The following is a 70047-nucleotide window of genomic DNA, read 5'->3' as shown; positions in this document are numbered from 1 at the left end:
AAGTGGAAGACAAAAGAAGGAGAAAAGCAAAGAAACAGGGACAGAAAATTATAATCAACGGTTTCTTGGCCATCTGAACTGTTTATTTATACTTTGAAGAGATAGTTTGGTTCATATTAATTTAGTTTAGCTTGAAAAGCTTTTCAGGTATTTTGTATTAAGGCACTTTAACATATCTTGTTTGTTCATTTATGTTTATGATGCAGTTTCTATCAGTTGAAAACATCCTGCATAATATTTATTTGCCATTGAATGTATAAGTGCAATAAGATGTTATAATGTGTGTAGATTTTATATATTTGTTTAATTTAATTACGGCTCTGTTACATGACTTTCATTAAATGAAGTATACCACCACACTGCTTTCAGTTGTAAATGTAATTGTAAAAGCATTTAATGTAGAAGTGTGGAGAGATTGTGAGGAGAGGCAGCTGCAGCAGGATCGAGTGTACCGTGATGAGCCGTAAGTCACAGAGAAACTTTAGGAATACACATGATCATGTATCTAAATTTAGTTTCATTTTTCACTTTTCATGTTCATGGGTTCAGTGAACTGTGCGTGTGTCTGAATGTGAGCTGCACCTCAGATGTGTTAACTAATGTCCACCTCCACTCAGCTAACGCCCGCAGACCAAACCGTAAAGGGCTGAGGAACGACAGGGACAAACCTCTGCCTCCGCTGTTGGCCAGAGTGGGCGGGAACATTGAGGTGAGTTTTCTGCTGAGCCCACCACCATCTGGTCTACATTAGACCAGAAGATGTGAGAAAAGTAATTTAATTTTCTTTTTAAAACATGAAGGGAAACAATGAATATCGAATAGACAATTGCTTGCTATCAGATTTTGTAGTCACATTGGCTTCTGTTTATGCAACATTTTACTTACATTCGTCTTGACCTCTTAAATTATCTATCAGGTTTTGGGCTTTAATGCACGGCAGAGGAAGGCTTTCCTGAATGCAGTGATGCGTTATGGGATGCCTCCTCAGGATGCTTTCACCAACCAGTGGCTGGTCAGAGACCTCCGAGGGAAGTCTGAGAAAGAATTCAAGTGAGTCTCCATGTGACATTTTTGTCTCATCGCATTATTTTTAACCTGTGCAAACCATCCAAGTACAGCACAAAGTGCAAACAGCACACCTGAGCTGGTTGCACTAGAAGCCCCTGAGCTGTTACATGCATTGTCTTATTTCTGTGGTAATAAGCTTGAAAAATAGCTTTGCTTTAAAAATAATTCATTTCTATTTCTGTTTTCTTGTTTATTGTCTTTTTTGCTGATTTTCTTCTTTTTTATTTGCAGTGAAATCCATTCACCCTTTCTTTAACATACTTTCAGGGCTTATGTGTCTCTGTTCATGCGTCACCTTTGTGAGCCGGGGGCTGATGGAGCTGAGACCTTCGCAGATGGCGTCCCACGTGAGGGTCTGTCGAGGCAACATGTGCTCACTCGCATTGGTGTGATGTCCCTTATTAGGAAAAAGGTATTTTTTCTACATATCAAAGAAACAGAACAAAGTTAGTATTCAAATCAAATATTTAATCACTAATCAAATGATGAATGCATTGATTGATTATTGATTGACAGGTGCAGGAGTTTGAGCATGTGAACGGTCAGTGGTCCATGCCCTGGATGGCAGAGCTGGAGGAGAACAAAAGGGCAGCGGCTTTGGCCGCAGGTGAAGATCTCAAGACTCCCTCTACTGGGACTCCTGCAGACACACAACCCAACACCCCTGTCCCAGGTACACACACGCAATCAGGCCATGGTCACTTTTGGGGACATTACATAGACTTACATTCCTCACATTTTCTGGAGACTTACCCTAATCACAACCACTGCCTGTCTAACCCTAACCTTAATCTAACCTTACCCATTGACCCAAAAATCCGACTTTTCCCAATTGGGGGCTCGATTTTTGTCCCCAATTGGACAAGCTGTCCCCAATTAACTAATCCTAAATATGAAATTTGTCCCCAAATGTAGCTTATGACATACCACAAACACATACTTACTTCTAAATCATTAAAACAAGATATCAAATTTGGTATGATTTCTTAACCATGATGAATCACAACTGCAGAACTGAGTGAATACATAAATAAATACACAAATTTAGCCCAAAGCAACAATATTAAACACAAGCTGCTCTTTTCCCTCTGTCATGTACTTTCATCTCAGCTTGATGATGTGTTCGACGCTGCAATGATTCAACGAGAACCATCACAGACACAAATACTGTGTTGTAACACAGGGAATGCTTGTCAAATGACATGTATTTTAAATTTCCCCACAGCTCAAAAGTCAGCCACATGCTTAACTTCAGTTTCTAACTTTAAGCCCAGATCTGAATTGTAACCCTGAAATAACTCTGGATAAGCCTTTTTCGATTGTGTTGTACTGAAAGATATTTATTACCATTTTTAACATTACATTACATTAACATTTATTCAGGTCTAAATACACATTCACCCAGACTAGCAGCATATTCTCTAATGCCCTCTTGTGGATATAAGCAGAAAATCACAAGACAGCTATTAATGGCCACTAGACGCTCATTTTTTAACTCAACCATTAAGCTTTTAAAACTTAATGAGATTTTTTGGTTAGTGACAGCCAGAACAGAGACGGGATATAAATGCAGTATTTCATATCTGTCTTTACTGTTTTTGCAGAAGATTTGTCTAAATTAGATGACAAGGAAGACACGAAGAAGGAGGGAGACGAGGGCAAAGGAGCCAAGAAGGCAGATGATCCAGAGGTAAAGTCTGCATCTATATCAACTATTTTTGTTTAATAAATTATAAGTTAATAAGTTTTAATATTATCTTTGTGTCTCTAATTTGAAACTGACATTTTTTACCCCAGATTATTGAAATCCCGGATGAGTCCGAGAAATCCCCTGCACTTGAAAAGAAAGAAGCAGACTCTGCTGCGGGGAAGGAGGAGATAGAGAAGGAGACTGGAAGTGCAGGTGAAGGCAAGGAGAAGGTGGCAGAAGACATGAGCAAGGACAAAGAAGACAAGGACAAGTCTTCAGAGATGGAAAAGGACGCTTCTGCTGAGGTCAAGGGTGAAGGTTCAGACGGCAAGGGGGACTCAGAAGACAAGTCTAAAGGTGAGGCGGGCGTTTAAACTGTTTTCCATTATGTCTCGTTTACTTGTTTCCTTTTTTCTGTCATTCTAACTTTGATACTCTTGTTGCAGCTGAGGAGGTCAAAGATGAGAAGATGGATACCAGTTCACCAGTGGACAAAGGTGCCTACACAAAGTCCATGTCAACATACACACACACACACACACACACACACACACACACACACACACACACACACACACACACACACACACACACACACACACACACACACACACACAGAAAGTAAATTTCATTTTCCACCTACACTTACCACACAGATGAAGACATTTTCAATACATTTATAAGGTAAAGCTTAATGTAAATGTACTGCAAGTATTATAACTGACTGCCACACGTCTACATAATGAGAAGAGTTCTCGAGTTTTAAACTATGTTGTTGACGTGCTTTTGTCTTTCTGTTGTGTTGTCACAGATCAAAAAGAGGAAAAGGACGGTGTGAAAACGGACGAATCTGGCAAACTGCAGAATGGAGAGAACACCAAAGAAGGAGGAACAGCTGCACCAGTGGTTAACGTCAGTGAAGAGAAGAAGAAAGCCACCAAACAGAGGTTCATGTTCAACATCGCAGATGGAGGATTCACAGGTGGACACAAACACACACGTACACATACACAAACATACACACACACACACATATATATATATTTTTCTCTCTTCTCTTTTTTTCTCTTTCATTTCTGTCTTTTGACCTTTCTGCCCTCCTTTCCAGAGCTTCACTCTCTGTGGCAGAATGAAGAGAGGGCAGCCACCGTCACCAAGAAGACCTTTGAGATCTGGCACCGACGCCATGACTACTGGCTGCTGGCTGGCATCATACAGTATCCTTTCAAATGGGAACTTTCTTAAACACCCAGGTCTTATTAAATTGTGGAAGATTGCTGCACATCACTGCATCCTTAATACTTAGTAGCATCCTCAGCCTCTTGTTTGTCATTGTATGTTTTTGTAAAGAGAAGAAGTGGACCGAGAAGTTAGTAACAGGCTTTATTGATCCATTGAATGGATGACAGACCAAGTGTCCAACTCAAGGTTGTACAGTGAGAGACCTTCTAAAGAGGACTTGAAGTTCAACTTCAACTGTTTATGGATATTTATAGTGTGTTGGACTGAGCCTATTCATTGTATCGATTAATATACTGATTATTTTCTTGATTATTCAATATATTATTTTATCCATAAAATATTAGAAAATATCTGGTATAGTTTCCCACAGCCTCTTTAAATGTCTCCTTATGAAATGGTTATTCAATTATCAAACTAGTTGCTGATTAATTTTATGTTGATGTAAAGCTGAACTCGTCCAAGTCCCTGATGCATCAGCTCAGCAACTTAAACCTGAAGAACAATATTCAGCACTCATTGTCTTCATTACAGTCTTGAAGTAAAACAAAGTGTTTTTTATATTGTACCTATATAGCCCTACGTCTCCACACAGTCCTGGTAAAATGTTGTTACACTTGACCTCGGCGTCTCTCAGACACGGCTACGCTCGGTGGCAGGATGTGCAGAACGATGTGAGGTTTGCCATCCTCAATGAGCCCTTCAAAGGGGAGATGAGCAGAGGAAACTTCCTGGAGATCAAGAACAAGTTCCTGGCTCGCAGGTTCAAGGTAATCGAAAGCTTGCTGTTGTCACGTTTTGCGTCATGTTGTTGCACACGTGTTTCTGTTTGTGTATGTCTCTCTCATGTCTCAATGGGCGTTTGTGGTCTTTCTTTGTTTCCTGTGTAGTTACTGGAGCAGGCGTTGGTAATCGAGGAGCAGTTGCGCAGGGCAGCCTACCTGAACATGACAGAGGACCCGGCACACCCCTCCATGGCCCTCAACACTCGCTTTAGTGAGGTGGAGTGTCTCGCAGAGTCCCACCAGCACCTCAGCAAGGAGTCCATGTCTGGAAACAAGCCTGCCAATGCAGTGCTGCATAAAGGTAAAACATATGAACAATCAAAAGTATACATTGAGGTGTAGAAAGGGTTTAACCTGAAAGATTGTGGATTTTAAAAGAGAGACTTTTTGTACTCATGGGAGTATTCTTGACAAGTGTTAACAGGCAACTACAAAGTCATTTTGATAGTGTGCTGAATAACAGTAGCTGATAATATAGCTCAAATATGACACCCCTTTACTTCTAAAAAGAATGTAATGGAGCTTCCTTGTAACTCACCAACAAACTCCTAAATGTATATATTAGTTTAGCTACAGATTTTCCATGAAGAAAGCTTTTCATTGTTCTGAACAATCGGCACATTAGCTGTCACTAATGAGCATATACAAAAGGGAAACATTGTAGGTGTTTTGCTGCTACTGCAAAAGTCCTGAGTGCTGTGGTATTTCAATGAGATGACTCGAAATCTTTCATCCTGGGTTGAGATCTATGCAGGAATGTCTGAGTAGTTAAATATTTTACTATGACATCAATGTATTTAATCATTCAGTATAATAATTCATTTTAGCTTGAATTATGACAAGTGAAAAACATCAGTTTCCTGTAGGGCACTTCTGAATAAGAAGAGCTTTATGTTTGTGTGTGACAGAGGATACTATCAGGTATATGGAAAACAGAACTATTGTGTAAACAAGTATTAAAATTTCTTAGCTCTAATTATAGCTGCTAACAATAATCAGTACCACGTCTGATGTAACACTAGTTAAAAATAGAGTATCCTCCATGTTTAAACAAGTATAGCTTTCATTACCTCTACAGGAAGTGAGCTCTTTGACCAAATAGTAGTTTGGTGGTGAGACATTTCAGATGACGTTGGTTGTTGCTGATCGGTGACAGAGTGCTTCTTCTTTGCTGTTATCAAAACAGTCTCGAGGGAGGAAACTGGTTGCTAAAAACAACCAGCACTACCCTTTGTTCCAGTCCTTTTGTAATAGAAGAAAGTTCTGTCCACTTCTTGATGGGAACCAGGATTTAGAAAGATGATTCCTTCAACATCATGTGAACAAGGAACCTGGTTTCCATAATTGGGGTAGAGAAGTCTGATTTCCGCAGTTAGGCTTCTCTTTGAGTGTACGGATCTTTTGGCCATGTATGCAGCACATACAAGCTGGTTTCTCATCCTTTTTACAACTATGCCTGTACATGACATAAACTTCAGACTGAGAAAGTAACAGTGGAGCAGCTGGATAAAAGGAGAGATGATTACACAGTGATGCATCCTTGTATTTAAAATAATTCCACCCAAAGTCTGGATAGAAGTGAGACTAACACAAACCTCTAGAAATCTCAAATGAGTCTGTTTCCACAACTGAACATTTGACTCTTTGTGAAATTCAATATCAATGCCAAAAAGCATGTAGTCAATATCCAAACTGCAAAATATGTCTATTTTGAATCCTCAAATTTCGGCAAACACTAAAACAAACTTTCATTTAGATTATCACAGCTGGTTTCTGTTGTATTTCCAGTTCTCAAACAACTCGAGGAACTTCTGAGCGACATGAAGGCTGATGTCACACGTCTCCCGGCAACTATCGCTAGGATACCCCCTGTCGCTGTGCGACTGCAAATGTCCGAGAGGAATATCCTCAGCCGATTGGCCAGCCGGGGGCCCGAGGTCACCGCCCAGAACCAGTCACAGACCTCACAGCAGATGCAGGTGCAGCGCTGACCAATCACCTCACACATTTCACACTCACTGACTTGAGGCTGACCGCCCTCATCTCACCGCCGCGTAGCAAACGTCCTCCCCATCAACCACCATGTACAGCACAGTCAGGTTAGTCCTCCTCGCTCTACACCCACAACCCATCTCCGGACTCAGAAGAGCATCAGCTGTGCTGCTGGACCTTCACTGAACAGACTGGAACTGTAGATGTAGGATGGGAGTGAACGGAAGAATAACTTCTTCTCTTTGTGGCAGACTAGAAACAGGTCTTTCTCCTCCAATGGGAATCTGGTTTAACTCCTCTAACCTGAGCACTGTCGTCGTGACCGAACTGCAGGCAGCTCCCCCCCCCCCACCGACCTGTCCTGTTCTGTCTCTGCAGCAGGGTCAAACGTGTTTATGTAACTATATGTATCATGAAGCTGACGAGGCTAGATGGAAGAATAAGCAGCATGTTTGGAGTATATCGGTGCTTTGTAGTAATTTTTGGATTATTAAAGAATTCAAGGGATTTTACTGTGCTCATTTTCACATTTAGGAAATGTGAAATTTTCAACTTTTACTTTAAAAGTCTAATGTCCTCACCTGTGTGTGTGTATGTAGAGTGTGTATGTGTGTCTATTTCCAGTGTGTGTATGTATAAAACTGGGCATATTGATGTGCATCTCTACTGCTGAATGCCCCCGACACTGAGAGACTGTTGCTGTTACTTTTCTATCAGTCAGTCAGATCTGTTACCTCTTCACGCATCCTTCCATCTCAAACACCCACCTGTCTCATTAGGAGACCAAACCCAGGATTATCTCTCTGTGCACCCCAACCAGCACCTTGACATTCCTAACTGCACCACAGATTAGCTTTCTGGAAACTCTCCCGTGTTCGCCTGAAATTTGGACATGCAGTAGCTCCACAGCTTTTCGGTACTTGGGATGGTTTTAAAAATAATGGCAATCTTAATTTAATTTCTTACTGTCTGATGTTATGTTGTTTTCCATATTGAATATAATTATTATGGTTACCACCTCGTTGTTTTTATCATTGCTGTTGGTTTTTTTGGACTAAAATAAAAGGTCGACAGTTTCTTGTCAATTTTTTCTCAGTAACTATCGGATGTATTGCCATGATATTTTTTATAGATGTTCATGGTCCCCTGGAGAGGGATCCTAACAACTTTTGCTGATCCAGTTCCTTCATCATGTTAAAAGATTGAGTTACTTACAAACTTAAGTTCATGACCAAATACCTGCGAAAATAATTCAAATCAGCTGTAGTTCATGTTAACTGCTGATTTAGCATGCTAACAGGCTAAACAAAGATGGTGAGCATGGTAAATATTATATTTGCTAGACATCAGCATGTTAGCATTGCCATTTTGAGGCTGTGTGGCCCTGCAGTTTAGGGGTTAAAGGACAGGTTCACAATTTTTGAAGTCTGTTTTAAAACTACAGTCAGGAACCCATAAAAACACTAAAAGAGGTTTTCCTCACTTTAATAATTCCTCAGTTTTTTCCAAGAAAAAGTATTAAAATTTTTCTGAAGTTTATATGAGGCTTCGGCAGCTTGCGTTAGTCATACCGAGTAGATATCTGTCACATAGCATAAAATTCCACCTTTATGTTTTGTCTGACAGTATTTCCCTGTTGAGCTGCAATATAGTAACAAAAAAAGAGGCTTCATGTTAGCTTCAGATAAACTTTGAAATACATTTTTACACAGAAGGAAGCTTGTGAATTTTGTCTCCCATCACTTACATTGTAAGTGCATTATGAAGGGATCTTCTAATAGCTTGAATAGGAGGAATAATTATGTCAAGAAAAAACCTGTTTCAATGAACTTGTCATTTAAGATGCTCTCTATGAAGGTACTTAAATGCCACAAAATACTTAATAAACAAAACACTATCATTATGTTAATATATTGACATTATTACATAGCTCAAAGAAAAGTAAGACAGGCTACTGCAAGCACACTGTTTAGATCATGTTTAGATTTTGCACCATTGACTCCTTCGTTGGTATTTTGATGATGGTAGTGGAGAATGCGTTGTTCCAAAACCTCAATTGGGATGAGATCAAGGCCATAGCGTATGAGTCACAGCATTTTCATACTTGTCAAATCATTCAATAACCCCTTGTGACCTCAATGTAAGCATCTGATTTCATTATATTTTCAGGATTTTGAAGAAATAAGTTTGCCGCTTAAAGCCGACTGATGCCCTGATAGCTGTTAAGAAAACATTACAGCAACTGTTCAAACACACACACACACATAAAAACCCTGACATACCATAGTTTGCATGCAAGCCTCGAAAGAAGAGGTGAAATTTGCATGGAAGCAAATTTTGCTTTGCTGGATAGCTGGAAAAGCTGAAAGGGGGAGCATTTAGTACGCTGAGGAGATCGTGAGAGGAAGAGTAGAGGAAGAAGGGGACAGGAACAGGCACATTTTCTCCCTTAGATAGTTGGGTCATTAAGAAAATTAGAGAAAATTACAGGGTGGGTGGATCAGCTGGGCTGGTAATGAAGCCTGATATGTTATCATGAGAGTTAGGGCCTAAACATGAGGCTGAGTGTGAGTGAGTGAGTGACAGACAGAAAGTGGGAACAAGCGGCGCTACCCTGGACTCAGAAATGCATCAGCTGCTGTCGATGTAATCTGACTGTTTCTGTGAGTTTTTTTGCGGTTTGGACACAAAGAGGAGGCTCGATTGATTCATTCATTTCCAGAGTCCAGACTACCAGAGACCCTGAGTGCAGAGAAGAAGAGCCCCAGTAATGTCTCGTCGGTGAGTGTCTAGTAGTTGTTTCATGTATTTGATAGGCTAAAAAAAACAAACAAAAAAAACACTTCATGTTTCATGTATTTATTTACTTTTTTTTTTTTTTTTTAATCTTAATCTTGTCTCCAGTCTTGTAAATGTTTGTCAGTGTTTGTATGTGCTCTGGTTTGATGTTTGCTCTTTTGCCAATTTACTGTGTTTTCTGTTCTTTTACCTTTTTACCAATAACTGCATTTTCTCCTCCCATTGTTCTCTTCTACCTCTTCTGAACTTCAGGCTTTTATGTTTGTTCTCAAAAACTTGTCAACAGGCTTAAATGAAATTTGATGGAAACGTAGGCCATTATCAAAGGAATAAGTAATGCTGATCCAGGTGTGGATCCAGAAATGTTTTAAAGGATTTCTTTACACCTCTGAACATTTTCACTGCTTTCTCATTTAATACTGCACTCAAGTGAAGACATTTTGGCTCATGTATCAGATAACTATCATTCAGTTTGAGCACTTTGATGAAGCTCTGGACTAAATTAAAAATAATGGTAAAAAAATAAATAAAGACGACATAAAAAACAGTTCAACAAGCCTAGGATTGGGTGATATGGATAATATCCCCTATCAAGGTATGCTGATTGTATATTGCAGTATATATACTACATTTTCTGGGGGAAAAATCATTGTTTTTTGTCTAATCCAGTGCATTAAATACCCAAAAAAATCCCAAATGTTCATCACATGGATTCAAAATATTACTATAATGCAATAATGCCTTAAAACAGCCCTTTGCATTGATTTTCAACATCGCCCACAATGGCTTTATACATGCAGATGTATTAAAGGGATCATTACCAGTGTCATTAAAAGCGGCATTGAAAGAATATCTCATGGTACATAAATCTAAATTGTCTCACAGTACACATCAAAGACAAATAACTGTTCTCAAAGCAACATTCAAGGAAAGCTGCCCAAATGCCAAATAAATGTTAAATATTACCAACAGTTCAAAACCATAAAGTTACAGAGATAAGCAGTATATCTCCTCCTTCGAGAAACTGCAAGGAGTGAATGTTTTAACACTTTTATTACAGTATTTTATGACACTATTGATTTATAGGTTTGGACAGAGGAGGGCATGACAGTAAATGAATCATACCAGAAACCAATTTGATGCATTGCAACAGTCTGATGTGTTGCAACACTCAAAAGGCTGATATCAAATCTTTGGGAACAGCTCTGCAGTCACAAGTCTGCAGCCGCGTTTCTGCAGGAGTCCCGCAGCCCGAGAAGTGATGCTAAACTCGGTCGTGTCAGAAAAAAAAAGAGAAGAAGTTAAACCAACCTTACAACCAATCTGTGAAGAGAGGAGTGCAAACTGAAATAGATGGCGTTAACCACGACTCTGAGACAAACGACACCTGCAGCACTGCCAGGGTGTCTGTGTGCAGCAGAGGTGGAGTGGGGTGGAGTGGGGTGGAGTGGGGGGTGCAGTGTAGTATGTGTTGTATGATTTTCCACAGATGCAGTGCCACTCTTATGCAAACTCGTCTTAATTTCACCAAAAGCAAACACAACACTATTTACACTTCACAGCTGTTATGAGAATTGAAATGTTTATGACTTCAAACATATCCCATCTTCTCCCTCTTGGAGGTAAACAAGATTTGCAAGTTATATGCAGGTTTACTTTTTTTTAATAGTCCACAAAAAAAAGTTTGTTCATGTGATCCAGGTGCATGTTTTGGTAGTATAATTATACCTTCCCTGTGTGCTGCAATCGTGAGTGGATTTGTGTTGCAGTATGGGGAAGTAAGTTGTGCGTCTGTACATGCCTCTTGTGACATCAGAGGGCAAAATGATCTGTTTCATCTGCTCTGCTTGTGAGTTGTGTGGAGTTATTATTACCAATGTAGTTTGATAAAGAAACAAGTTCACAGTTGGTTTAACAGCTGAAAGCAACACACACAGAAGCACTCACTCACACACATAAATTCATATAAATAGAGGGGGGAAGGTTGCACTGCAAATAAGGAAGTGTTCAGTGACTCTGACCTTTGTGTGTTTCATGTACACTCACACACACACGCACACACACACACTCACACACACACTGACACACACCTGGAAGTGAAGAACAAACAGTGGCAGCAGACAGGTGGGCAGACGGAGGGGAAAAGCTTTGCAAGTGTAGCTGACAGAGAGGGACAAAGAGTGGGCTTGTTTTTACGAAGACACGAAAAACTCAAACTCCGCATATTTTTGGATGACTTTTGTTTTTCGATCCTATAACCACGATGGAATAACCGGACAGGCAGCTCCTCTCACCCATGATTCAGCCCTGAGTCAAGCAGCTTGAACCATCTCTGCACTTTACTTTTTCGTGGCAACCTGCTTGAAGACGCGATGGAGCACCAGAGAGCACTGAGTTGAATCGTCTTTTAACGTGCTCTATTATGATTATAATGAGTTTTTACCGTGGCTATCATTAAGAAGAAGAAGAAGAAAAAAGAGAAAAAAACATCTGTCTGTTAGAGGAATTCCTGCCAGTCAGCTATTTTTGTTCCTGTCTTGCTTTCACTATTTTGTGAAAGGAGTCGCAAAAAGGAAGGAAGGGGAGAGCGAGAGAGAGGACGACAAAAGAGAGGAGGGCAGAGACATATACAGAGCGACCGCCTTTTAAGAGTTTCAGTTGTTTTCAGAGGCAGCTGTGAAGAGTAAGTGTTTACCTACTTTCCTTATTGGGATGGAGAGGGGCTGGAGAGGGAGAGGATTGGATGGAGGAAAGTGTAGAAGGAGAGGAGGAGGAGAGTGCGGGTAGTTTGACGGGTTTGTTTTGTGAAAGCGATGTGATAGAGACGAGAGGTTTGGATGTTAGATGGTAGGATGTTAGTGTCAGAAGTAAAGTAGCCTACGTGCATTGAAATAGCAAAAAAACAAACAAACAAGAGACCGAAAGTGACTTCACTTCTGTTAAAAACGCAAATGTGTGCTGCTGTGAAGTGAGGAAGTAGACTAGGAACAAACTGTTTCTTTTTCGAGATGAAGCAATAAAGGAGAAAAATGTGTGCTTAAATACTGTTGAGTGTGCACATGTGCAGGTTCAAAGTGACAATCTTCACTCTTCTCTTGTCTTTCGTCCCAGAGGAGGTGAAGAGACAACATGGTTCGGTGAGTCAAGTCCCCGCTGCTGGACACTATAATGCTCCTTTAGTCAAAGTCTGGTTGTGATCTGTGTTTTTTGTGCAAGGCATGATGACAACTTCTCTGTTTCCATTCCTCCTTCTCTTTCTTTTCCCCCCCAGCTGTCGACTCGTCCTGTTCTGATCCTCTGTCATGTGATTTGTAAACGCTGCTACACACTGTGTGTTTACGTAAAGAAATAATATTGTGTCATAAATGTTTATTTCAGTAGGTGGTTGAGTAAAAGAACACACACCCTTTTATCTACCATCGACGTTCAGGTTATTTAAAGGTTCATTACAAAGTTCACTTCGAGCTGATGCCTCTTTTTCCCTTCTAACTTTAGTTTGTCAAATCTTTTTCACAGCTCATTTGTTAGTCATATGAAAAGCTCTTCTCACATGAACCCAAACTTTGAAAAAAAAAGAAAAAAAAAGTGTGACCACAAGTCCAAATTTAAACATATTCTCAAAATAAGCGCAAAAAAAGAGTTCCCCACATTTTAAAGTTGTATGCGTAACATTTCTGAAGCAACTGCACATTCATCAACATGTTACTGTAGTGCAACCGTGAAGCAACCTCTGTGATGCCATGATGTGGAAAATGTCTTTATGGACTGAATTTTAAACAGCTAAATTGGAGAGCAGGGTTGAGGAAAGCTATTTTAATGAGAAATAGCTGATAGATAATCATTAATATTTTTGGCATTTTCAGCCCCATATCCATAATCAATAGGCTGATGGCAACCCAGACTTAAAAAACGGTTTCTTCTTTTTCAAGCTTTTTCAAGGCTGTGAGCCGAGCTTGACCACGACACATTTTTTTCTGTCCTCAATGAGCTGCAGGAAACTGTCAAATATATATTTAGTCTGTAAAAATGCACTTTTGTTACACGGATTACTTCCAAATCCACAATGATTTTGAGATACTCTTCAAACCCATGCTTCAATCCTGTATTTGGGTGTAGTGAACAGTATTTCTTGTATCGTTACTATTTCTGTGCTGATAAGCAGGCCCCACTGAGGCGGGCAAAACAGGTGCTAAGCTGTTGTGATATAGTTTGCAGTAAATTATGTTTCCATATATCTGCACTCAGAGCTTTTTTCCACAGAATCAGCTGAATATAGTCTTTATTGGGGAATGCAAATTACATCCCTCCTATTATTCTTTAATCTGTCAATTATTTTCTTGATCAGTAAATGTATCTTTTTTTTGTCTTACAATGTTAAAAATAAGGATGCATGCTGATTACAAGTTAGCATACAGCCGAACGATGTCTTTAAATTGGTTATAAAGGCTTTCAATAAAACAGAAGGAATGGAAAAATTAGTGGAAATCATGTAGCAAGAAAATATTTAGTATCTTTATCAAAGCTTTCATTGATTCATTTTCTGTTAATCAACTAAAATATGAATTGCTGTGGTGAGACCTGTCTCACCCGCAGTGAACCAAGCTGCAGATTTGTTATGCTGTGTGGAAAAAACTATTTGTGTTTTGGATATTTTTGCTTATAAAAGTCATATGCGTTAATATGTATCTCATATTCGTGTTGTCTGTTATAAGCTGAGGAGTACTGGATGAATTTCTACACATGCAGACGGGTTTTTACAGTGTCTATATGTGTGTTAATGCAGGTGGTTCCACAGAGACATCACGGGCCTTCAGGCCGAGGAGATGCTGAAGACTCGTGGTATTCATGGCAGCTTTTTAGCTCGACCAAGCAAGAAGAACGTAGGAGATTTCTCTCTCTCTGTCAGGTAATAATCTCTCTGCAACAACCCTGAATCTCTCGCTCTCGTTTCTTTTCCATCTCTAAAGCTGAGGGAAAATCGTACTTTCCTTTCTTGCCACAGAGCTGCTTCTGTGTTCTTTGCTGTTTTAAAAGTTTGTTTGAAGTCCATTCACATGGCTCTGTCACTTAATGAACTTTTAAGTAGAAAATAGATGACAAATAATAGTCATAATAGAGGATCTGAACAGCTCCACAAGCCCTGATATAAACATTAGACTATTGCAATGTTTTCTTTATCTTTTACAGCTTTTTTTTTTAAAATACTTCCTAAATTCATCCACCTGGTCTAAAGTTGACTGTAACACAAAACTGGTTTACAGTTTTGGTACACAGAGATGTGAATATTCTCTTCCTGCATACACAGAAATCAAATTTTCCACTGCAGCATGTGAAGATGATGAAATCACACATTGTATATATAAGTGTATTAGTATTTATAAGCGTGTTAGTACTTTATGCATTATATAAAATTTACATTCATCTTGATGCTTTTTAAAATTATTGCAGGATAATTGAGTTGATTTTGTTGTTAGACACAAAAATATGAAGGATTGCATTAAATTCACCTGCTTTTAAACACAAATAGATCTTTTTTATTACTTGTAATGCTCATAATAAAGTGACAGTAGAGTCAAAATCAAACTGTTCACTAAAATTAACACCAGTGACAGAATTGAAATACAGATAAAAAACCATGACTGAAAGGATATCTGGTACAATTAGATAAAAGTTAACATCCTGAAACCCTTTCTCATTAGATTAAACTGATAACACGTATTTCAGTTACGTGTATGTATACATGAGGTTTATTTGAGGTAAAGCTTGCGCACAATGCCTGGATGGATGTTATATCTAGATCAAGTTATACTGATCACAGTACAGCTGTTATCTGTTTGTCAGATGCAAAAGCCGCGTATACTGATACGATTATGTCAAAATTATTGAGACGTATTGCTGTCTGACCCGCATAATAAAAAATAGATAGCAGCGTTTCATACTGACCATTTTGAATAAAAGACAGTTTTTATGTGTTAATTTGAGTATCGAGTTACATCCCAAAGACATCACACATGAGGTGGACTGCAGCATTGAAACTGGATGAATGTGAAACAGGAACATGAAGTGTGACTGAAAGGCCCCAAAACCAACAAAGAAACAAGAACAATGAATATTTTAGGCCTACAGATGTTTTACTTAATAGGGGAGTTGTTGTTATTAGTTGAATTTTGACATTTTTCTCCAATGCGCCATAGATGCCTGGCCATAAGAAAAAATGAGAAAGTCGAGAAAAGCTCTTATATTAGTCTGATAAATAACTCTAGAGTAGTCTTTGAACTGAGTATAGATATTAAAAGTTCATGCATGTGTCATAAAACCAATAATATTTACTTTTTATTGTCTGTGAAATCTGTGGAAATTGAATAAAGCTCTGCGAGGATCTGATTAAATCTGATCTTTAATTTTATTTTCAACATTTTGACTCTTGAGGCAAATAAAAGTTGGAGAAACATTATTGTACCGTTGAAACTTTCACACCCCAAAACTGGTTCTCTGTCCCTGTCATCAGTTTCTGTGACCTGACTGACGTTTCTTCTCAGGGTGGGCGAGATGGTGACCCACATCCGCATCCAAAACACGGGAGACTACTATGACCTGTATGGCGGGGAGAAGTTTGCCACCCTGTCAGAGCTGGTGGACTACTACACGGCGGAGAACGGCATTCTACAGGACAAGGACGGCACCATCATTGAGCTAAAATACCCCCTCAACTGCTCTGACCCTACCACAGAGAGGTCTGTACTCTGTCTCTCCTCACCCGCATATTCACTGTTTAACCCCCACTAGGTTAATGTGGCGCACACTCACCGGATTCTATAAGCAGCCTCCACCTACAGACTCGGGTTAAGTAAAATAGTATTTGGTTACGTGGTTAAATCAACTAGAAATTATGATGAGCAGCATTTCCTCAAACAGTTGTTTGTTTGTCAGATATAATAAGCGTCATTTCAAGGTTTAAAATTAAGATGTTTGAATCTTTTCCTCTGGGGGGAAAGTCTTTTCATTTGAATCCACTTTGAAATTATTTTGTTGTAAAAACATCTTTGTCATAATGTGAGTCATTAAAATGAAACACCCACAATCCAGACATCAAGAGCCTGCAGCTGTCGAGGCCTTATCCCTACATCTGCCATGAGACATGAGGGCAGCGTCGCCATGATCAGTGGTGGAAAGTGAAGTACTTTATTGAAATACAGTCTTACTTTACTGAAATGTTAGTGAGAGACACTTACCTACATTCAAGAGAAAAAATTATTTTTTACAAATCAAATTTTTAGGCGACTTCTCCAAAACACAAAGTCCGTAATGTCACACTGAATCTTACTGCAAAGAATAACAGCAACAGATAATAAATATAACCAGAAAGTAGTGTACAATTAGCAGGAAAATACATGTAAAATATGATATACATACAACAAAACGGCACAAAAAGAACATTTTTATGTGTCTCTCTATATATAAATGAGATATAAATAAAAATGAGATCAAGCATCAGAGGAATTCCCTTGATGATTATTATTATTTGTTGCGATTGGAGATCTGAAAGAAGACATTTTCGTCCACTACTTCTTGTAACCATTCAGTAAAATCCCACTTTGCCTGACTGTACAGTGGTGAAAAACAATCCTTGAAGCATCAAATTAAACCTGCCAGTGAGGGTTCAAATTCTTGTTCGGATGCATGCAGTGAAAGGAGTGATGCCTGCTTATAAACACAGCTGGGGGAGATACTGGGACTGGTTTATGCAACCACGATATTATGCTTTTGATTACTTTTCCCCTTTAAAACACCTGCTTAATTTGTATGCGTCATTCATTAATTGTTTTTTTTTAATAACAATGCATTTTCTTGCATTTCGTGTCTAGTGACACTAACTGAGTGATGAAGTTACACCATTGGTCGACCAAGTGTTACCTCCTCAGTGGACGTTTACAGCAGTTCCACTCACACATTGACCATACATGGTTCAGTCATATACAAGGCTGAGACCTAGTCTTGTTTGTATTTGGTCTGCTAGAGTTGCTTGTTGCTTAGCAGATTTAACATTCAACAAGAGATAAAGAACAATTAAAAAAATCAACTTCCCTTTCTCTGGAACAAATTTGTCAAATAATCTGAAAGCATTACAATACTTTTCACTCAACATATTCATGATGCAACTTGAATTCAGGTTATTTTAAATGGGTTAGGGTTAGGGTTAGGTTTTCTCTGCAATGAGTCAAAGATTTCAAGATTTTTTTTTTTAATTTTGCCAACAATAATGCAATGAATGCAGGACTTTTACTTGCAGTGGAGGATTTTCCCATTGTTGTATTGATACTCAACATTTTTAACATTTGTTTTTACTGATTAGCTGTCACTTGCAAGCATCTGTGTTTTCTAATTATAGTTCATAGATAGTCTGATGGAAATTTTGTAAAGTCTCTATCTGCATGCGGAGCCCTCCACATCAAAGACTCATCAGATAAAATCCTAATCTCATAGCTGTTTGTGAAATGTATGTTCAAGAGCTACGATCAGGGTTTTTATTCTAGTCTGCCCACATTGTACATTTCAATTCCATGACATTGCTGTTGGAGGTGGTGTCAGGTAGAGGTGGGTAAGTTATTGATGGAGTTTTTCTCCCAGCTGGTAGAGCTGGGTTGGAAACATTGTGTGACCGTAGGCTGTTTACAAGTAGGTTAATGTCCAACTAGTACTGAACACCTTGTACAGCTCCACTCATTTTATGAGTCAAGGAGGACACTACTTTCTATCGCATGTGTGTGCAAGTATGTCAGTGTGTATGTGTGTGTGTGTGTGTGTGTGTGTGTGACTGGAAGCTCTAACCTCTGCCCCCCTCCTTCTCTCTTTCTGTCAGTTGTCTAACTTCCCTTTTGTTGCTGCGGTTGGAAACTTTAAGTTTTGACACTTTTGAAAGCAATGGCCAGACCCTACTTGTCTTCCTCTATTGCACACTCCCATCATGTTCTTGCTCACTCATTGTCTTCCTCATCTCACTCAATCTCTCTCTCATCTAAGAAAAGCATGATTACATATACCTCAGCAGGTCACCATGTGGTGCAAGTTTTCCTTTAGTGTGTTCTTATTTATCAAACAAATGATCTCTTCTCAGAATCAGAATAAATATAATCTGAGGCCAGTGGCAGTATTGCACAAGATAAATCAGATTAACCATGCACACCTCAGACTCTGGTATGCAATCGTTGTTTTAAACTTGTCCACTGACTATACAGCACTATATAGCTTATGCAAAATTTGCACGGACAGTATCATTCACTGCAGTTGCATCTTGCAACCTGCTGTAACTTAAAACCCTCAGGTGGAGTCTCATTTCAGTTATATAAAAGCACACACTGTGATCAGACAAGTAAGTAAATATAAGAGGCGATTTTTTAAAAGCATGTGCAAAAGACTTAAAAAGAGCAGAGTGAGGGTACAGGAGGAGAGGGGGGTTATCTGTGGATGGTATATATTGGGGGGTTGCAGGCTATAAATACTTTGTCCTCTTCAGCCACGAAATCTGTCATCAGAAATTTTCCGACCGCAAAGCAGGAAGTTTAGAAGAAGAAATCGAGAACTGTGCCTAAAATTAAGTCACAGCCCAACCCAGCCAAACCTTGTGCGCGTTCACTCATTCACACATGCTCTACATACACACGCGTGTACAAAGAGTACAGTCGTGGACAGAAATATGACCTGCTTGCATAAAAACACCTGCACATGCCGTTTTTAAAAAATTCGTTCAGTGCTACTGAATCTGTTGTGGCTTTCTATTTCTGCTCACTGTATCGTGCACAACAGTCCAGTGTACCACATCAGTGTGTCTGACAACCGCTTAGCTATGAATAGACTGATACACGTAAGTCACACGGCAGTTACAGACCGTGTTTACACATACAGTACACAAAATAAGTGTCAGCCAAAAAGGAGACGAAGGAGGTTTTGTCCACATGCAAAAAGTTAACAATCAAGATGTTTTCTCATGAAATACATTTATCAGGCAAATGCCTGCATGAGGCAGAAGACTTATCTTGCTTATCTGTCCTTATGAAGGCCACAGCAGTGAACCATAGTCACAAACGAGCCCAAAATTAGCTCAGGGTATGAATATCTGAAAAATGTGTAGAGGCTGCGTCATGAAATGTGTGTTTTTCTGAAACCAGGTGGTACCATGGTCACCTGTCTGGGCCAAATGCAGAGAAGCTGCTCAGTGCTCGAGACGAGCCGGGGACCTTCCTGGTCAGAGTGTCGCTGTCCAAACCTGGAGACTTTGTTCTGTCCGTTCTGACAGAAGAGAAGAGCAAAACGGGAGGGAGGAGGGTCTCCCACATCAAGATAATGTGCCAGGTGTGCGCTTTTTCCCTTTATGTGTGTTTCAGTGACACGTGAGGTAATGCGTGCATGAAACTAAGGGTTGTTTTTTTGGTCAATTCTTTGCTTTGCATAAACAGAATTAGGAGAGCCTGAAACATTAGACTCATGTCACAGAAACATACTGAGGGGTATTCCCAAAGTTGTGTAGTGCACTTTGAAATAAGTTTAAAGTCTCATTTCCCCTGTGTTGTGCAATAATAGACTGTTGCTCATCTTTTTAACTCTGCTTTTCTCATAACTGCCAGAAACAGTTTTACCTCATTTACTGGCCAACCATTGTTATCAGATACAAAAGAGAAAGCAAAATATAAATTCACTATTAGGTTTTTAAACACTGTTAACTGTGAACAGGTCACACAGGACAGCAACAGGTCACATAGCCGTCTCTCAAACTCATTTTCATAGATTGCGTCCTTCCGCCATCAGTCGCCATCAGGGCTTTGCATTTAAATTTTTAGCTGTGGTTCACCTCATAGAAAACATCATTCAACTCCACGTAAATAGAAGCCATTGTTTTTCTACACCGCTGGGCTGCAAAAGATTAATATGAGATTACTGACAGGGTCACAAAGGCCTTTTCATGAGCACGTGGCAAAGATCAGGTGAGTTTCCCCGACTGTACTCAGCTCTAATCTTTAGCGTCAGTTACTGCCGCTGCTGCCAGATAAGGGCAAACACATTGGTGTACATTAATCCTTTTTACACAATTTAGTCCGAGAATTGTGAAATTTATTTGATTCAAGTGTTGTAAATATCACTTAAGTCCTCACATATTATAATTTTAAATTTGCTGCAAGTTTCTGCCTCAGTGGGAATACTGTTGAGGAGCAATGCTGCTCTTATGTTTACTCTTATTTTGATTAAATGATATGTAAAAATGATTGTGCTAATACAAATAAATGTTTACCCTCTTCATGTTGGGCATGATGTTTCACTGTCATGTTGTGTGACTACTCAAATGTTTAGTAGCTCTTATACTTTATTTTTTACACCACACAGTTTCTCCCGAATGACATGTCATGTATTTGTGTGTGCGTCCAGAATGACCGGTATACAGTGGGAGGCTCAGACATGTTCGACACGCTAACAGACTTGGTGGACTTCTACAAACGCAAAGGCATCGAGGAGATCTCTGGGAACTGGGTGCATCTCAAACAGGTAAGCTATGAGTGTGAATAACGTGTGAATGGTTTAGTTTTGTACCACAAATTAAAGTGAGCTGTGGAAAAGACGTAACGGCTTTGTAAATTATTTTAAAAGACGAGCAGCACAGCCCACAGATAGGAAATATTACTCACACCTTTACTTTGAATGTGGCCTGATGTTGTGCAGTGCGTTCTCTGGCTTGTACTTTTCTTTCAAGTCAATTATAAGATTTTTCCTTTTCGCTCTCTGTGACCTGGCAGCCGTATTACTCCACCAGAGTGAATGCAGCAGATATCGATAGCAGAGTGAAACTTCTGGATCAGACCACAAAGCAACAGCAGGAAGGCGAGGGAGAGAAGAGCAAGGCGGGCTTCTGGGAGGAGTTTGACGTAAGATTTGGCCCAACCAGTCAAAAGTTTGTACATAACTTCCCATTCCCTGGAATGAGATGGTGTGTTTTAACTTTTGAGCAGTCATGTATTTCATTGTTTTCCTACCATGATGCTTTGTCTGCAGTGTAAGAACCAGCTTATTATAAACTTACTGAAATGCCTCCAGAATAACTTCCTTACTGTGGGCAGCTACTAACTAGAGGTAGTATATCACCATCTTGTGGTAGCGGAATACACCGACTGTGTCCAGCTGCAGTATTACATAATAACTCTAAGCAGGCTCTGAGTATGTTGAGTATTTACACTGGAAGATTAACCAAATTAAATTTCTTCTTACTCATGAAGTAAGAAGAAATACTCTCAAAAAACACTTTGAGAAGCTTCTCAAAGCTGGAACAGATTCAAATAAATAGCAGTTGATGTTGACGAGGGCTGGAATTGATGATTTATTAGTTCATTGTTTGATCAATGACATAATCAGAAAACTGTGAAAAGTGCCACACATTTTCCCAGTGCTCAAGGTTACGACTTCAATGCTTTTTTATCTTCCTAACAGTCCAAAACACAAAGATACTAAGTAAATGGTTTAAAGGATAAACAACAAAGGCAACAAATCCACAACTGAGAAGCTGTAAATAGAGAATATTTAACATATTTGATTTAAAATAACTAAAACGCTCTTACATACTGTTCACCCCTCACAGGAGTATCCCATCATAATTAGTCTTAAAGTGCCAAATTTTGAACCACAAATATATTTTGCATTCATAAATACTTAATCAGTCATTAATAAATGGACAGTTCATCCTTAATAAATGTTTTTGTTCATGTTTATGGTCATATCACACCATATTAAGGTAAAGCTACATAAACATGAGGGCCATCATTATTTCAATGAATTTTATTGAATACGAACAATGCAGCAATGTTATGAATGTTGACTTATTTTTTTGTTTATATATATATATATATGCACAAAAGTAGCAGATGGAACTTTTCGGAGAAATTACTCCTGGACATGAGAAATTTCAGGCTAAAAGAAGGTGTTTTGGGTGTTTTTACTGCACTCAAATGGGCCAAATTGGTCTTGAACAGTATAATAGGATTAATTGATTAGTATATTAGTTGTTTAGTTTGAATGACTTATTGTGAAACCTATTGAGCATGTAAATTTCTTGTATACTAACAGCAAAAACAGTTTACAGTCACAGTTAATGCATACTGCGTAGTATTAGTATTTAATATGGAATTGGGATATAGTCGTCTCATTCTCTCCCATCAGACTCTTCAAAAGATGGAAGCAAAGGTGAAAAAGAGCAGAGAGGAGGGTCAGAGACCAGAAAACAAGAGCAAAAACAGATACAAGAACATTCTTCCCTGTAAGTTTTTTATCCTCTCAACATGATTTTGATCTAACTTAGCCACATCTTATGCATGAATTCACATCCTGATAATAATGATCAAACTGGAAAATTGTTATTCTTTCTGTCTTCGGTCATTTATTCTCTCTGTCCTCTTGTTTTCTCCACAAGTCAACGACACCAGGGTCACCCTGCAGGACACTGATCCTAATATTGTGGGTTCAGATTACATCAACGCCAACTATGTGAAAGTAAGTGTGCAGAGTCAGAAACTTCATGTTAACTCAAAATGATAAAAACGCAAAAGTCACTTTTTTGATATTTACTATTTACTCCTCTTTTAGGTTGTTGTTGTTTCAATTGTTTATTGTTTTTTCTTGAGTTTTATTTGCTTAGTGAATTGCATTCATTAGTTCGCTCTCTGTTTGCAGAACAACTTGTGGGAGGCGACAGATCAAAAAGTTTATATTGCCACCCAGGGCTGCCTAGCAACAACTGTCAATGATTTCTGGAAGATGGTTTGGCAGCAGAACACAAGGGTGATCGTCATGACAACAAGAGAGGTCGAGAAAGGGCGGGTCAGTATCCAAACTTTAAGTGCGTTTCTTTCTCTTTTTTGTCTTTCCTTTTTTAAAATGACGACTGTACCACTGAAAGCGTGAAACTTTGGAGATCTTTCAGAAACATTTCCACTGAGAGAAGCACTTCCTGCTGTCTGCCGTTTAGAAACAAAAGTCACAAAGTTTCTGTTACGATCAGAGTGAAAAGCCTGTGGATGCTTTTATCTTAAATATAACACTACTGATATATCCAAGTCAATAAATCAAAGATGACCTTAATCCAGAGTCCAAAACTTGTAAAAGCACAGGTCTCTTGTATGTGGCAAGGATCGTCTAGATTAAGTTTACTTGAGCTATTCTTTATTTTTCTGCAGAATAAATGTGTGCCATACTGGCCAGACCCTCAGAGCCCAAGCAAAGAAGTGGGACCATACGTGGTGACGTTTGAGTCAGAGAGAGAAGCTACCGATTACAAAGTCAGAGTCCTGGAGATTGCTCCTGTGGACAAGGTAACCTCCCAACACCGACCTCTGACCTCACAAGTAAAGCTGGTTATATTTCACTGTTTCATTTTGCATTTTTCTGAGGCGTTGTCTCCTTATTTCTTCCCCCCATCACAGCCCAAACATTCTCGTACCATCTGGCACTACCAGTACATGAGCTGGCCTGACCATGGTGTCCCCCAGGAGCCAGGCGGCGTCCTCAGCTTCCTCACTCAAGTCAACACTAAACAGGCTGAATATCCCAACGTTGGGCCCATGATCATCCACTGCAGGTACAAGAGAGCTGAAGACCAAAGGCCTCGTAGTACTTTTTAGATATTTATTGTGTCAAAGATATTGTCTGGAGTTTATTAGAGCTTGATTGCATATTTAAGCTGCAAATAACTATTGTTTTCATTACTGATTAAATTATTCTTATAACTTATATTTACTTATTACTTTTTTATTTATAATTTAGTCTGTTAAATGCCAAAAAAGTGAAAAAATACCCATCACATTTTTCTGGAGCACAAGGTGACGTCTTCACATCTGATTACATGTTTTGTCTGACAAAAGTCCAAAACTCAAACATAAAAAATTATACAATAAAACCCAAAAAACAAATAAAATCAAATGCATTGAAGCAGTTAAACAATTAATCAGCTGTCAAAATCTTTCTTTTTATTTTGTTGTTGATTGACTAATTCAATAATTGGTTAATTGTTTCAGCATTATGCAATACCGCCTGTCAGCAATGTGAAGTTTCTTGATCTTGGATTGAATTTCTTAAGTTTCTGAGAAGCCGATGATGCTTTTGGTTATTGAGGGTTTTTGCAGGACTTGTCAACATGTAGGGTTTTTCCAAATGGTGCGTAACACCAATTTTTTTGTGCCATCGTAAATCTCCAAACTTCTTTGAACGTGTGATGAACTGAAGCTTGCGGAAAACATCCAAACTTATGTGATGTTTTTAAATAAAGTCAAAGTAGCATTGTTTATTATGTAAATATGTAATTTTTTTTCCACATAGCTCATGTTTCATAATCTTAAATTAGATGATAATACTTGGAGGTTTAAGATTAAAATTATCATATTTTCAGGATTAAGATTAGTAGTAGCTAAACAAAAGGTTTTGAGTCAACTGACACTTTATCCTTTAGGAATTTTCCATGTGTGATGTGAACGACACTGAGGCTGCTTGTGCTTTTTTTAAACTTGTTTGCTAAATGGTAAAATTGTCCCTTTGGAATGTGTAAATGTACACAAAGCCACAATAAGCTCTCACATACGTTCGTATTTGTGTATCAGAATTTTTTTCCTCTTATTTCGTGTCCTTCATCCCACATCCTGTGACACGTGGGGTAATCCTGATTCTAAGGCTGGAAACCACTGCCCTAACAACAGGGCTGCAACGATTACTCAATTAATCGATTAGTTGACAGCTATAAGAGTAAACTGAATATCTTTGAGTCGTTGACTGTTGGTTGAGACAAAAACAAAATATTTGAAGACGTCATCTTAGCCTTTGGGGAACAGTGATCGACATTTTTCACCATGTACTGACATTTTATAGACCAAATAATTAAGTGATTATTCAAGAAAATAATATACAAGTTAATCAATAATGAAAATAATCATTAGTTGCAGCCATAATTTGGTGTATGGAACGGGAAAACTCCCCATTAAATCCCTGAATATCCTTAATTGTTTTGTTTTTTGAAAACAGTTAATCTTTTTTACCTGGTGGAAAGTTTATTCAATTTGATTCTGCTGTGAATTTGTTCAGTGCTGGAATCGGTCGGACGGGCACCATTGTGGTGATTGATATGATCATCGAGACCATTGACACTATAGGTAAAACATGTTTAAAGGAATCAGTTTGTGAGATTGTTCCAGTCAAATCAAAAACATCAAAACCTCTGGTTTGTTCCCCTCTTTTCCATTCAGTTCATTCCTTATTCACTCCTCTCTCACTCTAGGTCTGGATTGTGACATTGACATCCCGAAATACATCCAGATGGTGCGAGAGCAGCGTTCTGGCATGGTGCAGACCGAGGCTCAATACAAGTTCATCTACCTGGCTGTATCTGAGTACATACAGACCACCAAGGCCAAGGACTGCGCCTACATGGTGAGCAAAGAGACACAGCTACAGTCAAACTAAAGCCAGAGAGAAGATGATGACGTTTGTCTTTTTTTTTGCTCCCTTGTGGTTGAAATATCAGTTGAAACAATGATAGCTAAGACAGGTTCAAGAAAAGCTAACGCAGATTTGTGTGTCAGTAGGCCTTTGCACTTTTAACTGCTGATTTGAAAACCAAAGCCGACTTCTTCCATGTCAACAGAATGATACGTTATCAGAAAGCACGTTGTGAAAGATGAACATTGACCTCGAGACAGAGAGAAATCCACCACATAGGCTAAACCAGTCGCATGACCTCTCTATTTGTGTCTTAGCAACGTTGTATCAGTCATATCTGAACTGTCTCTCTCTTCCCCAGGAAACTGAGACGGAGTATGGAAATCTGAAGCTCAAGCAACCAGCAAGCAGGAAGGTCTCAAAGTGAGTGAGCTGGTACATGTGTGTGTCTGTATGGAAAAAAAGAGACAAAAAAAATGTGTGTGAGAGCTGGAGGTCCTTAATACATTCACACAGCTCCTCTAAACTTCACACTGCTGTCTTACTTTCTTTGAAAAAAACACGAGCTAGTCACCGTCTGCAGCCTTACGTCAGCAGTTTCTGGAGGAAGAATCGAGCTGCAGACAGTGTCGTTATGAGAGGAGGAGTGTGGGTGGAGGAAGGACACACAGCTGCTGCAGCTGGACTCCACTTTTAAGTTTTTATTCTGGAGACTACACTTGAAAAAAAAATTTATTTATTTTTATACTGAGTCGTGTTTAATTAAAAACAAGCACTGTTTGCATTATTTTAGTTTTAATATCTAGTTTACTGACACTAACTACATGAAATTGAGCTGTAAAATTAACCCTTGGTTAAAATCTTATTGCATTGCTTGTGGTAGTGGCCTGTTAAGTCTGTTAAAGCTATTATTTTAGAGCTTTTCCCACAGTACATGCAGGTACCAGTGTGTACCAGCACCATGGTCTAAACAATGAGCCCTAACACTGGTCCAGCTTCAGGTCGTCAGAAAATGATTCCTATTTTTAGCCAAAAAAGAAGCATGGCAGTCGGTCGGTCCGCCACTTCTGTCCAGACTGAAATATCTCAACAACTATGGATGGATTTCTGTAAAGTTTTGTATAGATATTTGTGGTCCCCAGAGGAAGAATCCTGCAGACTTTGGTGATGCCTTGAGTTGTCCTCTAGCGCCACCTGCAGTGCAAACATGTCTTTAGTTTCTTCTATTTTGTGCACACATAAACTCCTTACAGTTGGCACTCACTCTCACTATAAAGTGTAAGCATCAGAATCCCACAAAAAAAAAAACAGTCCAAGGTGAATCTAATTTCAGTTTGCTTTTAGCACTGATAGGTTGTGAAGGACAAAATCAATTGTCAGCATCATGTTTTTGATTGCTTTGAATGAGCTGTCAAGACGAGCCAGGCATGAGAGGCAATGTGAGCCTCTGTCTTCCTTTGTTTTATCTGTTTTGTTTTATGTGTGATTATCAGCACCAGTAGAGCTGTGTGTCACCTCTTGTGTAGTGGAAAAAATGAATGAAGTTAATTAGTAAGGATCACAAGCAACAGATTAAAAAAGAAGGATAAAGTAGCAGAGGCTGAGATATCGGATCGTTTATCCTTTGGGCCAAGCTCCAAAAACAATAGATCATACATTTCTCATAATAAAACTTGATAGCATCTTTCATTAGACCCTCTCTATCGCCTGAATTTCCCGCTTCCTTTAAACGTAATGCAGGCTTTCTGTTAAAAAAGTATTCTCGAGCTCTGTCTATCTTTTGAAAACCTGCTCCAGACTTGCAGAAGACTTTATTTCACAGAGTAGTAATATAACTTTATGTCAGTAGAGTGGACTCTAAGTGGATAAATACAATGATTTATATGTTTTGCAGTGTGCAAACAAATGAAATATATCCAGCTTGTCTCTGTTCTATTGTCTGAATAATGTTTTTGTGACCTTTGGGCTCAGGCACCACTCATGTATAAACTGGGCATTGTTCTAATTAACCAATTAGAAAAGGATAAGAGAGCGCACATACACTGACCAGCTCAGTCCCAAACACTCTAAACTTTGACCCACTTGGGGCACTGAATAGTTGGCTGCCAGCTTTGAGTGACTGATTTATGGTCGTTTGGTCTGTTTAAATCGTTCTCATGCAGCAGCCTGCTTCTTTAACCTCTCCAGTGTCTGTGGATCACTTCTAATAGATCCGTGTCTAATCAGTGACAGCTGCAGGCTTGAAAAAAACCTTAACCAGCATTTTCTTCTCTTTTTCTCCCCAGAAACAAGGAGGATGTGTATGAGAACCTGTCGAAAGGAAAGAAGCAAAAGTCAGACAAGAAAAGCGGTTCAGTGAAGAAAAGATAGAAGAGACTGAGAGGTTTTTATCACAGTATGTCACGTTATATTTATGCAGGCAGTTGTTTGTGTAAGAGTCTGTCTTTCACTGGAGACCTTAGACAGAATAATATTAAGGTTTAAAAAAAATGGAGACAAGGTAAAGCATTGATATCTTATATGTCAGATGCTTTGTTGATGCATATGTTAAAATAAAGGCAGAACATGTATGTTCACCTGTTGTCTTTTTAAAAATGTTTTAAATTTTGTTTTATTTGAATAAAGACGCCAGAATTTTTGTGGAATGCTTCAATAATTTGAATGGGAGCTATTTCTCATCTGCTACTTTTTTCAGCAGCTTTATGGTGTGTTTTAGCAGCAGATGTAAAGTGTATCAATAAAGGTAAACATAAGTAGCTATAATTTAACATGCAAGACTCAGTTTAGCTCAACTTTAGGGAGTGTGATGAAACACTTTTGATCATTTTAGGCACATCTGGGAGATGTACAACTCTCTGATGTCCCTCGGTTTATTTTCATGGAATTAACCCACCAATAAATAATAACTTTGCTATAAAGATGTTGCATTTCTTTTTAGATTGAGTTACACTTTAGGTCATTTCTATTATTTTGACTCATATTGTATGTAGATTTGGGAGATATTGGGGCACCACATTTTTACTAGTCTACAGTTTGAAATGGGATTTGGTAACAGTAAACTGAAGCTGTTTTAGCTACAATCTCATTTGGTTGAGGCATTTGAACAATAATGCCACGTTTCATATGTTAGGTAATCTCTTTTTTCCTGACATTTCAGTTCATCAGTCATTGAACGTTCTTTCTATATACATTCGAAATGTAAACAGAATTCAGATTTAAAACAGGACTGTAAGTTCTTATCACTCCCAAATTGATTTAGTTTTTTTTATCACTAACCTAAAACAGTCTGGTGTTGTTAAATGTTTGATTATGTCAGCAATTCATTGTTTTCTCAACTGCTGTTTCAGCAGTCAAGAATGAACTTTGAACCTCAGCTTTCAAGTCAACACAGACAAACAAAATAAAATAAAAACATCTATAGTTTCATCCGGCGATGAACCTTAGCCAGATTATCTCATATCAGAAATATTTAGGCCAGTGTTTATATCATTAAAACGCTGATGTTGATTTTCATCCTGCTATAAAAGGACGGCTTTACAATTGTTCAAGTCGGTCTTAAAACAACAGTCCAGAGCCCAAATCAACACTGAAGCAAGTTTTTCTTGCCATAATCATTTCTCACGTGCATACTGACCATTAGAAGATCCCTTCATAATGCACTTATAGTGTAAGTAATGGGGGACAAAATCCACAGTCCGCCTTCTGTGCAAAATAGTTTGTATTTAATAGTTAATCTGAAGCTAACATGAAGCTTCAGCCATCCAAATTAGTCAAACTAAAACATCTTTCAATGTTATAGTATTTTTAGTGCCGAAGTCCCTTTTTTGTCACTATTCTTCCACTGCAGCTCAACATGGAAACACTGTCTGAGCAAAGACAAAGAGGGAATTTGATGCTAAAAAGACTGAAAATGTGGCAGATATCCACTTGATATGACTAACTTGGACTGCTGAATCCTCATATAAGCTTCAGATAAACTTTTAATTTATGCACAGAATGACTGTGTGGATATACTGTGGATGTATTTGTCTTTGTAGTAAATGGGCAATAGAGTGTGAGAAAACTCTGTTATAATCAGCTCCGAGTAAGCTACATCAACACGCACCAGTCGGTACTGCATGTAAACTAAGCACATCTTCACCCCACCCACTACATGTGTTTTTGGGATCCGAAGCACCGCCTCTGGCTGCAACTGATCCCTTTGAGTAAAGCATTAGGAAAGATGAATGAACCTCCCCCTGTATATGGTCCTGCAGAAAAGACTTGTTGGAAACGATTTCATAAAGCCTTTGTGGAGTCCTGACAAGACACACTTGCATCCACCGGAGCGCACAGCCGAGCTTCAACGCCGTGCAACGACAAAGGCGCAACAGCCTCATTTTACGCACATTCCCGTTAAATCCAGACACTTTCCTGAGGGTTGTGTAAGTGAGGCTGATATAAAACAAGGCGGCAGCTGATTCGTGGGGCTTGACAAACAGCAAGAAGGGAGAAAAGTAGAGATTTCGTGTGGAGACTTGGGAGGAACAAAAGGAAAATAAAAATGTCTAAACCGAATTACTCCGGCACGTTTCATATGGTGGAACAGGACAATATGGATTCCTACCTCGGAGCTTTAGGTAAGACTATTAAAGTCTTTGAGTGACTTTTGTACTCTTGCAACCCACACAAATTCACATTTTCTCGCTTACCTAATACATTTTATGTGGCAATTCTACGGAATCCCCCATGGGTCATATGGTAGAGGAACATATCAAGGTGGAAATCCGTGCGGACAGATTAATAAACAGACGGATTAGCAAACCGAGCACACATGTTTGCACGGATTGCCGTAAATGCATGAACGCTGCAGGTCTTGACAGCAGAGACAATTCATTAAACCTTCATTCTTGCCCGTCCTGGTCCCCTGTGATAATCTGTACTATGTTTTCATGCAGCCAAAGTCACGGTTTAGTTGTTCCCATGTACAGATCCTGGTTGCAAATTATCACAGAGAAAGTAAGAAGCAACAAAATATTGTTATATTAAGCACAACCACAAACCATCTGTTGTCAAGCCTGTGTAAATAAACCACAGACGTGTCTTCCTTTGCTGCAGATGTTTTGTATCTGTACTTTTAATGTCTCACTTAATTAAAAAAACAATATAGCAGCGATCGACCTTATTTCTGTTTATTTTGTCTGGAGGTAAACATAAAATAATTATATCAGCAGCTTGCAGACAGATGGTAAACATATTCTAATATTTATGAGTCAAGATCAATGTTCATACTTGTTTCCTTATCTGACAACAGACACAGAAGAATATATGTAAATGAGAGCAACTATACTGTGAGTTCAGCTGCATTCATATAGTGATCACAGAGAGCAGCTTCATCATGTGGATCATCTTGATTTGGAGCAGCAGCAGCACATTAGTGGAATGATATCACCGCCTTGTCCTTTGTGTGACCCCAGACCCACCTACACACACACAGGGCGTAGTCAGTCTACCTGCATGTAAACTGAGCAACAGACACAAAGCACCCCATTATTAAAGCAACAATCAAGTGTAACCTGTGTAATATTTAATTGTCTCTTCTTCTGCCAGATATTAATTTTGCTCTCAGGAAGATCGTGTGTCTGCTGAAGCCTTCCAAAGAGATCAAGCATGATCCAGCCACAGGGGCCATGACGATCCGCACTCTCACCACTTTCAAAAACTTCAACATGGATTTCATTATCGGAACAGAGTTTACCGAAGACCTGGGTCCAGTGGATGGTCGAACCTGTCAGGTGTGTGTGTGTGTGTGTTTTTTGTTTTCCTGAATATGCACGCTGACTTGTTTGGACATGTGTTAGAGCTGGATGTTACACTGAATATAAAGTAGCATTACTTGTTATGCAAGTTTGCTTTGTGTGTTGTGGAAGGCTAATTTGGAATGTCTTTGAGAAGTCGGCCCCCCTGCTGCTGTGATTTTGTGTTGTAACACCCCCCTCCCTGCTGTTCAGATCCTGGCTTCAGCCTACAATGAGCCTACTGTGTGTGTGTGTGAGAGAGAATAGTCTTCAGCTAACAAGACCATTCAGAAACTAGTGAATAAATAAGGAGAAGCAACATTATGAACACAAAACAAAAGCAATCGGAAGCAAAATATAAGAAAAACCAAAGCTCAAGACGGAAGTGGGGGGTGTGAACTCATGGTCTGCCTTTTGCATCACACAAAGGCTCTTGTGCTCTGTGTGATTGAATGTGAGGGCTAATTTACATGCTAATTCCACACAGTAACACGTCATCTCTGTCCTTATGCAGACTACAGTGAGCTGGGAAGGGGACAAGCTGATTTGTGTACAGCGAGGAGAGAAAGAAGGACGAGGCTGGACGCACTGGTTGGAGGGTGACAAGCTGCATTTGGTAAGGATGTGTTGATGTGGAAAGAAGCAAGATAAAAGCTGAAAACAGAGGGGGGGCTGGAAGAGGATACGGGAATAGGGAACAAGGAAAAAGATGTTTAAATTGATATATATGCTAAATGAGGGAGATAATGCAAATGATACGTTATCCTGTTGAACTACACTGTGTTTGTGGGAATAAGTTCTGTGTTGAAAGAGGTGTGTGGAGATATGTTCATGCCTGAGGGGGTAAAAAAAATAGGACTCAACAAAGGAAGGCCAACACAAAAGAGGCCGAAGACTGTTGAATGTACGTCTTACTAATGTGCAACAATAACTCAAGAACACAAGGGAGGACTGGATTCTCATTTTAGTTGTAAAAGAGTTTAAGCATATAGATGATCTGTCAGTGCTGATTAAGTTGTCAAACAATCAGCATTGTCCCTCTAAACAGCTTTCACAGGATTTCTAATACGCGTTTGTTGATGGTTGTCCAAATTCATGGGAGAATTGGGAAAGAAATGCCAATAAGGATCAGGCTTTAAAATGGTGGATTTGGGAAGTTAAACAAAGCAGGAGAAGGGAGCAGCGAGGGGCTAATGAAGGGAGTGAGTGAGGGGGAGTGAAAAGGAGGAGAAAGGGGGAGTGGGCTGTAAGAGCAAGGAGATAAGTAGATGGTGAAAGAGGGGGAGACGGATTACAGGGTCAGAGGATGAGAAGGAGAGAGGGGGGTATTTTGGATACAGTCCCAGCTTTGTGTATGATTCATTTAACTCTCCTTTGATGTGCCAGACTGTCTTATTGAATTTCACTACTAATTCACACCCCACCTCACAACCCCCCTCCCCTTCTTTTTTTCTCCTGCCCCCACCTCTCAATGCACTTTTCCCTCTCTACAGGAGATGAGAGTTCAAGATGTGATTGCCAAGCAAGTCTTCAAGAAGGCTGACTGAAGTCACTGGAAATGTGTTTTTAGTGAATAACCTCAATGTATTCCTGATAGAAAATAGTCAAGGACTCAGTACTAGAATCTGAATGTTTATAGTTTTAAAAAAAAAATTATAATCAACAAACACTTTTAAATATTACAATAGGACTGAATGTCTGTGAACATACTGTATTTGTACATGCTCTTGTATCTGTCTAATGGTACTAATGGTGACAAACTGAGAGCAGCACAGCAGAACAACTTGTGTAAACATTCCCTACATACTTTCTCATATTGCACTATCTATCTTCTACATGATATAAACAAATCATACATCTGTTGGGCTTCACTGCTGCATCATTATTACTTCACATCATCATCCAAGTTTTAACATGTTTGCAGCCTGTGTGTGTGGTCTGTCATTGGCTATTTCTGGGGACAATGTCTAACTTTCAGCCAATTAATTGGGGATGGCTTGCCCAAATGGGGACAATTGCTGGACAATTGATTTTTGTGTCAGTGGTAATGGTCAGGGTTAGGATAAGTCCAGGAAATTAACTTAAGTCTATGTTATGTCACCAAATGTGACCATGATCTGTTACAGATGATAGCTGATATAAATACAGAAATTCAGTGGTCGGAATTTTCACCTAAAAGGAGATCTAGTTGTTTTTCTCATCCAAAATGAAGCTGCAACAATTAGTATTTAGTTGATTGACAGTAAAATGAATGCAACTATTTTGATAACTAATCGTTTTTAGTCAACTTTCAAACAGAAATGCCCCAAAATTTCATGATTTCAGTTTCTCTCATGTTACTGTCAAATAAAATGTACTATCATGTCCTACATGTTAATGAACTGACTACCTTTGAGTTGACTGGACAGAACAAGACACTTGATGACATGATGTTGGGCTGTAGGAATTTGTGATGGACAATTTTCACAATTTTTTGATGTTTTATTGACCCATCGGTTGATCGACGAATCGAGGAGAGAATCAGCAGAATAATAAAAATAATGAAAATAATCTTTGGCTTGAGTTTAAACAATATAAATTAAACTAAAATAACAAAATATTAAATTAGATAACATTTAAAGTATAAGAAAACACAGTTTAATGGCATTTTAATGATTTGTACTATTTGTACTTTGTACTTTTCTTACTGTCGACAAATCCCATGAAAAAACCAAACCAGCAGCCCAACTGTTGGTTCTTCCTGATGATGCACAGGTCATAAACATGAATAGCATGGCCAAAAAAAGGCTCAGTGACATCATGAAACAGTTGGGCATTGTAGTTTTTAGCAAATGTTACTAAAACAAGAATAAGTGAAAAAAATTGTTGTGGACTATTTTCTTCTGCGGATTAACACACAATTACAACATACGAAAATATAAGATACAACCTAGTGAAACAGCGTCAGGTAACTGATGTGTTTTTAATAGTGTTTGAGCAACAGTGGAGCTCTATGGCACAGAGGAATACGCATCAGGGTTTGGATACACAGATAATTTATTGATTTGGGATTTATGACAGTAAGAAAAATATAAAATATCACAAGACTTCTCTTTAATAGAGACACCGCTGAGCTGTGGCTGAAGACCACAGTATTGCCTTCACTGAGGCTCTGAAGACTAATTTACATCCAAAAGAATAACTTAAGTAAAGAGCTGCACTGGTGTTTTGTTTTAGCACTTAAGATATCTGTAAATATTAATATTGCCAGCAATAACCTGGTAACTTAAATGTGAACACAATTAACACAGTAACGTCACATCACTTGAGCTGAATTTCTCATAAATGTCCTGCAGGAGGCAGTAAATCATCAGCTACCATCAGTGCCGCCACAAGTAAAATAACGTGTGGGGGCGGGGGTCACTGAGCCTCATAAATATATTGCTATGACAAAATGCACTCATGTTATGTCCCACACCACTCGTCCTCCTGTGGCTCTGAGTGTGTCCTGAAGAAGCCAGTGCAGTGTCCGGGACTTCCATTGGTCTGATTCGACTCAACGAATGAAACTGATGCCTTCAGCGGCGTTATGGGAAAGCTGCTGTCCATGCTGTTTTGTGTGCTGCAGCAGATCTCATTATCATCTGAGGAGGATAATAAAATCAATAGTCAGTGTGACCATCCTTCAAGCTAATGGTACGCCAGCTCTTTGAAAAAACATACTTTGCAATTAGTGTGGCAGGATTTATTATCATCTTAATGGGACTGAAAGAATATATGAGCATGGGAAAATGAAAGTAGTCTAGTTTAGGAGAGAAGAATACACTTCTCACTCATACAGATGGATGACAAGTCAAAGGAAAAACCTTCATAAAGTGTCTTATAAGGTGCTACTGAACCATTTGGAGCCACCAGAATGGCTGTAGTGCATCTTGTCTCTGGATCTCTCTGCTGGAGGAGTGAATACTATTCTTACAAAAGATATCCCCTCATGTGATGTTGAATACATCGGTCTAAAATCTCATGTTGATGATTAACTGGGCTGAGATGTGGTGAGGACTATAGCTTGGCATAGCTGTTACGTTTCTCCACTTAAATACATCTCTGCTGTAATCATTCCTCCTGTTCATACTGGCTGTTAAAAGATCCCCTTCAAATGCGCTTTAACTGTAAGTGATGGAGGGCAAAATCCACAGTGTGTCCACACATTGAAGCTTATATGAGGCTTCAGCAGTCATATCAAGTGGTTATCTGCGACATTTACAGTCTTTTTAGCATCAAATTCCCTCTTTGTGTTTCCTCGTTGAGCTGCGGTGGAAGTATAGTAAAAACAAAAAAAAACAAGACTTGTACTGTAACGTTGAAACATTGATTTGACTCACTTGAATGATTAAAGCTTTATATTAGCTTCCAGTGAACTTTAAATATATTTTTGCAAAGAACAAATTACTAAGTGAACTATGAAGGGATCTTCTAATGGTCAGAATGAACAGGAGGAATGATTACAGCAAGAAATAACCTATATTTTAATGTTCATTTGGGTACCTGACTGTTGAACAACTGCAAACCTTTCCTAAACTTAAGAAAACATTTGGGTCACCCGTGTGGCTTAGTGGTTAAGGCACCGACCATAAACCAGAAAGTCCCTGGTTCAAGTTGGGGACATTTATTGCACGTCATACCTCATCTCTTCCTCCCCATTTACAGTCAACACTCTGATGCTCTGAGGAATAATAATGCTACAAAAACAACATAGGAATATTTAATTAAATGGACTAAGAGCAGTGTTCAGGGATTTGTTACCTGGGTTAAAAAGTGATAACTTGCAGTCCTTCACTGCATAGCTCTCTTGGCAGTTATCGTTCAGCTCCGTGGACTTTAAAGGCAGCTCCAGTGGACCAGTAGAGGCTGCTGAGACCATATCCAACAGAGTAACACGAACGCTGGGACTGGATTTCACTGTTGGAAGACACCACAAACAAAACCGTGGTTGCAAGGATATCTCTTACAATCATGACAAATACGTAGTTGAACCACATCAAATATAATATAATATGTGGTTTATGAACATTTAAAATCAGTTTGGAACATATTTAGATATCTGTAGACAACTATAGAAACTGTTCCTTAGAAAGCTCTACGATATTTTAAAATCAGATATTTAGCTCCGTGGCAACACTAGTTATTGCTCATCATATATATGTTTGTCATTGCCACATCCTCAGCTCAGTGTGACTCAATATTAAAGTGATACTCCTCGTTAAATTTATCTTGTGTGTATCAACACTCACTCGTTTTCTGTGGACTTCAAAGCTTATTGTAAAAGTTTTGCGGTTTCATTTTTCAATGGAAAGATTCTGTAACCTGCTTTGACTCACAGCGAGATCAATAGATTCTAATCATGTCAAGTTTTTAGGGTGAAAAACATTGAAATTTCAAAATTTCCATATAAATTTGTCATGCCACCACTGCGGCATAACTCACTTCTGTCTACTGTTCATCTGTCTGTCCCATTGTCTTCCAGTCACTGATTCATCATTACATGATAAATAATGCTTTCAAAACACTTGTACATCACTTTTGAATTCCACTCAAAACCATCACGAATCCAAGCTTACCACAACTGTCTGGAACTATTTCAAACCCTTAAAGCTATAGAGAGGCGGGCTGTATCTGGACTCCAGACCCTATGAGGCCACAAATACCTATTACTCATTGTGTGTCAGTTAGTTAGTGGTAATTAGGTGAATTTTAAATGTAATTCGTAATATGCAATGCACATTATTTCCTAAAATGTAAGGTGTGTTCTGCATTAATTATCTCTCTTGTCTACCTGTTTTGTAGAGCGCATTTTCACAAATAAATTTGGGTTTAACCAAACATACAAACAGGGTGTCAATCAGGGCACGCAGCTACATTTTCCACTGGGGCCCTTTAACAGGTTTATACGGCCACGACACAGTGATGAAAAATTCGGGAAAAATTCAGTATCTATTAAGATTATGGTCCACAATTTACAACCTAATTACAGTACAGCGTAATCTCCTTAATCTCCAGTTTTGTCGCTCAGTAATCGTGTATGCTATATCGTAATAGTAGAATAACTAATTAAAAATATTTACAGTATAGGTTGTCTTAAAGTTCCGCCTTAATGCCAAATTGTTGCTCAGTAAGTCATATGTACTCTGTTGTTGTTGTTGTTGTGAGCCATAATGCAAAGCATTACCAAAAAAAAAAAAACGTTTGAAGAAATCAAGGTGTGAGCGGTTTTCATTGTAACTATTTATTTGCTAGAAGTAGTTTTTCAAGTAGTAGTTTCAGTGGGTTGGTGGTAAAAATCTCCAATGGAAATATTTAAAAACCTCAGCAGAAAAAATAGAAACAATTTGCAAAATAAACATCTGATCCTGCTGTTAGGTTAAGATATTAAAAAACAACATACATAAAGACTCCATTACTGGCAGTGCTTTGTGGGGTCACTGCAGGCCTCAGTGTCTTTATCTTTACTGTGGCTAAAAAAAAAAACTACCTGAACACTCGTAATTGTCTAAAAGCAACACATTTGTTTCTGAAGGTTGGGCTTCTCTCAGTTAATTGTAATTCATCTGTAATTTCCAGCAGTGGTCCATTACTTCACTGGAAATAGGCCTACAGTAAATGTCAATGAAATGAAACGTCAGGCAGCCAAAACAATCAGTTATGGGACTGTGCCATGTACGTAGGAGCTGTTTCTCAGTATGAGTTAACAGCCTGTGAAGTGTGCGTCACATTATACCAAATAACTGTGTCAGGCTGAATATGCACAGGATGTGGTTTCCCCATTCAGCTTACATTCAGCATACTCATCAAGCTTGTTTAACATCAAGTTACATAGCTGTCTGAGTTGTACCGTAGAAACAATACTTAACTATATTTTATTTTTGTGTTTAAAACAAGATACATTATATCATTGCAAACCCATAACCTCAAAGCCACACTTAATTAAAACCAGGAATGTAAATTAAATTTTACCTTACTTAGTGTTTTTTTTAAAATATTTTATTAATCGTAAAGGAAACAGTGGGAAGGTGCGTTTGAAAGAGAGATAAACCATGACCTTAAACTGTATGACTTCAAAGTAAATTGTGTCTCATAGTTGTGGCTAACAACACGCGTTATTACAGGCATGCTCGCACACAGCTTTGTTGCCTCTTCAGGAAAAGTAAGAGAACAAAATGTGTGAAAAACACGTAGACATGTGACACATGGTACACACCTGCTCTGAAGGATCTGCGTTTTGCCCGCAAGCAGATGAGACAAAACACGATGAGTACGGTCAGCAAGAAGCCTGACCACAGACCTGTAGGTATAATCCAGGGACAATCTGAGGAATAGAGAGAGGGGATTTTAGAGGCACGCAAATACATTTAAATTAAGTTTGTTTGATGTTCGCATAAACATACCAAGAACTGTTAGAAAACTTCTGGGAAACAGTGACTGATTACAAGATACTATTGTTTCCTCTGTGCCAATATTGGTAACAAGATAATGAATAAAATGAGTATAAAAAGGACTCAAAATTCACCTGCAATTTCTTTGAAAAACTAACTATTATAAAAGAATACTAATTGAAGTTGTATTAAAATCAACTATTGGTCACACAAAATATTTTTAAGACTCCCATCATCATTATCATTGATAATCACTATATAAAGACTTTAACTGGTCTATAACACACTGTAATGTTGTTGTAAACTGAGAGGATTTGGTTACACACATTTTAAGTGTTTTATGTCAACAGTTGCAACTTCACTTATGAAGCTTTCATAACTGATACAATAACAATTAATAACATAGAATAAAACATGAATACATCCTTGCAGTGAGGCTACAACTGAAAAAAACTAAACTAAATGAGTCAATTCAAACCTGCTCTGGGACTTTTTACTAAATGTTTTCTGCATTTCAAAAATGTCTTCTTTTAAAAAAAATGTTTTATTAAAATGATGACTTTTTGTAAGGAAGTTTCATGTTTTTTTCTATATTAACTGATTTCTCAAAATGTACAGTACAGTAAATCTTATTTAGTGACATCACTAGGTAGTAGAGGTTGTGCTGATTTGTTTAGGGATATAAAACACTTATTGATGCCTTAAAAATTTGCTTCAATACTGACAATCAAATGATGGCATAAATGAACATCAATCATGGGGATTTAAAACTATTTACGAATGTGTTCAAAACTCAGTGAGACATATATGTAATTACAGCTATGTAATGTTTATACACCAGTTATATATGCTTCATAGGAGAGTTATAGACCCAGACAAATACATTACAATGCTAAAATGTCTTTATATCTACTTAGAACCACATTGTTATAAACTATTAATGGATTATATTGCTTATTAATGCTAAATAGGTGTTGTTAAATCATTTTTGGTATCGCCTCTGCCTGTGGTTGGAATACCTTTTTCCCTGTGTAATGAAAAGCTTTTGTTTCCAGGTATAAAGTGTCACGGGTTAATTTCCTACCTGTTAGATTAGTAATAGTGGGTGGAACTATGCACCATAATCACTTCATGTCTTTTGTCATGTGTTTGACTCAATTAAACAGTTCCAATCTCACAAAAATGAAAACTTTGTGAATCTGAGTTTAGAGTTCAAAAACAAACACAAAGGAAAATGTTTTAAAATTGCATATGTGACGAAAACTGAACATTTTTCTGAATGCGCGTTTTTGACGAAATTTAATAAATGTGCGTTTTCTAAAATATGCCTGATTGTAACTTGTAACTTGTTACATGTGTCAGTAAAATACTTTAGATCATGAACGAAAATTCCCTCGATTCTTTCACCTTTTCACTAAACAGTGGACTCAAAACTAAACTTCTGCCACCTCGGTTGGTTACTTTGGTGACTGTACTGGCCTGATTTATTGGTTAAGTATTTTTATTATTATTATTATTATTTGTTAAATGTAAAAGGTGCCTGTAAGTGTTTTATGGATGTAAATCAGCTCTTATCACACATGTGTCCCATTTCTGTGGTCTGTCCTTGTTTGATTACTTACTTTTTTGTCTTCTTAAGTAATTCTTATAAACAATAGTCAGTTGCCCAAATTAACAATGAACCAAGTGTTGCTCACTGTAGTCACCCTTCCTGTTCATACTGGCCATTAAAAGATCCCCTCCTAATGCATTTACAGTGTAAATGTAGGGGGACAAAATCGCCAGTGAAATATTATGAACCTGTCCTTTAAACTCCACTGTGGAAAGACTGTAATTTTCTTAGATTAAACTACTTGTTTCCTACAGATGTCTTCAAAAACAGTCACACCCTTGCTGTGAAAGTAATGCAAACTTCACTGCTTTTCCTTTCGATTCCCTTTATGGTGAAATGACCTTTCACAACAACAGAATCACCCCCCATCTCCTGTCAGACACTGAGTAACAATTCTAAATAGTTTCACACATCTACTCTGCCTCCTCTCTAAATTACTTAATGTCATATGACACAAGGTTAACAGGAACTCACTGAATCCCTCAAGATAAGAACATCTGCTAAGTTGTTCTAGTTCTTATTTTATTTTTTAAAGCCGAGAGAGTTTAGGATCAGAAGAGAAAATATACATTTAAAGGGAAAAGTTGAAATTGGTAGCCTACAGGTTTTGAAGTCACCACAGATGGCATTGGTTGTTGAAGTGCCAGGAGTTTTCAACTCTCTCCCAAAGTCCTCACATCTGAAAGCAACATACAAAGACAAATAATATCAATATCTACTGTTTTTTAGCCCAGTAGAACCCCTTCTTAATGTGTGCATGAAATATAGTTACAGTACGTGTCAGCTGAGGATGTCAACTGAAACAAATACAGTCACTTCTGCTTTCAAAGAATGACTAATGAATGAGTCACTCACAACCATGTTACTGCATTATATACATTGATGTCCTCCTTCATCTTGAGTAAAAATAATTGTAACGTTAATAGTGGAGACACAGTCTGACCTGGTGTGTGCTTGACAGGGGGAGCTGGAATCTGTTACGTTGCTGTAGTGCCCCTTTCCACACGGAGCACAGCGTGTATCATTTCTGCCAGTGGCTGCAAGAAGAAATGAGATTGCACATATTTGAGTTCTGAAAATGATGCTTGTGGGGCGCATGATCATTTGTTTCAACAGTCTATGACATAAATCAGGCCTACCTTTAACTTCGACCCCTGAGCCTTGATCGCAGTGCTTAACAGGCAGGCAGTGATCACAGTCATCAGAGCTACAGTAATAGCCCGAAAAACACCCACACACTGTGTCTTCCGTAGCTGTACAATCCTTCACTTTCACCTTGTTGGTGTCTGAAAGAGCAAAAGTGAGATATAAAGAGAGTCCGTCCAGGAGGAAGGATTCTTAAAAGTGTTTTTGTATGTATAAGGATTGTTTCTAATTCGAACACTGAGTCTGATGAAAGAGGCTGAAGTTCGAAGTCCTGCAAGACAAACTATTAGATTTTAAGACATACAGCTAAAGTGTAATTGACTTGATTTGAGAGTAAATGACAAATTTAACCCTTTAACAGTCAGTTTTGCCTTCTGTTGCTGCTTAAACACTTTCAAGGTTGTTGAAATCATCTTATTTTGATTATTCCATCTTCACAATTGTCTGTAAGTTTGTTTCAGCTCTGCATTGAAACTACATGATGCTTACATTAGTGAGAACTGAAAACCAAAACCAAAACCCCAAACCCAAAACTAATCCTATATATCCAAAATATTTTATATCTTTGGAAAATTTGGACTCTCCACCAGAAAATTGAAATACATTTTGAGCAGAAGATGTTTAAGATGATTTCACATGAAGACACAACTGCAAAGGATATATTTATACTCTAAAAAGTTAGAGGGGGGAGAAGAGGAAGGACCTGCATACATGCGTGTCTTTATTTGTGACCAAAATGATGTGTATGCAGTACTATATCTGCTTTTGTGTCACTTACCACGACTGCATTCCTTGCATATCCTGCAATTAAAAATGTAATTTTTCTCATCTGTGAAGTGTCCATGTCTACAGTCATCACACTTGGTCTTCTGTGTGGCGGTACAATCCTCTACCACATATTTTCCTGATAAGAGTTTAGAGAACAGAGATATAGAGTCGGATGTCAGGCTGTAATGCAAACACAGTGTGAATACTAAAAGGACAGGACACAGTCAGTTTTACAGTCAGACAAACAGGCTTGTAAAATAAGAAACAAAGATAATGAAAGTTTGAGGTGTCAGACTGACCTGCAGGGCAGTGATCACAGCATCTGCCATTTTTAGTGAACATATCCTTTTGGCAACCCATCTTAGCCCATTCGATAACAGTCCTCCTTTCACCTGAGTGTAAAGCTTCTCAGTTTAGGACTACGTCAGTCGTCTTCCCGTGCTCTCTTTCTCTAAACCGGATCCTAACTTTTAAAATGGCAGCTGTTTAAGTTATCGTATCTCAAAGAGCACCACTCAAGGTGTAATCTCTTCACTCAGTGCTCTTTCACTCCTCTGCTTTGTGTGATAGTCTCTGTGACTACATATACTGTATGTTTTCCCCTCCTTTACCTACTTCTCATGCCTCTTCTAACCCTACACAGTGGAAAACCCCAGTGACCCTCATCTGCTGTTTCCCCTCCGTTCTCTCTCTTGCTCTCTCTCTCTGTCGCTTTCTCTTCTGTCTCTCCCCATTTCCTTCCTGTCCTTACCATCAGTGCAAGGTAAGCTGTGTGTGTTTCCGCAGCTACAGGACCAAAAGACTGATTTTAGCACTCTTAAACTGCAACAATGCAACACAATGAGGCATTTCCTCACTCCACTACACCCCTTCCTTTCTCTCCATCGCCATTGTTCCCACTGAACTTTTGCCCTTTTTGAGATTGCTGTCGAGCTAAAACAGCAAAAAGATTATACAGTTACTGATGATCTGAAAACACTTTTTTGGCTCAGTTTGTCTTCCTGCCATCCCATTTACCGACAGTCACTCCCTCATTACTGCACACATACAAAAAAAACCCCAACAATCTACAAATAGATTTATAAAATGCTTACGATTGCAAGATATGAGTGAGAGAGAAAGGGGGTAGCGAAAACATTAATAGGAAAAGGGGAAGGAGAGATGTTGAGGTAGTTTATTTGAGAAGGGCTTCAATCAGGTCAGGATGTTAAAATTAAGGTAGGTTTGGAGTTTTCATTTGAGCTCTTTATGACAGATAATTATCTCACCATAATGCTTTGCAGTAAATGGGTAGAGTTCTTGTAACCTCTATCGGTTATAGCATTGTAATTTTGTATTTGTTGCAATTTGTGCATAATCTTTGGCCGACAGTCCTTCTTGAGAGTAATTTAACTTTCATCAAATTATACTTTTTCTTATTTGCGTCCTGCTCCTCTTACTCTCTCCACTTCTTTTCCCCTCCTTTTCGGACCCCCATCCTCCCTCGACTCTTCTTCAGTCTCCTGCTTCTCAAGTTTCTCCTGCTGCCCTACTCGACCTACTCACTGCTTCTGGGTTGGGTGGAGTCTCCAGGTTATCCCAGTGGATACTTGCCCCATGCCAGTCTCAACTGGAGCAGGTGTGCCCCCAAAGGTCACACCCTCTCCATCAGGCTCATCCACCTGGACCTGGAGGACAGTCAAGACTGTGAAAACGATGCCGTGAAGGTCAGTTTTCCCTCATCTTGAGTGGAAGGTCTGGGGTTATGATCAGCGGTCAACATTTGTGCTTTTTGAAGTCAAGGTTTCTAACTTGTTGTCGGGGGAGCTGTTATGTAAATAACACTTTTCAGATAAAACTCATATTAAAAGCAAAACAAGTTTATTTATGTAGCACGTTTCACAGACAACAGTGCTTCACAAAAATCTAAATCTAAATCTAAAGATAATTTTGGGGGTGGGGGGGTTGGTATGTAAATAACACTTTTCAGATAAAAGTCATATTAAAAGCAAAGAAAATGTATTAAATACGCATTTGCAAACATATTATCGATTTTATCTTAATAAAAAATATTAGGCTGTAATAATATCCTCCATCCTGCAGTCTGATCTGTCACGTGCTCGCCTCACTCTGATTGATACTGACGTGAGACTCGCAAGAGACAGGGGGTGTGAGAGACGTCAGAAAACGCCCTCTCACACGATTCATGGTCAATCAGACCTATCTCTGCGGTTTTCACCCTTACACCCAAGTCTCTCACTACTCTGTTAGTGCGATATGACATAGGCTACACATGTTTTAATATGCTGTTACACACACTGTGACCGCAGCAGTGGAGGCGGGGACGGAAGAAAACAGCTGTAAAGATCATCCAGACAAGACTGCTCACATTAAATCTGATTTGCTTCTAAACTTCAGGATGTAATGACTTAATAATCAGTCAAATGATCATAATTATGACACATGAAACAATAAACACAACAACAAACAAAAAAATAAAAACTTAAAAATTTACTTAAAAATTTACTTACTGTGGTTGAAAATAGCTTTCCGGGGAAACTCCGCGATTGTATGATGACTAAATCTAAATGTCCACTCTGTACGTGTGGACTGACATGGTTGTATAAAAGGTCTATAAAATGAAGGGCTTTAAAATAAAGGTCTATAATCTCTATAAATTATTAAGAATTACGTCACTGTAGCACGTGAAGTTCAGCTAACATTAAGTTTATATTAGGATTGTCATCTTCTCGTTTATGTCATTTTAACAGGTCATTGGCAGAATCACCATAATTTGTTGAACTGTTATTTAGCTAACGTTTGATATATTGGTTGATGGTTGAAATTTTTATTTTTGAATTATATGTGTGTGTGTGTGTGTGTGTGTGTGTGTGTGTGTGTGTGTGTGTGTGTGTGTGTGTGTGTGTGTGTGTGTGTGTGTGTGTGTGTGTGTGTGATACCTAATTCTGACAGGTCATATAATTATAATTGAGTCCACCCAGTTATGAACAGAGCAATTAAAATACATATTTTCTGCATATTGCAAATGGGCTGTTGAATCAAGTGTCGACAGTGTTGAAGCGGGTGGAGATGGCCACCTGTAATCTGAAGTAATCTTTCAAACCTATTCATTTATTTATTTTTTCCTTCAAACAACATGTTTTAGTCCTAGCCCCACATATTTTTTTTAATAATCTTGTAGGTTACACACATTCTTAATGGCAATCTGAGCCCCACTCATTTTTACTTATGTATGTAAACACATTTTAATATTGTCCTTGTAACCATGTGTAAAGTGTTTAATTTAAGTTTTCTCTATGTTTTTAAAGTTTACTAGTGTAAAACACTGCATTGTTTTTCAGTATACTCTACTGCAAGCAATAATTCATCTGTTTATGATTGCAGTCTGGTCAGTGAAAATAGATCAGCCCTGTTTGTTGTGTATTGTGATTTACTTATCGTGGACCAAACAGGGCCAAAAAAATTACACACAGTATTATTTATTAAGGATAAATAGCAAATACAATGCACATTAAATGCAAATGATACATTTTCAAAAGCTTCAGGCCTCAAGCGGAATATCAACAAAAGTGACATTTTTTCTTCAGATAGATGTTGAAGGTGTATCAAGATTTGTCTATCCTACTTTGACATTGTATGTCAGTGGTGTGCTCTGTAAAGAAATTAATAATTTATTTACCAAATTTGTGAGGAAAAATAGTCACCATTATAGTCACCATTATCTTAAAAAAAGAAATACTGAGCTTGGAGAGGATTTTGACCATTTAAATTGCACCTTCATGATCAAATGCCTCAAAAATGTTTGGAGCTCCTGGAATCATTCTGAAATGTAATACCACATAATATATTTAAAAGATTAGGTGGCCTAAAATTTCCAGTGGACTGTCACTACGCTGTTTCTAAATTGCGGGTAAAACTCTCAAACTTCTATCAGCAGGCTGTACTGTTTTGGAAACGTTATTGTTTTCACAGCTTTTTACGACATAAGGATATAAATTGAAACAATGGTAATATCACTGTTTTGGATTGAAAGGGGTATGATCTTTTTTAGTTCCTCTTTTGATGAAAAATGTCTTCTTAAAAGTTTAGAATTTCGTAACAGCAAAATCCTTTCCAGTCAAATACAAAGGAAGATCTTCTGTAATAAAAACTGTTCCCACTGGTATAATTGAATGAATAAAATCTCACTTTGACAATCAAAATGTTAATGTTCAAGTACTTTGTTTAAAAGTTAGTGGAATGAAATCAACAGACATAAAATAATGTACCAACAAACAGTGCTTCATAATCATAATAAGATTTCACCCAGAGGGATAACCTTTTGAAATTCATAATTAGGTTATAAATTGAGGCAAAGCATGGTTGTGCATCTTTCAACAAGATTAGAGAAATACATTTTTATTTAATTTCGCATAACATTTACCCATGTGACAGAATAGTTACCAAATGTATTGACATAGATGTTATTTGTGCTGTATTTTGGAGCAACATAAAGACATTTGTTTATAAAAGAAATTGGACATTCTGTAACATAATGCCTAAAGACAACATTACTAAATTCATATGTGACAATAAACCTTTGAGTTTCATGATAGATCTTCTATTTGCAATTGGTAAATTATAAAGCTAGACTCTCTAAGTCTCTCCCAAGTCTTAATTTTTTTTTGGGTTGAATTCACACTAACCCTCATGACAAACAAACAATGTGAACACACACTGTCGTACTATAAATAATTATTTCTGTAGCCCCTGATTAAGATACATTAAAGTATTGATGTTGTTGTTTATGTATTATGTTCAAATTTCTTTTATAGATCTTTTCAAATGGAAACCTGATTTCCATCCTGTGTGGGAAAAGAGAATTTGAGGAGCTTCAGACCACAGTAAATCCTGTGCTCCAGTCCTCCCCGGGCGGCTGCCTCATTCTCTCCTTTCACTCTGACTTCTCTAACACCAAGAGGCACACCGGCTTCAGAGGCTTTTATACTGTGCAAGGTGAGACAAAGAGCAGAAAAACAAGTGGTGCTGGGAGTTTTACATCTCTGCATAGTCTGCTGTGTTGGTGTGCACATTTGATTTTTCTAGTGCATGTGCTCATCATTGTAAATGCTTTTGTAGTCATACTACAAGAATGGTCATATTTTTCGATAATTCATGAAAGCTGCCGTTTGTATTTATTAAAGCTGACTTGGCAACAGTTAAACATGACTGAAAAAAGCTACACAGACAATGAATTGGCAAGTACTGCATTGTTTTACAATAACTTGAAAATGAATGTCTCAATTGACACTATAAACTGCCTTGACTTTAATCTTTATCATGGAAAGATTCAGTTCAAGTTGACTGAACAAGCAATAAACAAAGCTAAACATTGGCTCTAGGTGATGCAACAAAGGCTATGTTCTTATAATCATATTGAGATAACCAGGTGACATGTTTGGATCAGCTGGTCTTTGCTGAAATATGACAAAAGGTCACAAAAGGTGATCAGATTACGTTTATCAGCTGCAGACTCAATTATTATTATATATATTTTTTTTTTTTTACATCTAACATTAAATAACTTTGCTCCCTCAGACTTTGACGAATGTGAGGACGACCCAGACAACGGATGCACCCAATTCTGTCACAACTTCATCGGAGGGTACCGCTGCTCCTGTCGCCATAGTTACCACCTGGGCGCAGACAAGCACACTTGCACGGGTACACTATCTCAGGCTCAAGTAAACAGAGTGCAGAGGGAAGAGTGGAAAGAGCAACGAGACAGAGGGAGACAGATCAGGGAAGAAGGAACAGAACTGAAAGACGAAGTGAAAATGGGCAGATAGAAGAAGCAGAAGCATACTCATGGGGGGAGGAAAAGAGGAGAATCAGATGAAGAGGTGGCTGATTGTGTAATACTTTTTGACTGTGCTGATTAAAATGATGACAGTGACCTCTTATCTTTATCACAGTGAGCTGTAATCAGGATCTGTCAGGGCTGACCAGAGGTGAAATCTCCAGTCCTTCCTGGCCTGGTTCATATGCAGAGAATGCAAACTGCAAGTACACCCTGTCTGTGGACGACCACCTTCAGCTGGAGCTACACTTTTCTGACCTTTTCGACGTGGAGGAAAGCCCAGATGGCCAGTGCATAGATGGACTGAGGGTGGGTGATGAGTCAGAATATGCAAATACTACATAGATGTGTTTTTCCTAAAGTTTCTAGCTAAGAGAGCAAAGAGGAAGTTCAAAAGAAAAGTGCTGAAATCTTTGGTATGACAACTAGTGCACAAACTATTTTAACCATTGTGTAGTCTTTCCGTGTTTCTGTAGAAATTGTGGCTGGACAGTAACTAAGTACATTTACACCAGTGCTGCACTTAAGTACAATTTTGAAGAACTTGTACTTTTCTTTAGTATTTCCATTTTATGCTACTTTCTACTCTGCTACATTTCTTTGACGGCTTAAGTTACTTTTCAGATTCAATTTTGACACAATGGATAATATTACACGCTTTTAAAATACAACTCATTGTTAAAGAGGAAACCAGTAGTTTCTAACCTTTTTGGCTTTCGACGTCTTACAAAAAGCAGTGCGTAGTCGGGGTCACATTTCAGATGTCTATGAGTTGTTAACAGCTCCACCAAATAGTGATTTTTCCCTCTAAACTTTTCATGGTTTCATTTGACTAAATGTTCAAATTATCCAATATCTCACCAGAAATCTTTGATTAGAGAAAAAGTCCAAAAACTGAAAACAGATTTATGTATCACAACTTTGGGTTTTTTTTTTCCCTCTCCCATTAATCACGACCCCTCAGATTTATCTGTTGACCCTTTGGAGGGCCCTGACCCCCTAGGATGGGAACCACAGGACTAAACTAAGTGTATATAAAGTAGTTCAAACTTGCTTTTTCTTTAATACTTCAAGTACATTTGTTGCTAATACTTATGTTCTTTTATTTAAGTAGGATTTTTCATGCATGTCTTTTATTTTTACTGGAGTATTTTTACATTGCTGTGTTGGAACTTTTACTTAAGTAAAGGATCTGAATACGTCTTCCACTGCTGCTCCTGAGCAGTAATTAGTGCACTTATGTTCTATGTTGTCAGATTCACACTTCCTCTGGAACTCTGGGGCCATACTGTGGCAACACTCCTCCCCGGTCTCCCCTCCTCACTCACTCAAATCAAGTCCAAATTACTTTCACCTCTGATAGCTTCGGCACCAACAAAGGCTTCAACCTCCACTTCAAGACCACAGGTAGGTACTGCCGCCTCCTCATCTGTGCCATAGAGTACAGTTATGGAAAACTGAGTACAAAATGATCATAATTGCTGTTTTCATGTCTTAACTGCAGACAAGGTCTGTCCATCTGTGGTAACTCCACACTCCACGGTGACCCCTGAGGAACCAGAATATCATCAGGGTCAAACAGTAACAGTAACTTGTGATGATGGCCATGAATTGAACATAGTGAGTGCACAGAGAAACAGAACCTGTAATATATTTGTAGCTGATGTTTTTAAGCCACCATTGAGCTAACTCATGTCTCCTTTTGCAAAGCAGAAATCAAAGTCATCACAGTATCTGACAACATGCCAGAGTACAGGCGTATGGGCTCCCAGTTACATCTGTGAACGTGAGTCTGACTATAATAGATTTCTATTTCCCCAAAATTTCCAGTAAGAATTTTTTTTTTTTTTTTTAATTTCATCTTCTTCTTTCACAGTTTAACAGTGTTTTTCCCCCCACATATACTCATGTATAGGTGTGGATTGTGGTTTTCCTGATATCCCAGAAGATGGCATCCTTAAGGTGATGGGCTCAGATAACCAGCACACTCAGTATACTGACCAAATCCAGTTTCACTGCAGCTCAAACTACTACAAACTGGAGGGAGATGGTGATTATTGAATATCTTTGATTATCCTTTTTCTTTCTTAGACTTACTTTTAAAAACACTTCAGTTTATTGATTATTGTCTCACCATAAGGTTCGCATAATCTTTCAGATACATACATTTGCAATGCCAGTGGTCAATGGCAATCAAGCAGTGGCAAGACAGAGATGCCAAAATGCACTGAAGGTAGGACTTTTGCAATTTATTTTTTATGCATAATTTCTTTCGAGATGTTTCCTTTTTAATATGAATTTATGATACTTTTTTGTGTATTTCAGTGTGTGGGATGCCTGAAAATGAACCTCAAAGTACAGCTAGAATTTTGGGGGGTAAGATTGCAAAACTGGGAGAAATACCTTGGCATCTTCTCATAAAAGAACCCAGCAGAGGAGGAGCAACACTGATCAATGACCGCTGGGCGGTGACAGCAGCTCATGTAGTTGAACATGTAGAGCAAACCTCTTTGCGCCTGTATGGTGGACTGATAGATGGAAGAACATCGTCAACTGACCCAAATGTAGTTGTCATTACCAGTGAGAAGATCATAATTCATCCCGGCTACGCAAGAAATGTTAATGACCGTACTAATTTTGACAATGATATTGCTCTCATCAGATTTGATGCCAGGGTGAATCTTGGCCCAAACCTCCTTACCATTTGTCTGCCAGAGGGCACCATTGACTTGGTGGAGGGTGAGCAAAGCACAGTGTCAGGCTGGGGAGTGACAGATCGTGGTCGGTCATCTGCCGTGTTAAGATACACAACTATTGGGGTCTACTCCCTTGAAGATTGTCAGAAAACACCTGAGCTGTCACCTAACAACCCCATGGTTTTCACTGACAACATGTTCTGTGCTGGAGCAGATGGGAAGGACAGCTGCGAGAAAGACAGTGGAGGTCCGTTTGTTGTGCCCATGTTAACTGGAGGCAATGGGCCTTACCGTCTAGCTGGCATTGTGTCTTGGGGACCCCCATGTCGGGAGAGGAAGTACAAAGGTTATTATACCAAAGTGAAGAATTATGTACCCTGGATTAGAGACACAATAGATGCAACAGAAAAATCACTGAAAGGCTGAATATGAGGGAGAAAATGATTTAGCTTCTAGGCTATAATTCATTTTGTTTCTGATTAAGATCTCTAAAATAAAAAATGTTATGAAAATGAACAAATAATTTTGTAATCAAATGTACCAACATAATAATACAAGCTTTGATCACGATTGATTTTTACATTAAAGGAAAAGTTTGCAAATCAACTTTATAGAATGTGTGTTTTTGACCAATTAACAATATTTTTGTCTTGTATACCTTAATCTGTTTTCTTTCAGGCCCTCTATAAACTGGAATACTTAACTCTTGTGTAATTTATACATTTGCCTCTACCATGCAAAGTTACTTGACTGGCTACACTAACCACCTGATCATGACAAAATTCAAATAGACTTTATTCAAATGTACAATGGTGTTAAGTCTGTATAGAGCCTAATATGGAAACATTTTATGGTAAAACAAATTACTAGGGCACAAAATGCTGGCATGTGGAAATAAGACATTTTAACCAACCTTACTCATATTGTTTTTTAGTGTTGATATAGCCGTTTTTTATAGTATAGCAAATAAATCACAAATTAAATGATAAGAATGATTTTCAGTTTAAAAAAAAAAAGTATCCTGTTGTCCAGATCACAAACAGACATTTCCACGGCAACTGGCATACAATATATTGATACGCTATGTAGACTGAAAACATGGCCCTGTTTACACCAACACCTAGGCAGAAGTAGACATGAGAATTGCACGCTCATAGATAACCACAAACCACAAATCTCTGCTACCATCTTGTAATATATACAGCAGAGTTTTAGGGGCTTCAGCATTCAGTGCTGACAGTACAGTACAGCATTCCACATTCACTTTATAAACCAACATTTTCTTTCATGCAAACCTTTTTAATCATTTCCTTTGAACCCACTTTTGAATTAAATAATGATTTGATTGTTTTTTCATCTTAAAACAAATAATTGTTGCTCTCTTAAATGTCATAGCTCTGATGTCAGCTCTGAAGTTGCAGCATTTGCAACAAATAATGTTTTACTACCACTTAGTGGTTTCAGCAAAGTATTGAAACTTTAGGATTGATAAAAGATTGTTCTTTGTACCTTCTATATTTGTCTGCAATTTTTTCTATTTTTGATATTATTCTCTCTGGTGTTAAAGGTGCAGTGTGTAGAAATTAGTGGCAACTAGCAGGACAGACTTGGCAGCGGTGGAAAATCATTCATAAGCCTGTTTTAATTAGTGTGTAATCATCTGGAAAAAAATTGCTCAATGTATATGTTTCTTCAAGGACCTTTACCCTTAGGACTTTAGGTGCAATGAGGTTCAGATGGCGGATGGCTTAACCAACATTTGCACTTGGTGGCAGGAAAGTCAGTGCAAAGTCAGGATTTTGAGGTACCTTGTTAATTCCGAAAAACAGACCAATTTCTCTTTTCATTCAAAACATTTCTCAGAATTCTGATGATTATCTTGTTAATTCAGAAAAAAAAAATCATTATGCCTGCATACTATCGTTTCATTGACACGTCAGTCTGGTCTCAAGTGAAAAGCACTTGAGTCTGCAGAGGATCTTGAGGATGCAGAGAAAAAAGTGTAATAGCCCCCTCTAGTGACAGCATGAGGTTAGTGGGTGAATGAACCACAGTTTGAAATGAGATGAAACCTGACAACTGTCTAAAAACAAAGTCAGCGTAGTTTTAAAAATAGTTTGATCTCAGTTGTGTTGTTTGAATCGCAACAAGTCAGAAATTCTCTTTTTAGAGAAATTACTTCAAGCATCGACCGTATTTTTCTATCAAGCACTCATTTGATTTTGCCAAGACAAACAAACCACATTCCTGGCATTAAGACAGTGAGTTGCTAAACTGTGGAAACAACAGACTTTGTAACATTAATGTTCCACTTGAATGTGAGACGATTGCTGCTACAGCAGCGGAAGAATTCAATCATGAACATGTTTAATCCCAAGATGGGGTGGACCTCCTGTCTCATCTGGTAAGTTTAGTTGAACATCAAATGCATTTGTGTGTTGCACTTAAGTTGTTTTTGTCATGAATTTCTAGTTTGATTCCAAATTTCACTGCATATCATATTAGTCTAATATAATTGTGGAGCTGCTTTTAACTCTAGAGCTGATTTGTTTTTTACTTTCTGTGCAGCTAAAATTACAGATGAACAGTGTTTTCAAGGTTGACTGAGTGATCCATCTATACTATAAACATTCCATATATAAAGCCTCAACAATATTATGTGGCTCCCTCAGTTGTGTTGATAGTGTCACTGTGTTTGTTCTTTTTCTGTTTGCATTAACTTTGGACCAGCAGCTAAGATGACCACATAAACTGATAAACAGATCGAACTCTCTCTGTTCATGCATTTTTTTTCCAGTTTTCTGTATGTGTCAGTGTGTGAATGCTGGCCGCTGCCCGACTCTGAGCCTGTAATGTATGGGGAGGTCCAGTCTCCCCAGTATCCCCAGCCTTACCCTTCCAACCTCCTGAAGCAGTGGGACCTCAGTGTACCTGAGGGCTACCAGATCCGACTCACCTTCACACACCTGGACATCGAAGCTTCTGCTGGCTGCTATTACGATGCCCTTACAGTATTTTAAAACATATAATATTTTAAACAAGTGTTGTGTTTCTTGTGTTTTAAACTTAAGCATGACTCAAGCACTGACAGTTTGAAGTTTGCACTTGCACACTTCTGCCATACTTTATGGCATATGGTCAGACGATATGGCTACGAAGTAAATATTTGACTTATAATAGACAATTTATTCCTAAGATAAAAGTCCTATTACAAAACACAGCTTTAAATTTTTTCCATTATTGCCAACATGTGTTTTGGTGACTCCAGCTGTAAGTAATTACTTACAGGAATTGCACCAAACCTCTGTTCTTACCCTTGCAGTGGTCTGTCATTGGTAGTGATCTCAAAAGGAGGCAACCACATGTTGTTTCAGGGCCTTTTTTGTTTTTTTTGCTTCACATAGCCACCAGTGGATCTCCAAGTCTTAGCATTACACTGTCTGCAACCTTGCCTGGGACACAACTTCACTGGGAAGCCCTATAACTAAACATCCCTGCTACCAGGGTCACACACGTTTTCCCCTTTGGGGATATATATACCGAAAATGTATCTGTTCTTTTTACTTTGTTGTACTACACTCTATACTACGGGATGCACTGTGCCTGTTTGGGCCAGGACTTATGTAAAGATATTAGTCAGACAGGATGTAGCTGTCTTGGGTTGCAGCTTTGGCTCCATGCTTGGTGACTCAACTGAAATAGATTCCTTTCCAAGTGCCACATGGTGTATTTAGATACATCCTATTCAGCATATGTACAATAAATCATATTGTACTGTTTTCTGCGTAACTGAACTCAGACACAATCCTTCAGGTTCTGTACGATGAAAAGGTCCTGGGGAAGTTTTGTGGCCAAGAGAATTCTGCAGATGGGCGTCACCCAGGCAACCAGCCCATCTTCTCTCTAAGCAACAGACTCACTCTCATATTACAAACAGATGACAACAACCCAGAACGTCACCAGAATGTTGGTTTCTCTGCACATTATCAAGCAAAAGGTAGAACCTCTCCATCTTCAGTCAACTTTGCTGTCACTTCCCTTGACTGCAACATCTCCCATTAATTTCATGACTTTCTCACCATCAGACATAGATGAGTGTTCTAGGCCAGAACCAGGAGATGGCCCACTCTGCTCTCAGATCTGCCTCAACACCCTTGGCTCATACCTCTGCTCCTGTCACCATGGCTACGAACTTCGCTCAGATCAGCGCACTTGTGTGTGTGAGTATAGTGCAGATTCATACGTCCAATTAAAAGCCTTACATGTAACGGATGAGGTGGGGATGCAGGAGAGAGCTGCAGCAACAAAGATGTCTCAATCTGACAACACTGGACAGTGATGGTGAAGAAAGGAGTACTTCAACATTTTGGAAATATGCTTATTTACTTTATTTTTTAAGACTTAGAAAGATCAATGTTGGATTCATGACTTTTATATATGATATAAGGAGACATAAAGTAAAAAAAATCAGCTAGCCGTGCTCTGTCTACAAAAATGTCTTAAATTAATCAATTAACTTTTTGTACCTGGTCTGTTTTATCCATACTTAAACAGCCATGCTTTTTGATTTTAGGTAGAGACCCACATGAAACCACACCCGAATCCCCTTTAAACAAGAACAGTCATTTACATTTACACAGATTAAACAAATAAACAAGCTTTGTAGCTGCTATTAGGCATAATCTAGAAACTCTGGAGGGCCATACTGTTTCCCTTTGCCACCAGCCTTTATGCTAAGTTGCAGGCTATACATTCCTGACTCCAGCTTGTTGTTAATACACAGACACGAGACAGAATCTTTTCATCTATTTCTCAGAAAGAAAAAAACAATCAGCTTGTTTACAAAAATGCCAAACTGTTCTTATAATACTCAACTAAAAATAAAAAATAAACATGGCCACCATTGGTTCGTAGGCTCCTGTTTTGAAGTCTTGAGGTCGCTATTGTAAACATCACCAATTTGGATTATTGGAGCCAGAAATAATGAGAAGTGACTATATTTGAACAAGAGGGTGGAGCTCATCCTAACTAACATTAGGTGGTAGCTTGGTTAGAACAGTGCAGTTACAGTCCATGGTTATGGTGATAATGCTAATGCAAATTTTTGCTAGCAGGTTTTTGCTAGTAAAAAGCACCAGAACCTGCTTGGTTACAACTCCGCTGAAGTATCACTTAACTCTTAGCGATAGTTTGATTTGACATGCGATTGAGTGATGAATGTTATATTCTTTAAGGGTGAGCTTTTTTCTCGTGTGAGTATTTGCAGTATTGTGATTTCTTTCTTTTCACTGTTCCTAGTGTCCTGCCATGGTGGTATATTTGATGAGCCAGAGGGACATCTGTCCAGTCCAGGATACCCACATGCCCCACCTCATGCTGTGTCCTGTCAGTATATTATCTCTGTTGAACCAGGCTTCACTGTCTCTCTCAACTTCTCTGACAAATTCCAGATTGAGAGCGTGGACACTCATCAAGGCCAAACCTGTCTCCATCACTGGTTGGAGGTATAACAAGAAGCAGCTTCCTTATATATTTTCATTTGGAATAAATGGGTCATAAACTGAGCTTTGTCATTCAATAAATGTACTGTTGTCTCTGCTCTAGGTGACCATCCCAGAAAATGAGCCTGTGAAGCTGTGTGGTGGACAAAGCCCAGGTCTGATAACCACAAACTCCAACACTGTCAGACTGGAGTACCACACTGATGATGATGGCCAGAGCAACGGCTGGAACCTGGACTACAGCACACACAGTGAGGGAGAGAAGGGATCAATGTAGAAATTTGAGTGCTATTGTCAAGTTATTCTGGCACTTGGTGAAATAAGAATTTCCACCATATTGTCTGTTTAAATCTACCTGTTGACTATGCAATGTTTAATGTGTGCTTGTCCATGGTGTTTCCAGGAGTAAAATGTCCATTTCCTGGCAATTTACCTAAAGGCAGGGTCACTCCTGTCTTAACTGAGTATTTCTACAGAGACTACATTTATGTACGCTGTGACCAAGGATACAAGCTGATGATGGTTAGTTTTTTTTTCATTATTTCCACTTGTTTATTTGTTGTGTTTGATACATTATAGATGTAAAAATCAGTTATCTTCTTTTATGTTAGGATGATCAGGAGATTGACAGTTTCTCTGCCATGTGCCAAAACAACGGACAGTGGCACCTCCCTCTGCCAGAATGCCGCAGTATGTAACCTTTATGCTAAAAAAAAATATCCATTATTTTTGTGATTCAACCATGAAAATTGAGAATTTTTGATTTTACAAGCCAATACATACACATTACTCATATGTCCTTTTTCTATCTTCTGCAGTAATTGACTGTGGAGAACCTGAAGCATTGCTGAATGGAGGGTTGACCTTCCTGTCTGGCTTTCAGAATCAGTATCGCTCTGTTGTTCAGTACCACTGCAATGAGCCATTTTACTCTCTCCTTGGAGATGTAAATGGTGAGATATTGATTTGCATAAAGTGTTCTATAATGTACAATTTTAGATTTTTCTTACCATTCCTAGCAGCCAATGGTTTCAAGTAATTATCTGCTTATCCGCTGCATTATCTACACTACGTTACAGATTTTGGAAAATTGACCTTCCAAATTAGGGGTGTTGCATTTCACACTCTCAAAACACAGCCCACTACCCCGGACCAGAGCTAATACTAGCTTACCGGAAACATTAAGTGGTGCACATTTGGACTAACATTAGCTTCTTATTCTAAATCGTGCTAACATCGTATGTCTAACACAGTAGTAGCACAATAATAGTCTGACTTTGTGTGAGTCCTGGTGCCCGAGAGCAGCAGCTGAGCGAACTGTCAATCATAGCTGTCAATCACTGCCAACACGGCAGACATAAAAGCCTGTTGTAAATCTTCAAATCTTATTAATGAATTTAAAGATTTAGACTATAATGAACATAATGATTTGTTGAAAAAAAGACAAACTTAGTATTCCTTGAGAGAATATGACGCTTTTTGCTGTGGTAGTTTACCACTTGGCTATAATGTGGAAAAACAATAACATGGATCTTCAAGAGCATAATACCAAGAGCTTAACACAAAGTTGAAAAACTGTTTTTCACTGCCCTCCCAGCATCACTAATGGGTGTAGTTAGGAGTGTGCTCTGTTGCACCTGTAAACATGCCCTACAATGATGTCACCATGTTCTGACACCCCACAGTACACTTTTATATCACTGCAGGGGGCTGAGAAGTTGCTGACGCTGTTTAGTTGGTCTTAAGATAAAGTTTAATGTCAAACTAGATGTTTCTTTTGTTTTGTTCCCTTTGTCCTGCAGTTAGCTTCACCTGTGAAGCAGATAGAAGGTGGAGATCCAACCATGATGTTATTGTCACTCCAACATGCATACCAGGTATTGCTTTACATCACATAAACCTAGAAACACAAAAGAATGTCTCAATCCAAGTCTCAAATCAGTTCTTTACTTGGAACATGAAGTCTGTGCTTATGTGAAAATCTGTTTCCTCATGAGTATACATCTGTGTCCAAACCAGTTTGTGGCAAGCCAACAACACTTATCTCTGCCTATCAGAGGATCATTGGAGGCAAAGAAGCTCCAGATAATACCATTCCATGGCAAGTACTACTGAATATAGATGGAGGAAGAGGAGGAGGCATGATAATTGCAGACCGCTGGGTTATGACTGCAGCTCATAACCTTATACATAATGGACAGAAAGTACCAATACAAACTGTGCGGGTAAGAGTCATTATCTACATACCCAGGGCATCCATGTTTTTGAATTGAGATTTACTTCCTCTTATGCTGTTGATTTGCAGATTTATATGGGACTTTGAGCCCATGTAAAACTGTCTGTTTAAGACATTATTTCCTCTTTATGTTTTTGATTTGCAGATTTTCATGGGAGGTACTGATGTGGAAGACATCAGGGACTCTCGTGTTAATGCTGACTCAATCCATGTTCACCCTGGTTACAACAACCCCAACAATGTAGACTACAACAATGATGTTGCCTTGATCAAAATGGAACAACAGATCACATTCAACTCATCTGTAATGCCAGTATGTTTGCCAGCAGAGGGGGCCACATATGTCACTGGCTTGATGGGGTAAGTAAACAACTGAAGGTTTTCATTGCATTAAATGCCATATAATGTTTTTTTTTTAAGTATATTATATATTGTCGTAGTTATTCTTTTGAACTACGTCTTGCATTTAAGTCTTTTGTTTTTCTCTGATTTACTTTTTTCTCATGAGTTCACCAAAACTGTACTACATTTTTTTCAGACTTGTCTCAGGCTTTGGCGTCACAGACAGAAATGGCACACGGATTTTAACAAATAAGCTGAAGTACGTGCAACTTCCAGTGGTCAGCCAGGAGACATGCAGAGATTCAATCAATCTTCTGAAGAGGACAAAGAAAACCCCTCTGCCAACTCTGTCAGATAACATGTTTTGTGCTGGAGTCCCAGAAGGTGGAAAAGACTCCTGCCAAGGTGACAGTGGAGGACCGTATGCTCTGGATGAAAATGGACAATTCTGGGCTGCAGGTATTGTCAGTTGGGGGATCGACTGTGGAAAGCCAGGCATATATGGAGTCTATACCAGAGTCATGAACTACGTAGACTGGATCAAAAAGACCATGGAAGAGAACTGAATTTACTATAATTGATAACATGATGTTAAAATGCTGATGATCAAAACTAAAGTAAAAATGAAAGCAATAAAAAAGTAATGTTGTTCTAAATGTACTCTTGTGTACAGTTAATGCATACATGTATGTCAAGGAAAACTATGAATTAAGATCTTCCTTTGACAATAAAATACAACAACAATTTCAGAATTTCCTGAAATAATTGATTGAGTGTCATATTGATTGTTCACTTAAGTCATCTCTTTGTAGTTAAATTGTTTACATGTTTTCTTTTACTTTAAATAATGTGACATAATGCTGATTTATATGCATGCATCTCAGATTAGTAAAGTAATAAAATGAATCTTTTCTCTGGTTAAGATAAAAACATTGCCAACCACGATGAAGATTAATATTCTCTTCAACTCCTTTCCTACCAAAATTATATGTGTCTTTCTCTCTAATACTGGCTTGAACTATGCATTGGTTAGGGTTAGTGTTACTTAATATCTAGTGGTGAACTTACAAAGATGGTAGGCTCTCCTTCCATTTCTTTTTGGGTCTCCTCATTCTGCTAGTTTGATTACTCCACAAATACTTGAATACTTGAATTTATTTTTGCCAAGTCAAACAAAGCTAAATACTCGGAATAAAGGTCTATTGCAAAATACTACAAGCTACAGCCTACCTGACATTATTGGTCCATTTGAGCATGAGACATTTCTCCTGAAACAGCATATCATTTCACACAGAGACAAACTGAGCTGGGCCTACTGTATTATCTGGTGTGTTTGATCTAATTTTTAATACACATTTTGCAAGTTTTAATGATATTTTACTTTTCATGAATTTCTATCTTTAATTTGTTATATTCAAAAATGTGCAGGACTTGATATAAGTCTGAAGCCTCTTATGATATATCATCATTCAGCTTTTTGGATACGTAGTTTTGATAGTTGACTGAGAAATCAATTTCTCGGAATAGAGAATACAACAGCAATTTTGTGTGGTTGCAAAGGTTAAAAATGACTGTGTCACTGTGTTTGTTCTTTCTGTTTGCATCAACTTTGGACTAGCACCTAGTTCCAACTCTCTCTGTTTATGCAACTTTCTACATTTCTGTATGTGTCAGTATATGAGAGCTGGCAGATGCTTTACCCTGAGCCTGTAATATGTAAGGAGATCCAGTCCCACCAGGATCCCCATACAACTTACAATAAAATTATCAAAGTAAGGTACATACAGCACTTGAGTCTGTTTGAGTTTGGAAGAAATGGTCACAGAATCTAGCAGTTACCTTGAAAATAAATTAATACTAAGCATAACATAGTGTTACTAACAACCAACCAACAGCCAATGTTCTCATAGTTGGCTGCCACTTGTATCAGAGGTCACCTGGTCACACAATACATGTTTATAAATTAATGAAAGTATCTGAAGCTTGCCAGTATTTTAATGTGAAATATTTTTCGTCATTCGGAGACAGCAGAACAAACTGTAAACCCAACACTGACATATTATATCACTATCTATCTATCTATCTATCTATCTGTCTGTCTATCTATCTATCTATCTATCTATCTATCTATCTATCTATCTATCTATCTATCTATCTATCTATCTATCTATCTATCTATCTATATGGCAGAGGTCAAGTTGCAAAGGTAATTTTCTGTGAAAGAGTATGTGCAGAGATTCAGCTAAAGAGGAGGATATGTGGTGTGAGAATGCAGGAGATCAAGGACAGTGTGGGAGCAGAGTATGGAGGGATATAAGGGAGAATGAGGTGACAAGCAAGCTGGGGGCTGAGGAAAATAACAAGAGACACTGGTATGTGTTTTGACGTCTGTAGCTCTGCTTATCTTTGTATAGAATCTTCACTTGTGTTTGTGCAAATCAAACACTCTTTTTTATGTAAAGAATTAAAGAACTCCTTTTCCATAAGTCTGTGAATTGTCACCTTTGGTACAAGCAGGACATGGTATAGATATAGTTTCCACGACAGTATCTTTTAAGACACACTGAGCTGTAATTATCACTTCACTTCCTGAGAGCCTCATTGCCTGTTGGAGGCGCATAACCATGGTAGCCTGTGCCAACCTCACCTTTACTGGCATAAATGAATTCCATTTAACAAAATATACTAAGCCCAGCAAAGTGAAACCTTACACTCACACTTGAATTGAAGCATTATTGATGCTAACTCCTAGCTGCCTTGGTTGCTGTCCGCTATTGTCTGTGTTGTTGTCGTCAATACTGCATTACATTGTGGGATAGTAATGCTGACATAGTATCCAGTGCTTGTATACTATAATATTTCCTTGTAAATAGTATGCAATTCACATACTATTCATTTCATATTAAGGCTTTAGAGATACTAAAAAGTATACTAAATAGCATGTTAGTAGCTAGACTAGACAATCTCTCACCTAGCTCTTGGCAAGAAAGTGAATAAGTTTATTTTTGAAAAAACTTTTCCTTTCAGAATAAATAGTTATGTCATACATAGACACCTAGCTAATTCGTTTTAATAAATGCAAATAAATCCTTACTTTGGGTATGAAAAAACAATTGTAGCTTTCTGTGAAAGAGGAAGGTTTGCGCTTGTGTCCATAGTAACCCATGACGTGTCTGCCTGTTGTTCTGTGATTGGACGGTTCTCCCTGCTCACTTTCACTTTCTCTCCTGTGCAGCTGCGTCACTACGCGCATGCGCCCAGCATCGGAACAGAGAGCTACAGCACCTAACTCAATAATTAACTAACTAATTAGACTATATTTACTGATATATGTATATATTATGTCTTTTACATGTGCCGAGGAACTGGTTAAAATAATCTTGGTGTCGTAACACAATGAACTGTCGTGAGTTGTTGAAATCAAAAGTGAAAGTCTGTTTGTGCTCGTTTGTTTTCAGCAGCTGTTTTACTTCATCCTATTTTACTCCAATTTTAAGTTATAAAAACACGGATACCTGTCTTCATAATGACGATGATTGAACTAGTTTTGTCTGGATTCTTCATGACTTGCGTTTATGGTAAGCAGTACTGATGCAGTACTAAATTATTATTGTGCCAAAACATTTACTTTCACTTGACTTTCAAGATCTGACATATTCTTTTAAGAGAGGCATTTCTTTCACATAATCTGATCGAGATGTTTCAGTAAAGCTTTGTTTTACTGGTCTGTGCAATTCCTAATAATTAACTAAGTTTCCTGGACAGACTAATGTAATTTGTCTCTTTTATACTGGGGACTGTTCATTCTGTACTTCCTTTGAATCAAATTAACTCTTAAAATAATCTAACCTGGAGTATTTTAGTGCATCAGGTCTATATAAAGTAAAGTTTTTAATAAATAATACACAACTAAATTAAACTATGTCTCAGAACTCTATTTATTTGGATCAAATTGCATAGTTTAGTCCAGGAAACGTTCAAGAAATGACAGAGCTGTCAAATAAAATGTTATAGCAGTCTACTGTTATGAGTTTACTTTTTGGTAAGTTAAAGGTGGTTAACCTCCACTATATTGTGAAATTGTTAAAAGAATTTAATTAAGACTTTATATCAGTCATTTTAAGGAGTCTTTAATTTGTCATCTGCTTCTTGTGTCACAGCTAATGGAGTTGCAGATGTGGTGCTGTCCTGTGCCTTAGTGGAGGAGGGAGTCGGACTGGGTGGAATGGGAGGAGGCTCTCTCTTCACTCGGACTCCAGCCACTCTTGTCTTGAGAGATGTTGCAGTGGCCCCTGATGAATCCCTCGAGGCACTCACTCCGTTTGTCCCACCCTCGATCCCTGATCCAGATGCAATCCTGTTTGAGGCCAAAGGTTTTTTTCCTGCTTTTTCAACGTATAAAGTTTGATTTAACATAAGAAAAGCATGTGTTGAACTTCTCCTGTCTCCATCTGTGGCAGTGTCTTCACCTGACATCCCTGATGCAGCTGTGTTGCTCCATGCGGACTGCAATGAGCAGGAAGTGATGTGTGAAATAAGCCGTTACTCTCCCCGTGGCTCCCAGGACAGTTCAGAACCAACCTATTTTATGGTGTCCATTAATGTGGAGGGAGTTGATTTCAGCACTGCGTTGATTCTGCAGACTTTGACGTTGGAGAGGGACCAGTCAACCCTGATACAAAACAAACTGAATCTGCCTCTTAGCCAGTCGGGAACTCTGCTGACTGAGGGTGAGATCCAGAGACTAAAGTTAAAATCCCATTTCTGAAGAATGACTTTAAAGGTTTACTTTGTCTCATTACTCTTTCCCCTGTGTTACATTTAATTTCTGATTTCTATCTCTGCAGTTATATTCCTGGTGTTTTCCCATGTAAAATCTGTATCTGCCCCTCTGAGAGGTGATGTGCTTCTCAACTGTGGCTTCAAGCAGCCGGACACACCACTAGCGCAGGAATTGGATATTGAGTGGCGATTGCAACATAGAGGAAAAGGACGGAAAGTGCTTGAGATGAAGACACGGTTGGATGATGTAGAGGGGACCACAGTGAGTAAGTACTATGTTAAGAGTTGTGCTTAGGCTTTCTAGTTGTATCCAGGGTTTTAAGGAGGATTAAAGAAGGTGGCTAGAGGTTTGGCGGAGATGGCAGTGATTGTGCTAAGGATGGTACATTAGTGCAACTTGGCTTTAGTGGCTTTGCAGTTTATGAATAAATAAATGTAAATGGACTCTACATGCTCAATTTTATTTAGGTTTTTGTGGACAATTTTGGCAAATGTTACCATCACAAAAGAAGCCTCACCAAGTGAAGACATGAAGCCTTTCACATTCAATACAAACTAGAAAATACAAATAAGTTTACCATTAGTATATTGTATCAAAGAAGGTGAAGACATTTATAAATGTGTAGTTTCAAATGTTTGCCTCAAATTAGCATGCAATCGTGCTATTATATTACCACATGGATTAAATAATAACCAATATAGAGATCTGATAGTGAATTTGATCATGATCTTCATAGCAATAATTTCTAGTCCTTGGTGTCTTAAAGATATCAGTTCCCACTTCAATCATTATGAATATATTTCTCTAAAACTTTATGATGATAAATTGGCAATCCAAATGTGTTCATTTTAAACATTTAATTAGATGGATTGTTATGTTAGACCACAAGCTCTGAAGCTGTAGGCTGAGCTTCACAAAACAACACAAAAATAGGGACACAAATACAAAAAAAGTACAAACAAAATAAATGAAAAGGGCACAAGGAGCACAGTACCCATTCCTGTCTCTGTATGGTTGAAAGCTCCAGATCAAGTGAGTTCATTGACCTTGAGTTGAGATCATTTTGTGTTTTCTTGTGTCATTTTCTGTCTTCAGTGCATGCTGACAGGAGAGGCTCGAGCATGGATGCTGCCCAGGTTGTTGGTGAGGGTAACGCCTCTGTGACTCTGAATAAGCTAAAGGTTATGGATGAGGGAACGTACATCTGCACAGTCAGTGTAGGCGTTTTCCATGCTCAACAGGTCATTCAACTCCATGTTATTCGTAAGTGTCGCCCTAAACTGATTTCTCAGTTCAGAAAAAAATCCATGGCACATCCTTTAATTCTTCCTCTGTTGCTCATCTTTTCAGAACCACCCCAAGTTACACTCTCAGAAGAGAAGTTGGTTTTGGAGACATCGCCTCAGACACTGAGCTGCCACTGCAGTAAATACTACCCACTGGATTCTCAGGTCAGTATGTATGTTCTTAAATGTAGCTGTTAACCAGCACAGCCTGCTATGTTATCCCTTCCATGCCACTAAATGATTTAACAAGGCATACATCTTGCAGTAAAATAGCTGTTAAATACCTCAAAGTATCACAAAGCTTGTGTGGAGTGGATTGTATAAGTAGAGATTTCAAATACAGTATGTAAATCTGTCAGACATTAGACACCAACCAGACCAGATGTTTATTTGGTTGGATTTTGAATGAATGCATTTAAGTAAATCTTGAAATAACTGTGCTGGCAGCATGCTAATCCAGTGAAGAAACATGCATCACAGCTCATAACGCTCCTCTCTCTTCTACCTTTCAGATGGAGTGGTTATCCCTCTCTCCTACAGACACAGAGCCCACTGTTTTAAAAGACCAGGTCTCTCTGTCCAGCCATCGGCAGCATGGTGACGGGAGTTACTCTCTGTCATCTCACCTCAATGTGCCCTCTGACATCTCCCCTGGAACCAAAATCATCTGCAAGGTATCTCACCCGGCCCTGGATGCTCCGCTCTCTGTCAGTGTGCTGGCAGAAAGTCCTGAACCAGGTATTCATGCATGGCTTAAATGTAGAAAATATTGCTTAACTGAAGGGTGACACACCTAAGTGCTATTAAAGATTGCATATGGCATACTGTGTGTCTTTCTACAAATCCTTAACTGTTCTGTGTGCCTTTCTCTCTACAGCTTCCTATTGGTGGGTTCTGGGCTTCTTGATCATCACAGTACTTTTCTTCTACCAGGTCATGAAATAGGTTAGTAGATGTTCTACTGGGTCATCCGGACTTGAATCTGAGCCCACAAAGTCCAGTATCTTTGTGTCAATCTTGGATCTTTGAGTTATGACTAATTTCTTACTTCTAGCCTAATACTGAACTGAAAAATAGAAAACAAGCTCCCTGGATTAAAACTGAATTTCAGTTTTTAGCTGTATAATTTATTTACTTTATTAAATTGTAGTTGAGTGTTCACTTGTCGGTGGCAGCTCACCTTTGCAAAGTTGCACTTAGCAAGTTTGGAGCTTGTTTCTTGTTTCCTATTCCAGACTTGTAAATATTAAAACAAATGGTACTCAAATAATGGAGACATACATCAGTAATGTATGGTCAGTCAATGATTATTATTTTGTTGAATTTTAAGTGCTGTGTGCATGTTTTACTGCAAATTACCCATCATAGAAGTCTCTAGAGTTGCACTATAAAAATAGCAAATACAACTGAAATCAGCAGTTATATAGTACATATTAGTCAGAATGAGACTGTGGGTCTGATTCTGACTGGATTAAGTTATACAGTTCTTGAACTGTTCAGAATGCTACTGTTTGTTTGCACTGAGAATTACTGTGGGCTAATTAGTTCCTCTCGTCAGAATAGAGTGGAAAATTGGGCCGTGCTCTTGCTTGTCTGCTAGCTCTATTACTGCTGTTTTACTATTGAATGGTGTCTTGTTTTAAAACATTTTATTTTTATTTTTTTCAAAGATGACTTATTTGTTATACTGTTCTCATTTGGTTCTTTCTGATACTATTTTAAATGTAGCTTATTACTGTATGCCTTGTTCTTTTTTGTCTGTGTGGTGTTGATATTGTAATTTGCCTTTCACAATGAAGGATGTCTTCCTGTGTAATGTTTTAAGTTGTTTGACATTACCAATATTAGTACATTTCTTGTTATACATCTGATTTAAGCTCTGTTGTAGATCAATTACAGCATTTCTCTTTTACAAAAACAGTCAAAATCACAGTCTGTATATTGGCTTGATGAAGCTGAAGTACACCAGTGGAGTTGACTGAGGAAAAACAACATGGTCTGAATGGGCACATTATGATAATAAAATACAACAAATGTCAGCATACAGTTCTGTTCTGTTGATGATTTCTTTATTGGCATCAGCAAAAGTGGTAAGCATGCATTTGTTTTCGCAAACCTAGTTGCATCTCTTACTGCATTTTAAGGTTGTAAATCAGAAAACATGTTGGCATATCTCATGTGTTCATTACCAAATAATATTGGTGCACAATATCATTTGATAATTTTTGATTAACAGCTGCAGTTATGCATAAATGCATTTTGCACATTAGGGTTGTCCATATTTTCACATTTTTATCAACTCTCAATCAGTCCTAAGAGAGGAAAATTAGCTTTTCAGTTAAATCCAACAATACCCCCAAAAATCTGAAAGAATTTATAAACACTTTTCCCGACAGACATGTACTATGGTTCAACTCATACATGTTTTTAACAGTTCACTATAGTTGCAGTTCTTTGCAGTCTCTGAATATTATTTTTCTCTCAAAAGGAACTGAATTCAACAAAATGTGGCAAACTTTTGAGCATCATTGCATTGCATAAGCAGTAGTTGTCAGATCAGAAAGACATTATACACAGGTCCTTAAAACCACTAACAAAAGAAAATGTACAATCGGCAGTTAGATTCAGAAATGGCAGATACACAGGTCACACAAATAGGCAAAACTATGGACACTGTTTGCCATGCAAGTAAGAAACAAACCTCATTTTGGCCTTTAACGCACTGCAGGTGAGGAGTGAGTCTGTATTTATGTGAGTGAGGGGGGAGGGAGGGCCAGGTGGCTCCGCAAATTGTGTCTTTTCTCCCATTTTCCTGCTTTTTTTGGAGATCAGGTCAACTTAAAATGACAATCAAACAAACAAACCATTTGTCAGAACAGCTCTCAACACAAGTGGACATCTGTACCTGTTTGAAATGTGACTTTACACATTCTTCTGTCTATGGCTGTGACTCTGTCCAAGTCAGAGTTAAGAGACCCTCCTCTGGTCCACTCATGTGTACAGTAGATTGTCTGTTAGTGGCTGCTTGTCTGTTTTTCTTGCTGTTCGTAATACTATGCCACTAAGCATAACACTACCACTATGCCACCACCTGTAGTACAAAACGCCAGGTATAAAGTAAGCACAGTTATACAACTACTTCATCAATAATTGCTTATCAGTTCAGAATTAAGTTTCACTTATTTATACAGGAAAAATAAATGTCACAATGCTCTTACTACCTTTCCCTGAATCACTTTTTCCTTTCCTTATGGTCTCACACAGTGTCTTTTCCTTTTCCACATGTTTTTTTTTCTTGTCAATGTCAATATTGAGCGTTGCAGAATTAAGAGACTACATGAAATAAATTAGACAGGAAAGGAAAAGAACAAATTACTAGTAAAAGCCCATTAGCTAAACTGGGATAAAGCTACTGGCTACAATACTTTGGGTCACAAATACACACACGCGCATACAACAAAAATGATCATAATCTTAATCTATTATGACTTAGTGTTAGTAAGAAGCAATGACGGCAGCAGTTATGACAGAAGGAGTGTGTTAGTATCAATTTACAAATGTAGGACTCTCAAAAAAGGTAATATGAACAAGCTTTGGTGTGTCTGGGATAGAAAGGACTGCAAACTCTTGTTCAATCTTCTTGCACACATTCTCCACCTCTCGTCCTTTGTCTCGCCCCGTGTTTTTTCCCCCATAGCTCTGTCCAGTGGGCCTAGCCCCACGTGTTCCCGTGTCGCAAGGGTTTTCTCTCCCCCTCTTTCCCTTTTTCTTTCTTCCACTTTCACTCTGCCTGCTGCGTCCTTCAATAATACATGAGGTGCAGAGACAGGAGAGAGTGAGTAAGACTTTACACCAAAACAAGTAGGGAGGGAAAGGGGGACAAAGAGCAGAGACACCTATAAACACTACTGTCATGTATAAGTGCAAGATGGTTTGATGGAAGACTGTGTGAAGAGAGGGAGGAGAGGATGGATAAAAGGGGAGGAGTGGCGTTTAGGTTTTTTTTTTTTTTTCTTCTCTCTCTTCCCTCTCATATCATTCTCAAGTCCATGTCCATCTCTGTGGATGGGCTGAGCTCAGTAGAAGAAGTACACTGCGAATAAGAGAGGGACAGAAAGGCATTAGTATAATGACTCCAGTAATGCATCATAGCCTCAAAACAAAGCAAGCAGCACACTCACTGAGCTTTCTTTTTTATATAGTGTTTACATGCTTATTTTTAAAACTAAAGAACAGATACAACTGATATTAGATAAATTATTTAGTGTAATTAGCGGTCATAAATAATTGACAACTCAGATACAGGCAGACGTAGGCTTGTTAAAGCAGAAACACAAATATTATTATGTATTACACCTGTCACAAAATCAGTAGAACCATCTTTGTATCATAAATTCCTGTAAAATTAACGGCGCCAATGCATCACCACTAATGTATACTGACATATCAGTGCATTATTTACAGAGCGTCTCTGCTGCAAGGAGAAAAGCCAAAGCAAACACTTTATAATCATCTACTTATTTGATAATCTTATCTGTTAATAAAATCTGTCAGTCATCAGTAAACCAATCAATCTTTCATCATTTACTTACAGAATATTATTCCAACCACAATGACTCCA

The 70047-nt window shown here is 38.4% G+C and overlaps 7 protein-coding genes across 11 annotated transcripts in view; 5 read left to right on the top strand and 2 right to left on the bottom strand.

The window, feature by feature from the left end:
- The window catches only part of chd4b (chromodomain helicase DNA binding protein 4b), a 21237-nt gene extending 13393 nt beyond the window's left edge, over positions 1 to 7844 (top strand). For all 4 annotated transcript variants that reach the window (XM_062421739.1, XM_062421737.1, XM_062421738.1 and 1 more), the window contains exons 29-40: positions 618 to 709; positions 917 to 1050; positions 1336 to 1480; positions 1585 to 1741; positions 2673 to 2758; positions 2866 to 3115; positions 3205 to 3255; positions 3570 to 3740; positions 3867 to 3975; positions 4635 to 4767; positions 4888 to 5083; positions 6571 to 7844. In XM_062421739.1, the coding sequence (XP_062277723.1) occupies positions 618 to 709; positions 917 to 1050; positions 1336 to 1480; positions 1585 to 1741; positions 2673 to 2758; positions 2866 to 3115; positions 3205 to 3255; positions 3570 to 3740; positions 3867 to 3975; positions 4635 to 4767; positions 4888 to 5083; positions 6571 to 6773 (1727 nt within the window). In that variant the 3' untranslated portion in view covers positions 6774 to 7844. The remainder of the gene's footprint in view (positions 1 to 617; positions 710 to 916; positions 1051 to 1335; positions 1481 to 1584; positions 1742 to 2672; positions 2759 to 2865; positions 3116 to 3204; positions 3256 to 3569; positions 3741 to 3866; positions 3976 to 4634; positions 4768 to 4887; positions 5084 to 6570) is intronic.
- A 3879-nt stretch (positions 7845 to 11723) lies between these two features.
- Positions 11724 to 28669, top strand: ptpn6 (protein tyrosine phosphatase non-receptor type 6). Of its 2 annotated transcripts, XM_062421794.1 has the most exons (16): positions 11724 to 12256; positions 12687 to 12710; positions 14357 to 14479; positions 16113 to 16307; positions 19740 to 19923; positions 20992 to 21108; positions 21357 to 21485; positions 22771 to 22867; positions 23021 to 23100; positions 23281 to 23427; positions 23784 to 23918; positions 24030 to 24184; positions 25678 to 25745; positions 25871 to 26022; positions 26393 to 26454; positions 28317 to 28669. In XM_062421794.1, exons 2-16 carry the CDS (start codon positions 12703 to 12705, stop codon positions 28399 to 28401), a joined length of 1737 nt encoding a protein of 578 aa, XP_062277778.1. In that variant the 5' UTR covers positions 11724 to 12256; positions 12687 to 12702; the 3' UTR covers positions 28402 to 28669. The 2 variants fall into 2 exon arrangements, with proteins under 2 accessions (XP_062277778.1, XP_062277777.1); XM_062421793.1 differs by lacking the exon at positions 11724 to 12256 and having other exon boundaries at positions 12567 to 12710.
- A 1605-nt stretch (positions 28670 to 30274) lies between these two features.
- Positions 30275 to 33668, top strand: rbp5 (retinol binding protein 1a, cellular). Its single transcript, XM_062421896.1, has 4 exons — positions 30275 to 30650; positions 31621 to 31805; positions 32323 to 32424; positions 33302 to 33668. The coding sequence occupies exons 1-4, from the start codon at positions 30575 to 30577 to the stop codon at positions 33353 to 33355; spliced, it is 417 nt and encodes a 138-aa protein (XP_062277880.1). The 5' UTR covers positions 30275 to 30574; the 3' UTR covers positions 33356 to 33668.
- LOC133982956 (tumor necrosis factor receptor superfamily member 5) lies at positions 33457 to 43611 on the bottom strand. The gene is made up of 8 exons (XM_062421854.1): positions 43043 to 43611; positions 42754 to 42879; positions 41969 to 42115; positions 41773 to 41866; positions 41432 to 41508; positions 39043 to 39150; positions 36591 to 36746; positions 33457 to 35431 (listed from the first exon to the last, which is right to left on the bottom strand). The coding sequence occupies exons 1-8, from the start codon at positions 43101 to 43103 to the stop codon at positions 35253 to 35255; spliced, it is 948 nt and encodes a 315-aa protein (XP_062277838.1). The 5' UTR covers positions 43104 to 43611; the 3' UTR covers positions 33457 to 35252.
- A 321-nt stretch (positions 43612 to 43932) lies between these two features.
- LOC133983904 (uncharacterized) lies at positions 43933 to 60103 on the top strand. Its single transcript, XM_062423119.1, has 24 exons — positions 43933 to 43961; positions 44242 to 44449; positions 47558 to 47738; positions 48321 to 48446; positions 48698 to 48891; positions 49839 to 49989; positions 50087 to 50202; positions 50296 to 50368; positions 50498 to 50632; positions 50741 to 50815; positions 50908 to 51701; positions 53552 to 53682; positions 54076 to 54289; positions 55092 to 55275; positions 55364 to 55498; positions 56577 to 56782; positions 56883 to 57030; positions 57183 to 57301; positions 57391 to 57469; positions 57598 to 57732; positions 58582 to 58656; positions 58799 to 59004; positions 59161 to 59375; positions 59554 to 60103. Exons 1-24 carry the CDS (start codon positions 43948 to 43950, stop codon positions 59921 to 59923), a joined length of 4284 nt encoding a protein of 1427 aa, XP_062279103.1. The 5' UTR covers positions 43933 to 43947; the 3' UTR covers positions 59924 to 60103.
- A 2533-nt stretch (positions 60104 to 62636) lies between these two features.
- tapbpl (TAP binding protein like) lies at positions 62637 to 67461 on the top strand. Its single transcript, XM_062421833.1, has 8 exons — positions 62637 to 62935; positions 63518 to 63730; positions 63818 to 64087; positions 64205 to 64405; positions 65236 to 65403; positions 65491 to 65591; positions 65939 to 66164; positions 66304 to 67461. Exons 1-8 carry the CDS (start codon positions 62884 to 62886, stop codon positions 66369 to 66371), a joined length of 1299 nt encoding a protein of 432 aa, XP_062277817.1. The 5' UTR covers positions 62637 to 62883; the 3' UTR covers positions 66372 to 67461.
- Positions 67462 to 67481: 20 nt separating this feature from the next.
- The window catches only part of vamp1b (vesicle associated membrane protein 1b), a 5662-nt gene continuing 3096 nt past the window's right edge, over positions 67482 to 70047 (bottom strand). The window contains exons 5-6 of the mRNA XM_062421900.1: positions 70019 to 70047; positions 67482 to 69519 (exon numbers count right to left, since the gene is read on the bottom strand). The exon at positions 70019 to 70047 is cut by the window's right edge and continues 23 nt beyond it. Of these exons, the coding sequence (XP_062277884.1) occupies positions 69503 to 69519; positions 70019 to 70047 (46 nt within the window). The 3' untranslated portion in view covers positions 67482 to 69502. The remainder of the gene's footprint in view (positions 69520 to 70018) is intronic.

This window comes from Scomber scombrus, chromosome 7, assembly GCF_963691925.1.
Source record: "Scomber scombrus chromosome 7, fScoSco1.1, whole genome shotgun sequence".
NCBI classification, from domain to species: domain Eukaryota; kingdom Metazoa; phylum Chordata; class Actinopteri; order Scombriformes; family Scombridae; genus Scomber; species Scomber scombrus.
Note: the sequence above shows the minus strand (reverse complement) of the source record. Positions and strands in the feature narration are given on the sequence as shown.

Bases quoted from the DNA above. Each gene is read 5' to 3' on its own strand.
- ptpn6 (XM_062421794.1), top strand. The intron at 23,101-23,280 runs GTAAGTGTGCAG...CTCTGTTTGCAG, and splicing joins TCAACGCCAACTATGTGAAA to AACAACTTGTGGGAGGCGAC. The intron at 23,919-24,029 runs GTAACCTCCCAA...CCCCCATCACAG, and splicing joins AGATTGCTCCTGTGGACAAG to CCCAAACATTCTCGTACCAT.
- rbp5 (XM_062421896.1), top strand. From the start codon at position 30,575: ATGTCTAAACCGAATTACTCCGGCACGTTTCATATGGTGGAACAGGAC. The intron at 31,806-32,322 runs GTGTGTGTGTGT...GTCCTTATGCAG, and splicing joins TGGATGGTCGAACCTGTCAG to ACTACAGTGAGCTGGGAAGG. The intron at 32,425-33,301 runs GTAAGGATGTGT...CCCTCTCTACAG, and splicing joins AGGGTGACAAGCTGCATTTG to GAGATGAGAGTTCAAGATGT.
- LOC133982956 (XM_062421854.1), bottom strand. From the start codon at position 43,103: ATGGGTTGCCAAAAGGATATGTTCACTAAAAATGGCAGATGCTGTGAT. The intron at 41,867-41,968 runs GTAGGCCTGATT...TTCTTCTTGCAG, and splicing joins CTCAGGGGTCGAAGTTAAAG to CCACTGGCAGAAATGATACA. The intron at 39,151-41,431 runs GTAGGCTACCAA...TCTATTCCTCAG, and splicing joins CTGTGGTGACTTCAAAACCT to ATTGTCCCTGGATTATACCT.
- LOC133983904 (XM_062423119.1), top strand. The intron at 57,470-57,597 runs GTATGTAACCTT...TATCTTCTGCAG, and splicing joins CCCTCTGCCAGAATGCCGCA to TAATTGACTGTGGAGAACCT. The intron at 59,005-59,160 runs GTAAGAGTCATT...TTTGATTTGCAG, and splicing joins TACCAATACAAACTGTGCGG to ATTTTCATGGGAGGTACTGA.
- tapbpl (XM_062421833.1), top strand. From the start codon at position 62,884: ATGACGATGATTGAACTAGTTTTGTCTGGATTCTTCATGACTTGCGTT. The intron at 63,731-63,817 runs GTTTTTTTCCTG...CATCTGTGGCAG, and splicing joins AATCCTGTTTGAGGCCAAAG to TGTCTTCACCTGACATCCCT. The intron at 65,404-65,490 runs GTAAGTGTCGCC...TCATCTTTTCAG, and splicing joins CATTCAACTCCATGTTATTC to AACCACCCCAAGTTACACTC.